Below are 72,089 nucleotides of genomic sequence, written 5' to 3' on the forward strand. Positions count from 1 at the left end.
ACAAAACTGTCTTGAATTGAAGATTCTAAAGCTACTAAGTTGTCTAAAGTATTCCGACCTTTTCTAAAACCCGATTGATGGGGATCGACAATATTGTGTTTTTCTAAAAACCACCAGAGGCGTTTGTTGACCATTTTTTCAAAAAGTTTACAAGGACAACACGTTAGTTGTATAGGTCTGTAATTATTTGTGTTTAAAGGATTTTTATTGGGTTTTAATATTGGTATCGTGATGGATTCTCTCCAGCCGTCAGGAAACGTTCGTTCTATCCAGAGTTTATTAAATGTTTTTAAAAGGTAGAAGAAACCGTCATTTGGTAGATTTTTAAGCATATCATAATGAATGAGATCTGGTCCGGCGGACGATCCTTTACAAGTAGCTAAGGCCATTTTTAATTCTATCATTGTGAAGGGTTCGTTTATGACATTCAAATGTATTTCATCTTTATCGAGAGGGAAGTTTTCTATAGAATTTTTATGGAGGAGAAAATTTTGAGGATATTTACTAGAGCTAGACACTGATTCAAACGACTTTCCTATTGCTTCTACAATTTGGCGAGGATCGGTAATCAATGAACCGTTAAGTTCGATTGAAGTGATAGACTGTGTTTTCGATTTTCCTTGGACGTGCTGTATTTTTTTCCAGACTTCTTTGGTTGATGTAGAGAGATTTATGGTGGGTACGAAGTTCTGCCAACTTTTAATTCGCGCGGTACGTGTAATTCTTCTTGCTTTGGCTTTTGCTTTTTTGTATTCGATTTCTGTGTCACTAGATGTATGAGATTTGAAAGTCCTCAACGCTCTTTTCCTCCCTTGAATGGCCTCTGAAACCTCAGAGGTCCACCAAGGGGGTTTTGGTCTTTTTACACTACTTGAAGTTTTAGGAATAGACTCGGTAGCAGCTGATACTATTGACTTATTAAAAAGGTCAATCATGTTCAAACCATCCTCTTCTCGGAGATTATCTAGATTGATTGTAACCAAATTTTGGTACAATATCCAGTCTGCTGCTTCTGTAACAAACTTTGGTCGACGGGAAATATTGGAATCGCGTATCAGGGGAGAAATGATTATAGGGTAATGATCGCTAGAACAGAGATCGTCATGGACTTTCCACTCGAAATGAGTTGAAAGAATAGGTGAACCAAAAGTTATATCAATGGCTGTAAAACTACGATGGGCTAAAGAGAAATGTGTTTGTGATCCGTCATTGAAAATATTTAAATCACATCCGTCTATCACTGACTCTATCAGTTTCCCCCTAGAACAATCGATTCGGCTGCCCCATAAAGTATTATGTGCATTACAATCTGTGGTTATCAAGAATGGTTCAGGTAGTTTGTTGATAAGTGCTTCTATATCTTGTTTTGAAAATACTTCATTTGGTGGTAAATATAAACTACAAATAGTATATTTAATGGGAAAATGTACAATTGCTGCTACAGCTTGTAAGGACGTATCTAAATCAATTTCAATCGCATGTATGTCTTTTCTTACGCACAATGCCACTCCTCCAGAGGCACGTGAGTGAATGTTGTCATTTGCAAAGTAAATGTTAAAATTTTTCAAAGAAGGTAGTTTTGTTGAATTAAAATGTGATTCTTGAACACTTATAACAGATGGGTTGAACTTGCTGATTAATAGTTTAATTTCTTCAAAGTGGCTATAAAAGCCATTGCAATTCCATTGCATGACAATATTGTTAGCCATTAAGTAATCATAAATCGTGTCAACACAACGAATAAAATGTAAGATGGTAAAAAATCCTACATTACATTCGAAATGCTGAAAAGCATTAAAAGTGGAAGAATCTTACAAAAATATAATAAGATGAAATTGTTAAGAGTTATCATTAAACCTATCTGTACCAAAAAGAATAGATGATTGTAGTGTTTTTGAAATAAGATTGAAAGTTTCCGTATTAGTTATGTTGTTTTCTACTGTGTTAGGGATGGATATGTTGTTCAAAATACTTGTGTATGTTGTGTTTTTACTTGCGTGATCTAATCGTTGTGGTAAAGGTTCATCATTTATCTGCGCTGATAAATTTGAACCTGATGTTTCCTGGGTTGTTGTTTCGAGCGATGTTTTTTTATCGTTTGATTGTTGCTGCGTTGTGGTCTCCGACGATGATGTACTAGGAGTCTCCATCATATCAGCCCATGACAGAGATTGAGAGTTGGTTTCCGATTTCTCTTGGTTGTTGTTTTCTAACGATGTTTTTGAAGATTCGATGTTTTTGTTGGTTGTTTCGATTGTTGATGTTTGGTTGGTAGTTTCAATTTTTGATGGTTGGTTTGTTGTTGAGTTCCCGGAAATTGATTGTTGGTTTTCCTCTCCTCGTCCTTTACGTAGAGTTGAAGCAAAACTCTCTCTCAATCTTGGTTGAACTGTAGTTACGCTGGGTACCCGTAGGCGTCGAAGTCGTCTAGCATCTTTCAGAGAGACTCTCTCCTCGACTCTAATCCGTTGGATCTCGAACTCATCAATAAAGATCGGACACTCACGGGAGAGTGCTGAGTGGTTTCCACGACAGTTTACACAAGTGACCGTTGTAGCACATGGTGTCTTGTCGTGAAACAGATTGGCACAATTGGCACAGATACCGTTTCCCTTGCACTGGTCTTTTTTGTGTCCGTATCTCAGACAGGTCATACATCGAAGCGGGAAGGGAACGTAGGGACGTACTTTGCACTGATAAAAAGCTGCGTCGATCGAATTTGGCAATGTGCCCAAATCGAAAGTGAGGATAAAAGCACCTGTTTCTTCGAACTTTCCTTTGCTGTTTTTCCGGGTAATGCGCTTGACCTCAGTAACGTGACTAGAAGCGAGCTCTTTTACAATTTCTTCGTCTTTCATCATTATCAAATCTGGGCAGAATATCGTTCCTTTAGACTTATTCATCGAAGGGTGATCAGTGACAGCTATGTTGATTTCGTCGGTTAGCTTAGTTTGTTTGATCATCTTTTCGGCTTGATGTCTGTTCACAGTTTTCAACAGAAGGGTCCCGTTCTTATATCTTTCGATTTTGATGCCAGCAGATATGGCATCGATGGCTCGCTTGATGAAAAATGGATTAATCTTGTCCATAGTTTCACCTTCATCTGTTCGAGTCAAAATCAGAAAACGTGAACCATTATCAGCTCTATCTAGTCGTTGCTGTTTCGTGAATGCACTTTCTCCAAGAGCTTCGCGCTGTGCTAGTCTTTTTTTATTTCTTCCCATCTTACTCGTTTTAGAGGTGTCATCAGTCGTGGTTTCGTCCAATATAGCAAAACGTGAACCGAAGGTCGAAATTGGGCCGCCGGAATCGGCCGCCATGTTTTTAAGCTCCACACTCAAAGTAGTTATCAAATTTAACTTTTCCTGTATAAATCACTCGGTCACTTAAACAATAGTCTCAAAGTCTTTATTCGGACACTGATAAGAAGAACTCGTTAATACGTCTGAACCGTTTGATATCTAGACAAAGACTCCAGTTATGCTTTTATTTTGCTACATTCGTGAAAAAAAAATAGGCGAAAAGGTTCTCGTGTGTTTTATCACTCTAGCATAACAATCAGATAATGGAAGGTTTGAAATTTTATGTTGGGGTTAGTGTCCCTAACATAAACTTAGGCGTTTTTTAAGTTTTTGCATGAAAAATGTTTGTGAGCTCAATAAAAGAATAATAGAAATGTCGTTCTTCTGGTAATTCCGTCTACATATTTTCCTATTTTAAACGACAGACTCAAAATCAATCATAATTTATCCCCTAGGCTTATGTATTCACAACAAGCAACAGCTCATGAGTTCGGAAAATATTTGTCACCATATTTTCATTTGCTTTCCAGCGCAAAGGGGCCAGTAGTTCGTTCTCGTTCCGTTCGTTCCGGTGTTACTGTATCGGTCGATGCTGCTGCTTCTCCATAAATTACAGCCCCATCAATCTTGTAAACTACCATAGCCTCTGCCAGACCGATGACAGTTAGTGCTTCCGATATTCCAGCATTCTTGCTTGCGTCTTCAAGAAAATTGTATTTACCGCTGCTTCCAGAAGAATGTGTGTATGCGGCATCGAACATTGAACCAAAAACGACGACGACAGCTACAAAACAATTTTTCGACAAACGACTGCGCTGGAATGTGCTGGATTGCATTTGCCCTCCGATGCACAGTGGGTTAAATATTGATTAAAAATTTTGAACTTTTTTAACCTTTTTTGAAAACTTCTCTAATAACCTTTTTGGTCTTTGTCGAACAATAATGTAAATAAAATTTTAATCACTTCAACCGCAAACCTACCCAACTACTCTTTGAACTTTTACATGGTTAAAAAAAAGTAAAATATTCCATCTCCCAACAAACCCCAGGAGCATTTGTCACTGTCACCTAATCTTGGAAGCTCGGTGATCAGTTGAAGAAACCTTAGACGGAGATGCATTTTCGACTTGGCCGGGCATAGCATCGGCACTTATGAAAAAAAAAAAAGTAAAAATAACGAAACAAACTGGCAGTATTAGCGGAAAAACATGTCTGAAGTGATGTTTTTTTTGTCATGGTTAGGAAACATTCAACATTTATGTTGCAAGAATAAAAATGCCGTATTGGAGCATCAGTCATTATCAATACTTGAGGCAAATTTACCACATATTACATGAGAAAAAACTAGAATTCAAAAGTAGGATTTTTTTTGTAAAATTTCTGAAATTTTTTCGAATAACTTAACCAAATGCAATTCCAAAAAACCTCATTCAAGAGGGACATGACATGATTATGTCTTAATATTTTTTTCTGTTTCCGTTCCAAAGCATTTGAAGACGTCAATTACAGAGCAACGAAAACCCATTATCGGCAGGTAACCCACCGATGGATTTCTCTAATCACAGTTCCACAACACCGGATCTATATTGCGACGATGAGATGAGACACACATTTTCGAATGCCCACGAGGCGGGTGGTGAAAGGCTGACAGTCATCCTTGGACTATAACTGGAAACGGTCGTTTTCACTACGAATGACAGGGAATGCAGCAGCTAGTTGACACCGCAGGATAGCCCCGGGTGTGCGAAACCAAAGCAAGGAACGAGAACAGGGAGGAAGAAGACCCAGCTGATTTATGCTGACCGTGTTTAATCACTCGTTGCAAAGTGTCAGTCCGTGTTGAACCCTGGCCTGGTTGCTCTTTCTCTGAACTTTTCCCGATTGCCGAAGACCAGCTCAGACATCCCCGTGTCCTTACCCAGGCAGGACTTTCGCAGCATCTGTCATCGCTCGCCCCGGGTTTGGGGATTCTTCTTCATTGGGTTTTCATCACGCTCTCGCCGGTGTTGTTATGTCATCGTCATAACTCTTCTTGTCCGATTTTACGATGGATTAGCAATTTTGCCGCCGAGGTTCATTGAAGAGTGAAGTGGACCAGCAGTCAGTGTCTAGCACAGGGGCGGTCCTAGAGTTGGCTCTTGGGGGGGGTGATTTTCCAAATTTTCTAAAATCAGTCAATAAGAAGAATCGTAAATATCTGGCGGAAAAACGTGTATTTTGAGAAACATAGTGGTGAATGAAGGAGGGGGGGACTTGTTTGCAGTTGCAAATAAGTCTTTTATTTAGTAGGTTTGTATACTTGTAGGTTTGTAATTTGAAAAAATTGAAATTTAAGAAAAATAGTGAAAACTTTTAACAAATAGCCTCATTATACTTATTTAGAAATCTTTTTATTAAACAATCTGCGAATCATAGATGTTCACGCCAAAAAGTGTTGATAAAAAGATAATTTTCGTAATTTTACATTTGGAAGTTGAAAAATTATAACTTTAAGAATTATTAAAAAAAATTTCCGATATAAATGTTATTTCACAAATGAAAATTAAACACAAATTGTCTTTGAAGAAAATTCAAAAAAAAAATCACAATTATTTGAGAAAAGTGTTTGTTAATAATTGGTATGAATTAAAAACTGAATATTTAATTATTTTTCTGAAGTATTTTGCTGAATCGTTGTTCGAAAGTATCAAATTATTATTAATTCTTGTTCAAATTCTTCAATTTTTAATTATAAATTTAATTCTAAATTAAGATCTTCATAATCATATTCTTAGGTATAAAGCTTTTGAAACTTCAATTTAATTTTTTTTTCTCTTGAGTTTCAAGCTCTCATACTAGTGTAGTAGATATGTTATGGGTTTTGTTGAAACTGAATCCAAAGAAAAAGTAACTAATCTGCAACGAACTATTCATGAAAAAAGTGATAAGTAGATTTTTCTTCATGCTCTCAATATTTTCAAACTTTTAAAGTTTCAGAAGTAGTATTTTCAGTATTTTTCGAAAATTGAATAGATATCATTAGAGATGTACCGAATAGTGCGAACGGCCGAATACCAACTATTGGCCCTTTTCAAGTATTCGGTGAAACGAATATTCTGAAAATGAAAAATCGTCAATAAGCTTAAAATGTGTTCATAAGTGCCGTCTGCATCACCGAATATTCTGCAAAAAATACCATTGTGTGTAATATTTTAAAAGTGATGATAGAATTTCAAAGCAAAAGTGCTATTCAAAGCAGGTGAAAAACACTATTTTTTTGTGCTTTGTATAGAATCTGCAGCATAACTGATATCAAGTTTCAACCAATAATCTAAGTTTCACATTTTTAATGTAATTTTAAATAACCATAAAATCCCCATAGGTAATTGAAATTTATTTTTATAATTTTAATTATAATTTGGTCTCAGAACAACTTTATCGAAACCATTTCTTACTTAATTAACTTAATTTTGAAAGATTTAAATTAAATAATTCATTTTTTTTTATAAAAAACTATTGATCATTATTCAAATTGTTTAATTGTGATAACGACTCAAATTGAATGAGCCAAAGGGGTATAAAAGCATAAAAGCTAATGAAAGACGTAAAATATCACAGTAAATAGAAAATGGAAAGAAAAATAAATGATTTACTTAAAAAAAAGAAACTTATTACGAGTTAAATAAACTTTAAATTTGATGTGTTTGCCCATTTTCCATATATTTATCTTAAATTTTAATTTCTTTTTCAAACTTCAAAGTATGTAGATTGAAATTCTAAATATCAGAAAATAGTTTAAGTTATGAAGAATGGTTTTATATCAATAAATAAAAATCGATCATTTTTGCTACGTCGAGGCGAATACAATCCAAGCTCATTTTTTTCAAAAAAAGTTCCAAAATAAGAATTTATTTTTTAAAATAATCTTCTGAAAATTAAATGTTTCTTTTTAATTAAAATTGTCTAGACAGTTTCGGTATCTTCAATCCGGAAAACAATATGAGGTTTTGAGAATCTCAAATTGAGATGCATTCTGTAAATCGGAGATAGCAATGAAAATTAAACCAAGAAATGGAAATGTAGTATTAGGAAATGTAGATGTAGGCAATAAAAATCGAATCTGTCCAGGTGGACATCTTTGGGAGGGGGTAGGGATTGTCAAATGTCCACACTTTTGCACGGAGAGAGAGAAGAGGGTAAAAATCTCATTTTTCTGTCCACGTGATATCTGGACGGACACAAAACTAATTTTAACCTTTAAGTGCTCAAGTCTGTTTTACTTCTAAAAAGGATCGAGATATGTTGATCCATCAAACATGGAGCAAACCGATCTGCAATAACTCGTAAGATAATAAAGTTATGGTCGAAACAAGTTTGCTGGCATTTATTGAATAAACTGGCTATTTGGTGAACATAATCAAAAAATGATTAAATTATGGCTAAAATTTTAACGAAGTCAGTCTGAAAAAAACATTTTCACTAAATATCCAAAAAGCGAAAACAACTCATGAGCTTTAAATATAACTTATCAGATTAGCGATACGTTGTTTGATGACAGAGACCCGCACGAAAATAAATTGAATATTTTGCATGATCCCAAACTTATTGAGGGGTAAGCCCAAGCTTTTGATCGATAACTCAAGTAGCTATTTTATTCGTTTGAAGCACTATGTAAATTTTGAGCACAAAATTTAAAAACATGTATTTTGACATTTATGAAAAAAGAATCAAATGCATTTCCCTACCCTGAACTGATCGGGTTGAAATATAAAGTGCGATTTTTTGGAAATTTTCCAACGTTAAGCAAAGTTCAAGTCATATTAAGTAAACATATACATTTTGCCAAAACATACGAAAAAGGTTTTGATCATCGACTTTAGAATGAGATCAAAAGATATGCAATATGTCATAAGATGACTGAGATATGACCAAACAAAATTTCTTGTTTTTGAGGGGGTGATCCCAAACTTATGGCCGGTAGCGTATATGGTCAGCAAATTCTTATTCAACGCTGTAAGTACCTCAACAAAAGTTATTTGATGTAATTCGTTCCAGAGAATTGCAAGTTACAGCTGTTTTAGTTTGGCGTACCGACTTTTCTTTTCAATTTTAAGCTATTAAGTGATTAATAAATTCATTTAATGAACAAACACCCCCACGGAGTGGAAAAATTTGAGAATTCGAAAGTACACCTACTATGAAAAGTGCTTAGTTTTTATATCTAATTCAGCGTTTGCGAGTATTTCGTAACGGTTTTTTGCCGCTTGGGGGGGGTGATCACCCCGATCACCCCCCCCATAGGACCGCGCCTGGTCTAGCATTGCATTGTACCGGCACCTCCACCATTATACCGAAATGATGAGTGTTCCCAGTCCTGCTGGGAGTTTTTAAGTGTTGCTCTTCTCTAGTGGGAGGAGTGAAATCGCGACCTAGAACAGGACGATTGAAGTAAGCTTTGATTAAGTACTGTATAAGTGGGTAACACTCAAAGAGATTTGATAAATGTATCCAACAGACCAAGTAACCAATGAAAATAATTCAAATTTTCATCAGCACACAGCTTAAGAAGTCCCGCTTTTTTGAGTCAGGGCGGTTTAACAGTATCATAGAAACCATCTCCGGCCTCAAAAAATCTCGTATAGGTACCAAATTTCACATAGATCGGTTCAGTAGTTTTCGATTCATGCATCTTAAAATAAATATGCTCTAAAAACGGATTTTCGGGTTAGAAAGAAGTATAAAGACAACGGCCATTTTATTTGAAAAACACATTTTTTTAACCTATTTTCCAAAAACAAAGTACTTCAATTATGTGTAGCATCGCCTTTCTTGGCAATAACTTCTTGCAATCGTCGTGGCATAGAAGTTATGAAGCTTTTCAAAACGTTCGGATCCAGATTAGACCATTCGTCCTGAATCACCATTTTAATTTGTCCAGCCGTTTCATAACTTCGGCCATTCTTGAAAATGTTACGGGAGAGAAGCCCTCAAACGTTTTCGATTGGATTTAGAACCGGGCTGCAGGCTGGCCACTCCAAAAGAGGGATGTTTTGAAGTTCCAAGAACTCTTTCGTAGCTCTGGACGCATGGCAGGCAGCATTGTCTTGCTGGAAAACCATGTTTTCGCCCAAAAAATTTTCAGAAAATGGAACAAGAACTTCTTTTAATAGCTGGTAATACATCTGTGAGTCCATTCGGGTAGAGATGACTAGAGATGTACCGAATATTCGGTCGGCCGAATACCACCAAAAAACCGTTAAGCCGAATATTCGGCTCACCGAATAGTTGGGCTAAGTATTCGGCCGAATAGGCCGAATATCTACTACGGACTTGTAATTTTTTTAAATAATTTTGGATAATTTATAAAATATTCAAAATTAATGTTGTAAAAGCTTTTTTTTCAGGAATTTACCACACTGTGGCATTCTTCCCTTTGTAAAAGCTACACAATTAAAAAAACTTATGGTTTCAGCAAAACATCTAAGGTATATTAGCGCATCTTTCACTGTAGACCGTACGGGAGAGTAATGAACAGTATCAATTTATACTTTGATTATAGTTTATTCCAAATTTTCTGGATTTATTCAGATCATAAATCCAGTAAAGAATCCAGATAAGTCAAATCCAGCCGGGATGTCCAGATATTGTTTAAAACTTCCCGAGTTTTGCTCGGGTTAATTAAGATTATTTGCTTAGTCAAATTAAAAACTCAAATCCTTCTTTGAAAAATTTTAAAGGTTCTGAGTTCAATAACGATTTTTCAAGATTTCATAATTTCTTTTTTCAAAAATCCTCCTGAATGTCAGACCGTTTGAATACGTGTGGTTGAAAGTATGGTATGCTTAAGGTTAAAGATCATCTATTTTTTCAAAAACTATTTTGAAGATAACTTGGTCAAATTCGACCTTCATCTAATTCAAAACCAGAGAAGCAATTTCAAATAGCTTGGCACTTGTTTCGACATGTTTTATCCCAGATTTTACAGGAATGCAATCTCTTTGGTGATAAATGCCCTAGAAGCGACTAGTCATCTGATGTCTTTTCAGTTATTGGTGACATTTTAAAAATCAGAAATCCCTCTACTTAAAAAATATCTTGTAATACATCATCGGATATTATCATCTGATTGAAAATAATCCACTAAAAACATGAGGGGCATTAAAATGGAAGAAATAGAAAGCATTGAATTAATCGCTTATAATTTTTTCATTTAAAAATCAATTTAATATTCGACCGAATATTCGGCCGAATATTCGTTTGGCCGAATAGTTGAAAATGTCAATATTCGGTATTCGGCCGTTCGCCGAATACCACTATTCGGTACATCTCTAGAGATGACACAAACAGGTGTCTTTCCATCCATGCTTATGCCGGCCCAGATCATGACAGATCCTCCACCAAAGTTTCGTTTCTCTCTCGCTGGCCTCTTCTGCCTTTTGTCGTACCAGCGGCTGCTAAAACCATTTGGCCCGTCTAGGTTGAACTTCTTCTCGTCAGTAAAAACCACGTTTGACCACTCTTGGTCCCAAAATTGGTAGTTTTCGGCAAATGCAAAACGGGCTTTTTTTGTGACGAGGAAGAAGTCTTGGTACAGGCGTTGGTTTGGTGAAGGAAACATTAGGATCGTCTTTGAGCACCTGCCGAATCCGACGCCCAACTGACAGCTTTTGGTGGACCGCCAGTCGTTTTATTTCCCTCTTACACCTCGGCGTCAGGGAAGATGGACGTCAACATCGCTTCCATATGGCATATTTTTCGCCTAGCCGTAGATAATTATGCACCATATCCTTACTCCTACTAATCCTGATGCCGATTTCACGCAAGGTTAGCCCTTGTTTTCGAAGAGTATCTACTCTTCCCTTCTCATAATCGCTCAAAGGGCTATTTATTGGCATTTTTCCTGTAAATATCAAATAAAATGTGAAAACCTTCACCAATGATGTTTTCTTTCTTTGTCACCATAAATTCACTTCGTATTGAGCAAAGCTTTTCACCTTCAGCGTAAAAAATATCCTCCGCGAGCGAAATTGAACAGAAGCAAACAGCTGTCTTTATACTTATTTCCAGGCGCAAAACGAAAATATTCATACTCTGACACGCACACATGCAGTCTAACCCATTCTGACACACAGATAATATTCTACTAACCACTACATTTAGATTGACTAACATTCGGTTACAGTTGTTTACACTGCAAACGTTAGAGCAGTAATTTTTTTTAAGGTTTATTTATGACACTTTACCACCTTGTGGCATTCGTGTCTAGTGAGTTTTGTTTTTACAGAAATTTGTAGACATAACATTTTTTTAAAAATTCTATAAGTGATTTTTCGTTCGTTCCGTCGTTTTTTAAGATTTCAAAAACAGTTCCCTCGATATTGAATTCCTTACGAGCTCCTTCGTATCCGCGACAGTCGGCGACCTCAGACCTTGATATTTGTAACCTCTTCGCTGACAAATTCCGTAGTACTTTTGATTCTGGTTTAATATCCACGGAGCAGTTGACTATGGCGGCTAGTAACGTCCCACGTCAGAGCACTTCCTTTCATCACATCGTAATCGATGACGATACCATCCTGAAGGCGACTGCTAAGCTGAAATCCAGTGTTTCTGCAGGTCCGGATGGCATTCCAGCGACTTTTCTAAAACGCTATATATCACATATGCTGACTCCTATAAAACGATTCTTCCAATCATCGCTCACGGAATCCACGTTCCCTTCCATTTGGAAAGAGGCTTACATGTTTCCGGTCTACAAAAAAGGTGACAGGAGGAACGTTAACAATTATCGCGGTATTTCTGCCCTATGTGCGATCGCCAAACTGTTTGAGCTGGTTGTACTAGATCCATTTTTCTCGTATTGCAATTTTTATTTCTCTAACGAACAACATGGATTCATGCCCAAACGCTCTACGACAACAAACCTGTTGACTTTCACATCTTCCGTGCAAGCCAGTTTTGCCATGGGATCTCAAACCGACGTAATCTACACCGACCTGACCGCAGCTTTCGACAAGGTAAACTCTTTACTGGAATGGTTCCATAGCTACCTGGTAGGACGGAAACTTATTGTACGATCAGGTGAATCATTTTCCGATCAATTCCGTGCCTCTTCTGGAGTACCTCAAGGGAGCCACCTAGGACCCATCATATTCCTGATCTACTTCAACGACGTGCTGTTGCTTCTCGATGGACCAAAACTGGCGTATGCCGACGACTTGAAATTGTTTCAATCCATCAACAGCCCCGAAGATGTCAACGTATTACAGAGCCAGTTTAACATCTTCGCCGCCTGGTGTGATGTCAATTGCCTTCCCTTGAATCGCAACAAATGTACGGTAATTTCGTTTTCACGCAAGCGGCTTCCGCTATCGGCTGATTATTTTCTTGGACATGAGGCAATTGCACGAGTTGAGCATATGAAAGACCTTGGTGTGATCCTGGACGAACGGCTGGATTTCAAGATCCACACAAACTACATCGTCGATAAAGCTTCCAGATGCCTGGGTCTTTTATTCCGCATGACAAAAGACTTTAAGGATTTTTATTGCCTCAAGAGTCTTTACTGCAGCTTGGTTCGATCGTCCCTCGAATATGCCACGGCTGTTTGGTGCCTCTACTACCAAAATGGCTCGGAGCGTATCGAGGCCATCCAGAGGCGTTTTTTGCGCTTCGCTCTCCGGAACCTGAACTGGCAAGACCCGTTCCGACTCCCCAGCTACGAAAGCCGCTGCCGCCTTATCGACATCGACACGCTGCAAGCCCGCCGGACCGCAACACGGGCCTCTATTGTTGCCGATCTGCTTTCGTCTAGAATCCACTGCCCTGCACTGCTAGAAGCACTCCAACTCAGCGTGCGATCCCGCGGCTTGAGGAATCGTAATTTTCAGCTCTTTGCTCCTCTCCGACAGAATAATTACGGAGCTAATACAGCGCTAATTGGTGCAATAAGGACGTTTAACCGCTTCTCCGACCATTTTGATTTTGACGTTTCGAGGGAATTATTTCGAAGAAGAATCCTTAGTGCTTTAAGTATAGCATAGGGTAAATTCCGTGTAATTGTAGTTTGTCTTTAATTTTTAACCTATCATTTGGATCAATATGTGATCTGTTGATGAAAATAAACAAATAACAAATAACAAAATGTGTTGCATAGTGGTTTGTACGCGGCAGAACTGGCATATCGGTGGGGGGCTTCTGTCAAACAAGTGTGCATGGGTCAGTCTTGTATGACCTATGCGTAATCTTGTTAAAACACGCTGGTCTGATGAGCATTTCCGGTCTTTAGGTTTTATGGGCGTATATTTGTGTTGCCTAAGGAATGACTGATTTGAATGCCATTTGTGTTCCCATGTGCTCCATATGCTGGTTTTAACGTTCCGAATGGCATCTTGAGCTGGAATTCTACGATCGGCTGACGGTGGGGTGCTATCACGTGCGATGTTAGCACATTTATCGGCTTCTTCATTGCCAGATATTCCAGCATGTCCTGGTACCTAAGTGAATATAAGATTTCGCTCGCGTGCATGGTTTTCTAAGGATTGGATCCATGGATGTCGGGATGCTCCTTTATAGAGTGCGTCCAAGCAGCTTGCTGAGTCGGTAAGGATGAGCGTGGGTTCATTTCTGTTCGATTCTTGGGCAGCAACGTTTAGTTCATACGCCTCTGCTGAAAAAATACTGCAATCACTAGGCAAATTGTGACTGATTTTCCTGGGTTGAAGATAAACTCCAGCACCAGTGCTGTTGTTATCTTTAGGACCGTCGGTGTATATGTGTTGAAATGGGGAATATTTACTAGCTATGAACTCGTTGAACTTCGGGAGTACGATTCTTTGGCTACTTCCTGCTTTAATGCTTCTTTTTAATGTGATATCAATTTTCGGAAGGTCATGATTCCACGTACGATCTGTAAGCCTTGAAAGTGGGTAGACGCTGGGTACTGGTGTGTTGGTGGTTGATTGAAAGACGTTTTTCGATCGCTCAACTGTCAACGTACTTTGATCAATGTTTTTTTCCACCAGTCGAATGCCTAATTGCGCTAGTCGTTGCACAAGCAATAGTCGAAATGGAAGACAACCAGACTCAGCTAAAAGGGATTCAACTGGGCTTGAACGAAAAGAGCCGGATGATTGTCTGACAACTTCGTTGTATGTAGGTGTGAGCATCTCGTCCATCAAATCAATGTTGCAGCTGGTCAGGCCAACACCATAAAGTAACTTGGAAGTGACCAAAGAGTTTCCGACCTGAAGCAGGGTTTTACGGTGACCTCTTCTGAGTTGGTATCCGAGGATTTTTAGGATTCTGACACGGTTTTCGCGGCTCTGTTTAACTTGTCGGAAATGTTGGCGGAAGTTCATTTTACAATCCAAGAGTACACCTAGTACTCTCATGATTCTGACTTGAGGTATGGGTTCTCTGTTAAGCTTGATCGGTCTGCCTCGCTTTCTGTGCTTTATTCTGCATATGTGCGTTAGTTTGGACTTCGGAGCCGACAACGTGAAACCTACTGATGTTGTCCATTTGACAACGGCATTTGCAGCTGCTCTCAGTTCTTGGCGCAATTTTACTCTACAGTACCTTTGGAGATCAGGAGAACATCGTCGGCGTATAGGAGAGTTTCTACGTTACTTGGTATAACATCAAACAAAGGTTGCATGGCTACTAAGAGAAGCGTAATAGACAAAGTAGATCCCTGAGTAACTCCGTTTTCAGCAGATCGTAGAGTTGATAGCGATCCGTTTGCAGATACCTTGAACGTTCTGTGCTCGAGGTAGCTGCATAACATATTTAGCATACGGCCTCTTATTTTCCATCCTCTCAATGTGCGCAGAATATGAGTCCTGTTGGTGGAATCGAACGCCTTCGAAATGTCCAGAGATACCAACTCTATGTGCTCCGAATCGTTGATGTTTGTAAGGGTTTCTAGCTGGGCAAAATTTATTTATTTATTTATTAAGTCAAGTCAAACTATGTAGACTACAATACTTAAAACTACTTAAAACTAATGTAAGCTATTTTGTTGTTCTATGAAGTTGTTTTTGAATGCCTTTTTTAATTGTGCTTTGTTCATCGCTACGTCTATAATTTCACTTTGTAAATTGTATTTGTACATCATTTGATTAATAGGTTGATGTTTTGCATAATCTTTGTCGTAAAGTTTAATGTAGAACAAATGTTTATTTCTTAATGGACGGGAAGGTGCGTAAAAATTTAGCTTTGAAAGTAATTCAGGACTGTCTATTCTTTGTGTAACAACATCATTTACAAATGCAATTTGGGAAAATTCTCTGCGTTTACTTAAAGGTTCTATATCAATAAGCTTACAACGAGATTCATACGATGGCAGAGGAAAAGTGGTCCAATTTATTTTACGTAGCGCATATAACAAAAATTGTTTTTGAACTGATTCGAGACGTTGCTCGTGAATATTTGAATAAGGATTCCATATGATGCTACAATACTCCAATATCGAACGAACATAGGATATATATAGTGATTTTATGGTGTATGGGTCTTGAAAGTGTTTGCTGAGTATCCACTCCATGACCAGCACGGAAAGCGTGTTGATGGTGATGTTGACGGTGAATTTCGAATACGGTTTAGTTGAAGCAAGTTTAAGCGTTCAATTCACACTATTCAGATGTTTTTCCTGTTGGTGTTACAAAAATAAGAAAAATCTAAAACTACAAGAACTTAAAAAAATTTCAAAAACAAAGCAATTTTTCAAGCAAAACTTCATAACATTTGGAATTAACAAAGATAACATAAAAAATTTGGTTCCAAATGGGGTTTCCTGCTAACTCTCGTGTAGCATTTTAAATCGACCGAATATTGTACCCATTACGTGAAACGGCCGCTCCGGTAAACATGACCACATCACAAGCCACTGGCTGGCAAACAAAGTCCACGGTCAGGTCCAAACAATTTTTCCACCCGGTGCAAATCCTTTAACCATGATGTCGTATGTGACACAAACCGATCAACCTCACGACGGACAAGACCCGAAATCGTTATCCGTGCGGTATCGTGGATTCCGTGTGTGGCCTTTCCTGTTTCTGGTTGGACTTGGAAACATTTCCTATTGATGATGCTGCTGGCTGCTGGTTTGCATACATCCAGGGAGTCCCGAAAATCAGGCAGCCGTTCGCCCTACATTAGCGATGTCGATTCTGGCGGTTGGTTCACCGTTTTTCGCAGCAAATATATGTCCGGTTTGTGTCCGATCCCGTGGGGCTGGTTTTTCCGATAAAGGTGCGTTATCCTGTTGGACCGTATCCGTTGTGAAGGTACCCAAATCGCACTCGAAGAAGCAACAAGGTCGTCTGCAACTGAAACATGTTCAATCCCGTGTCCATCACAGACCGACAAATGGTGTGTAAGGTCCTATTTTTGGACGCGTATGGGACCTAGAGGAACATTTGATTGGCAAAGCATCAGGATGAATTGTAAAAAAAATTAAAACAGAAAATAAATAATAAATACTGAAGATGAAAAATCAAATAAAAGAGCTGCTACCCTCCTGCCATCATTAGCAAGAAGAAGTGGCCACCCCAAATTAGAAACCGGAATGGCTAGCAAGGGTCAACCGAATGAAATTGATTTTGGAACAGTATTCGGTGGATGCTTACTTGCACACGGGCTTCGAATTTAGTCCGATAATTCTTCCTGCCCCAGGGGAATAAGCACGGTTTCGGTTCCGACGACGACGACGATGTGCTATGTTCCTCCAGTTTCTGAACCTGGACCTCTTGACACAGGAGCACACATACATACTTACGAAAAATACAGACAAACTCTGCCACGGAACCGGGCAAAAGTGAACGAGAAACCACACAGATGAGTGGATTACTTGCTCATGATCGTCAGTTTGATGCTTAAGTCAATTAAAACTTGCATAGTTTCGGGGTATGCGGGTAGCCTTCATTCAGTCGATGTCCTGCTTATGGCCGGTAGATTTCGGGCAAAGGCATCTCATTTTCTTCTTCCCGGGACATCATAGCACATCACAGAGGGTTTGTGTTGACACACGAGAGCCGAGGAAACAAACTTTGTGGTTGTTTGGCGCCGGATTTTTCGTTGCAGCCAACGAGACGTCAGGTTTTATCATTCGAGATGGCAGCAGAATCCAGCAGCAAGCAAGCAGGGAGCAGTAAACAAAGTTTCGCCTTCGTCATACTTTGTCGTAGTCGTCGTAAGCATTCACTCGGTCGTCTTATATTGATAGGGTACTGAAAGCTGTTCAACAAACTCTCCGACTCTGGCTGGATGTGAGGCTTTCGGTCTGGTTCACTTGTAATTGATAGAGTGGCCACTTGGGGAAGTTGAGTGCTTTGTTTGAGAACGATTTGCGAAGCTCCAAGGAGTATTCCCTTTGATGCCACAAATTAGGATTCCATTGAGCCATGTGCTATGATATGGCTCTCACACCGAAGTAGCTGTTTGAGAAAGGGATATTTTAAAACAGTTGATTAGATAGCATGATCTGGTTAACAGATATTTTTACACACAATAGTAAAAATCTCTCCAAATAATCTTAATGTCATCTTTTAAAGCAACATGTTTCCTCAAATGCAAAAAATACCCCCCAAACTGTGGATTGATCGAAAGCACACTGTACGAGTTTTGAATTGGAAAAGTTTTGAACGAAAATTTAATCTGACGATAAGTAGCACAACAACGGAAAACAAAAGCAATGCGATGAAGAACAAGGGGGTTGCAACAACAACAAACCAATCGCTGATTGTGAATTTGGTTCCAGCAGACATTTCGTTCCTTCGGAGTTTTCGTTCGAAAAATATTCTTTCACATCCCGTGGAATCACCTCTTTTGCCTGCTTTCTTCCTAACGTTCAAGCAGCCATCCCTCCAAAAAAATGGAAGCTAGAGTTGGGTGAAAATGCAAGCGAGAACGACGACGTCGTTGCTGATTGCACATCAAATTTATTGCTTCATATTTCTTGCGATTTGTTGAAGTTGGTTTTTTTTATCCTTCTCTCTGCCATTACTTCGAGACTATTTTTATCGGAATCTATTTGCAAGTTTACCTACTCTGCTGCTAGTTCCATCGTCGTCCGGAACTGACAGTAGGAAAGCTGAAACGGAGAAAAAAAATTGAATAAGGGTTTGGCTTTGGCTAGCGAAAATTGTAAATTGCAAAATTTAGTTGTAACTTTCTGTGAGTACCTACCTACCAACTTACGTTAGCATGAGCCGAGTCCCAACCGATCTATCTGAAATGTAATTTAAACTTTACTTGTTTACATGATTTGGAGATTTAGAGATCGTATTACTCAAACGAAGAAAAATCTCGAGGTTATAGTTTTGAAATGAAAAATAAGTTGACAGAAATTTGATGGGATAATAAAAAAACTTAAAGATAAAGTTTTCTCATGTAAACGTAACATAAAATTCTACAAATTATTATGGATGAGTTTTAAACCGAAAAAAATTATTGAGACCTCAGGGTTTGAGACATTTGAAAATTATCCCAAATCGACTGAAATTCTCGGTCATATTTTATGCACTTGTATGCTACTTTTGACTCTTAAAGGAGTTGGTAGCACTGCTTATCAGATAAACGCGAATCGTTCCGAAGGAATTTAAAAACCTTATTTTTAGAAGTTTTAAGCGTGTAAAATTTAAAACTTTCCGTGCGATCGTTAGACAAAGTGTAAAGAATTGCTTTTAGTGAAGTGTTTATAAGAGTCTTTCGATATTTTTGGAGAAAATTATGTTTTCAGTTCATGCAATTTGCAATTGTGATGACGCGGTATTGACAGGTTTCAGACATATGTAAGCGAAAAATAAGTAGAGATGGCGCTTTATCGGGTCGAATCACGGCTACCGTTAGCGTTATGGTTAATGTTTTGCTATAGAAGTGAGACAGTAACGATACGGGCGTTATGTTATTGCACGCAACATTTCATGTGGCTAGCCTGATGACAGTGGGCCCGAATGGGTTTTTGGAAAAAGCTAAGTATACACTTCTCTTTTTTTTTTTTTTTTTGACAAATTATAATAAAATAAATACTTTAAGCGATATTTACGCGCGCGTGTGTGAATGTGTGTGTGTGTTCAGACACCATATGCTTTATTAAATTCATGTTACGCACACTAAAATTAAATTTGCAGTTAATTTTTTGTCCCCGTTTGCCCAATGCGTCAGAACGTTTTTCGTTTGGTCGTTCTTGCTCTTCTCATTTTAAGCGCGCGATAAAATTGTGCATTGTACGTGTATGACAATGCCACGTTGGGCCGTTTTTCCTCTTCCATTTTTAAGCGCGCGATAATTTTCGGTGAATTGCACCGGTGTTACATGCATTGTACGTGTATGACAATGCTTCGTTTTGCTCTTCTCGTCTTAAGCGCGCGGTAAAATTCGGTGAGTTGCACCGGTGCTAAGTATGTACATTTAAGTGTATGACAATGCCACGTTAGGACGTATTTGCACTAAATAAAAACGCGAAGTTATCAATAGTGTGCGACGCGACGATAATTAAATATTTAACTTTGCTTTGATTACATCCTTTCCCAAAGGGAATCCAGATCTTATTTACCTTCCCCACTAACAAACCACCCTTCCTGTGACGACCGTGGAGATTTAGAGGTGTATTCGGTCTCTAGTAGCAACGGAAGTCGAACTAACAATCCTTCCCTTTCCCCGATGAACCGTAAGGACGTGGCCGGCGCCGTTATTGACCATATAGGATAAGGAACCTTCGAAACGTGCACACAGAAAATGGTAAGCTAATCCCAAGCCCCATTTATTTGGATCTATGTGCAATTTTGATGGTTCTTGTCAATCACGGAGTAGCAACTACTGAAATGTACGGTTTATCTAAGCTCAAGCTCAAGCTCAAGCTGTATGCTACTTTTGACTCTTAAACTTTTCATTTTCATGTCAATATTATATTTTTTTCTATCTTTTTCTTAATAAATATTCCCTGATTTCTGAGATTAACTTGTTTTTATGTTCTCTACAATCCACTTATTCCGCTTATGAAATTAAGTCTCAAATCGTGTATTCAAGTTTTAAATTCAAAGCCTTAAAGACTGCATTGATGCCCTTTGTTTCCTCATTTCTAGAAAAATGTGTAAATTTTTCAAAGTTTTGAAATTATACGATTTTTTTTTTTTTTTTGTTTCGATTATAGTCGTTTTACCATCTTTATGGCATTCGCGACTTTATCAACGTTACAGTTGGCGGATCGTTATTGAAAAACTATCCGGTACAACTGTGTTCGATGTTTACTCTCGGGCTCGAACTCGCGGACATCGGCTCAGGAGACAACAGACTTGCCAACTGAGCTATATCACAAGCCCAAAAATTATACGATATGTTTAGGTGAAAGGGTGGGGGATGGCATAAAATCTAACTTTTTCTTACAAGGAGAAGGTTGAAAGAGGGCGTCTGAAAATTCAAAACCATGCTTAAGTAATCGGCGAATGGCCTTTCAAACATCGGTATGTGGTGATATTTTTGAATATTATTTTGACCAAAAATAAACTTCATGAAGAAACGATGATCTAAGTTTGAAATATTCCATAATTGGCTTCTTAAATATTGAACAACTCGCTCAGAAACATAGTTTTTCATTTGTAATGTTGATAAAGTGATATTTGTTTTTTAAACGACATAAATCAAACAAGTTCTACTTTTTTTCTAGATACAATAACCAACAAATGTTTCCTTTTTCAATTTTTTAATGTTAGAAGCTTATATTGTGGAAGTATGCTCCCGATTCAGAGAACGAAAGTGGACATACGAGTTATAGGTTCCTAATATGTTCATCTACATGCCCGAATGATTAAAAAAAAATTTCAATTAAGTTAACACATTGCTTATCAAATACGAGATATCTCGTTTTTTTCACTTCCCTCAATTGTGCTGCACTTAGAAGCATAACTCAAATGTTTTAAATTTAATAATGAAACTATATTCAACTCTCTTGAACTTCAACCTCTCAAATCACTTTTCAACAACTCCAAGGTGTTCTCTCAACCTAATTAAAATATACAGGACTTTAATGGAGATTTTTTTCAAGTAAAACTTTGCAGTTCAAGATATGAATTTACCGTAGTAACGAGAAAATAATTTATCCCAAAAGGTGTTAACAAACATGTCGTGAAATTTTCTCGCCCCCGGCGATATTTAATCCTCTATCACTCTAGGCCTAAGACATTTCATTCTGTACACAACATGACATTTACGAATTTAAAATAATTTTTATTTGACAATTTCGATTTACAGTTCACTACAAAACCCTATCTCTTCTTTGAAATTGATTTGTATTAAGAAATGTATCTAAACATGTTAATCCATTACATTTTTACTAATCACTTTGATAATAGTAAAAAAAACATATATAAAATAAAAAAAATTAATGCTGATATGAAATATTCTTCAAGAAACTAAACGATTTCAACATTAACTTAAATTTGTGTTTTTTGTTTTTCTAAATTACTCAACTCGACATTCAAAGGTTTTTTTTATAAATTACACATGGCCACATAATCCACATTTAATTCAGGTGCAAATAATTCAAGAGTTTATTTTGATTAATTCCACGTCTTGTAACTTCTGAAAATAGGTTTAAATTATTTAAGAGAATTCTGCGAAAAAAAAAATACATTCAGTTTTTTCTCCAAGACCGTAAGTCATTTTGACTTCTACGAAAAAAAAAAAATAAAGTATTTAGTTTCTTCGCTTTTCCCAATTTCGTTAAATATTAGATTTAAAACTAACTTTTAAAGATGTATCAACAAAATTGCATTTTAAAGAAAAAATCGAATAGTTTTGTAGATTTTGATAAAATGTCTTCCAAAAAAGTTGAAAACTTATCTATTTATAGAAGAGAAGGTATTTTTAATTGACTGAAAAAGCTGAAATATTTCCCCATTATTTATATATTATTGTATGGATTTGCCAGCCGATTATGAATTTTCAATATTATTTGATATTATTTACAGCAATTTTTTTTTCGTACTTACTTACTTACTTACATAATGATCCCGCGCCGATCCTCCGGTGCATAGGGCCGTGGTAAAAGACCTCCACTGTTGACGATCCGGAGCCAGCGTCTTCACCTGGTCCCAGTCAAGATTCTCGTCGACAGTTCGGATTTCAGTGGCTAGGCTTCGCCGCCACGAGTTTCTGGGTCTGCCTTTTCTTTGATGTCCTTCTGGATTCCAATCTAGCGCCTCTCTGCAAATCTCGTTTTCAAATTTTCGCAGCGTGTGCCCAATCCATCTCCAGTTACGTTCCCGAATCTCGATTTCTAGCGGCTTTTGATGACACCGGCGATGTAGTTCCTCATTCGAGATCCAGTTGTCAGGCCACCAAGCGTGGATGATATTCCGCAGGCAGCGGTTTACCAATACTTGCAGTTTTCGCGTCGTTACCGCATATGTGCACCAAGTTTCGCACCCGTACAGCAATACGGATTTGACGTTTGAGTTGAAGATTCGGATCTTAGTTCGTAGAGAGATCTGGCGTGACCGCCAGATGTTTCGGAGAATCGCAAACGCAAATCGGGCCTTTATGATCCGGGTTTTGATGGCTTTCCACCAACAGGCGTAACTAGTTTAAAATAATATTGAAACATGTTCATGAATTTTGATGAATTTTTCTCTGATGCTGTCCTCTCATTTTATTTTCTTCGCAAAATGACTTAAATCGTAATCAAAATTAATGTTAATCAGTTTGTTTAAACTGAGAGGATGAATGACATCCTTAAGATAAAAAAAATGTTCAAGCTGAATATTGGCAATATAATTCACTAGAGTTGGACAACATTATCACAAAGACTGATACAAATTGAAAAAATTATAAATATAAAAAAATGAAGAATTGAAAAATTGTAAGGAATTATGCTCAACTGAATGGCTGATTTCAAACCAGACGCAAAATCTGAACCTTGGCAGGTAAATTGGTAAATAATAGAAGGCTCATTTGGATCATTCAATTTGCTTCTTCGGTTACTTAACTTGTATCTAAAACTTTTGTTTTTTTTTTTCATAACATGCAAATTGGACATGAAGTTTGGGGCAGATTGAGCCCACTTTTCTGGCTATTGTCCATTATTGTGGGTTTATCGTAATGTTCGGACGAGGAATTAAAAACCGCTTTTGAAGCAACTTTGATTGTAGCATGTTGTAGCAGAGCATTAGAAGTAGCTCAAACTAAAAAGATCAAATTTATTAGTTTGATGAAAGTTTACATAAATATTACCACTTACAATAAATGGTTTTTCTTCCTCGGATTTTGGCCGAACAATCTTGGCTCAATGGGCTTCTACTAGGCTCGCCTAAAGGTACAAAATTCATTATAAATAACAGTTGAGCAAACAAGAAATTATCTTGACTTACGGTTTAGATCGACTTCCGGATCTATAAAACCACGATCGAGTATTAAAGGGTTTCTTCCCCTGCCTTTTGCCCGAAAAGTGAGGCACAGTTAGCCTTCTGCTAGGCTCGCCTAAATACAATTTAGAATATAAAAAAATGGCTCAATAACAATATTCGTAGTACTTACGATACAGTAGTGAAATTCTAACTAATCCTCACACGAAAACCTCACTTATTCGCGACAAATTTACTAATTTTATATTAGCGCTTCGGAGCAACAATTTTCTGTTGGATTTCTTCGACTAGTGAAAAAACGTTGTCACCTATCAACCGTCGATTCTGTCACTTTGACAGATGCGGCAAAACTTCGCCGCGCTCACTGGTTCGGCGGCGTCGCTGCTCGGTCCAAGGGTGCCAGCGGTGCCAACATCGCCCCCGCCCGTAACTCTAGTGCAGGGTCCTTCACCTGACTGGATTTACGACCAATCTCCAACACCGCAAGCTGGTTCACAGGACGACGCAGCTCCTTCCCATTCGCCAAACGCACCACAGCTCTGCGAATCACTCCGTCTCGTCCAGGGATGATCTGCTGGACCACGCCTCGCACCCAGGTCTTCCGGCTGTTACCATGCGCTATGTACACCAGGTCTCCTTCGGTCTACCGGTTGGCACTGTCGGCGTGCCACTTCGTTGGTTGATCGATACAGGGCACGTATTCTTTGACCCAACGTTGCCACAGGATGTCCGCTAGCTGAAGTGCTCGTTTATACTGGTCCCGCAAAGCTTCAGAAGGATTGGCCGTTTCCTCCACCTGATGATGTTCCCCGGATGGAAAACCTCGGAGGAAGTGATTTGGTGTCAAAGCTTCCACCTCCGATGACTCTTGGGGAATGTACGTCAGCGGTCTACAGTTGATCATTTCCGCAGCTTTGGCCAACACGGTCAGCAACACTTCGTCGGTTAGTCGTCGGCCGTCGTCCAGAGCCTTCAACGCCTTCTTGGTTGATCTCACGAGCCTCTCCCAGATCCCTCCTATATGAGGGGCTGAGGAAGTGTTGAATTTCCAGCGTGTGCGAGCTCTAGTGAATCTATCAGCACAAGCGGATTCGATTTGCAGTCCCAGTTGTCGCTTGGTAGGACGTTGTCTGCCGTCCATGAACGACTCCAGATCAGTGCGGAGTTTGATCGAAAACCGAAAGACATCTTCGACTGGATCCCAGAACACACCAAGAATGCGCTCCATGTTCGTTGTCTTGTTGGCGCTGAAATGGACTACTTGGCGCTCCGTCGGCTCCTCCAATTTCTCCAGGACTTCGGTACTATTTGAGACCCAGTTTCGAATTCGGAACCCACCTGCTGAGTGGATCTTCTTCACCTGCTGTGCCCGCATGATCGCCTCTTTCACCGAATCTGCGCTATCGAGGTAATCGTCAACGTAAGTATTGTCGACAATCGCAGCTGCTGCATCCGGATATTGGTCTGCAAAGTCCTTTGCGTTCCGGTTCTTTATATACTGGGCGGAACATGGTGAACACGTCGAGCCAATAGTCGCCACGTCCATGACGAAGATTTCCGGCGGATCAGTTGGCTCATCCCGGTACAGGAAACGTTGGGCCTGCTTGTCGCTTCGTCGTATACCAATTTGGTGGTACATTTTCATTATGTCACCCCCAAAGGCGATGGGTCGCTCTCGGAAATGAAATAGTACTCCAGGCAGATCGGTCAGCATATCGGGCCCCTTCAAAAGAGCCGAGTTGAGCGAAATTCCGTTGACTGCGGCCGCCGCGTCCCAAACAAGGCGGACCTTGCTTGGCTTTCTTGGATTGAGGACCACGTTTAAGGGGAGGTACCAGACCTTGGCACCAGCAGCAGCGTCAGCGTAATCCTGAGAGGTCGCCTTATGGGCGTATCCCTTTTCTTGGTACTCGGCGATTTGTTTGGCTACCTTCTCCTTCAGCTCGGGATTTCTCGACAATTTTCGTTCTAAAGCTTTCAGCCGCTTCACGGCCATCGGGTAACTGTCGGGCAATTGAGGGTTGTCATCCTTCCACAGCAGCCCTGTCTCGAAGCGTTGGCCAATTCGCACGGTGGTTTTTTCCAACAGGTCACGAGCACGACGATCTTCCGACGATTCAGGCAAAATTGAAACTGCGATTCCGGCTTCTTCCAGCATGTATTGACTACGTAGCAGCTCATGCAGCTCGCGATCTGCCGGGCTCATGTCGTGGTGACCAGAAAACATTTCGGAGGTATCTGCTGAATTTTGTGGCCCGTACACTGTCCAACCAAGATGAGTTCGAACCGCAATCGGTTCACCAGGGGCCCCAATCCGTGATTCCAACGGGGCGTAGACGTGCAGATGCTTGAGTCCAATTAGAATTCGTGGAGTTTCGCAGCGGTAGTCGCAGACAGGTAGCCCTTCCAGATGCTGGTACTTCCTTGCGACATCTGCGAAGAGTAGTTTCTGCTCGGGTAGTTTCAATTTCTCAACGGTGTGCACATTCTTCAGCACGAACTGCTCCGACGAATCAATAGCGGAAATCGATAGGTGCACCCGCTTTGAGTCGCGCTCCATGCGCGTCATACCCGCCGTCCACTTGACGATAAGTGGTTGTGGTTCTCCTCCCAGCTGAATCTGATCTGCAACCTCACGTTCCACCAAAGAGCAGGATGCGCCTTCATCCAGGAATGCGATTACGTTCACCGAGTGGTTGCCGTTACTTAGTCGGACAGGTACCATTCGATAAATCACTGGTTGTTGAAAGTCGACACTGTGAGCGTTGCAATCAGTTGTGACCACAGGATTGTTGTTGTTCGTTGGGTGAAGTAGTGGGTGGTGCATTACATGACAGTTTCCGATGTTGCACTTGCGCTTGAAACGACAGTTCGAATCGCCATGTTCGTTGAGGCAAAGTTTGCACAGCTTCCATTTGGCCACTTCCTTCACGCGACCTTCCCAGGACAGCTTAGCAAAGTCGTCACAAAACCGTGTGCGATGATCGGTGCGATTGCAAATGTGGCATGGCACCCGGGTCTGCTGCTGTTGTACGGACTTAGATGAGGAAGAGGAGGGGGCAGACTGCTCTCTTTTTATGCTTGCCCGCTTGTCCTCGAACTCTCCGATGTGGGTATGCAGGTAACCCTCAGCACTTTTCTCCTTCACTTTCTTGTCGGCTCTCGGTTTCTCTGGCTTCGGCCTCTCCTTGCTGCAACCGTGCATCCGGTTGATGTGTTCCAGTTCTAGGGCATCGGCTCCGATGGCGGTGATGAAATCGGAAAAGGTTTTCAGAGTGGAAAAACCTTGCTGACGTCTGTAGCGGATCCATTCAATCTGCGTCTGACCAGGAAGCTTGGCCACAAGGATCTCGATTAGATGTGGATTCACCAAGTGATCCCGGAGACCGGACGCAATCAGGTGATCGGTGAGTTGCTGCACGATGATGCCGAAATCCGAAAAAGTTACCGGATTTTCCAGACATGGTGGCTTCGCATTCTGCGCCTTGCGCACAAGCGCAGAAATTATTTGTTCCGGGCGTCCATAAAGCCTCCGGAGTGTTTCGATGGCTTCGGGTACCGTTTCAGGCAGCATCAAATGGTGGCGCACTTTAGCGCGCGCTGGATTTTGAATCGCCTCCTGCAGTCTCCCAAGATTGTCTAAGTTCGACCAGTTGCACGCCAAGTTTCCATTGATGTAGCTGCTGTAAAACAGCGGCCATTCCTCGGGATCTCCGCTGAAGGTCGGCAATTTGCAGAACGGTCCTTTTCGAGCAGCGATCTGTGCCCTGGTCAACTCCGCTACTGGTGGCAAAGCAATTTGCGGCCATTGTGCATCCGAATGGGGAGGCGGATTGGGCGGATCGCATGGACCCACTGGGCCCCCTAGATGTAGCCGATGCATGGCCGAATGCGGGAATTGGTTGGGAGAATTTTGATTCACTGGTTCCTCTGGTACTAACGGCAGACCGCGATTTGGCAGCGGATTGTGCCTCACCGGTGGATTCACTGGAACGTTCGAAAGATTGCGCCCATCTATTTGGTTCGGAACTTGCGGAGGCGCCGACAGGTGAGAAGGCAAAGGATGATTAACGATCGGTGCATTCGAGTTGCTTGGAATAACTCTGGCTGGATACACCCCGGGATTGCGCAACGGTGTCGTCGGTACTTGAGCGGAATTGCTTCCGGATAGCGGAGTAGAATACACCGGATACACATTCGAATCAAATGTAACTTTTCTTTGTTCCGCGCCGCCAACAAAATGCTGCGGAATGTCATTTGCATCGGGATAGTTGAGTGATTGTTGATTGAGCCCGTAGGTACTCCACAGTTGGCTCCTCTTGATCTGATATTCCTTATCAGCTTTCCGCCTCATCTCCAGCATTTCACGTTCCAACTCGAGCTGTGCCAAGCGCTTTTGCTCCTCGCGCTGCAGCTGTCGCTGGAAATTCCGACGCTGCATCTCTCTCATCATCATCAAATCACGTTCGTGCTGCTCGTCGGCAGCTTTCTGCTGCTCTTCATTTTGCTTCCAGCGTGCATCCTTTCCGGCACCAAGATCCAGAAACTGCAGGGCGGAAATGTCCTCCTGAGAACCGCCACACGCATTTTCGACAACTGTTTCGGTTGAACAAGTGGGGCAGCTCCATGGTTCGTCGACAATTTCCTCCGTAACACCGGCGCAGGAGTAATGAAACCAGCGCGGACAGGTGTCACATTGGACCATATGGTGGTCAGCATGATTCGGCTCCTCACACAGAGCACAATCATATGCGGTGTTCTCGGCGTTAGACTGCTGCTGGAGGTTTTGATCCATAACCTCAATCTGTTCCAGGCTTCTAGCCGAACTCATTTATTTTTGAGTTTTGTTCGGACGAGGAAATAAAAAACCGCTTTTGAAGCAACTTTGATTGTAGCAGTTGTAGCAGAGCATTAGAAGTAGCTCAAACTAAAAAAGATCAAATTTATTAGTTTGATGAAAGTTTACATAAATATTACCACTTACAATAAATGGTTTTCTTCCTCGGATTTTGGCCGAACAATCTTGGCTCAATGGGCCTTCTACTAGGCTCGCCTAAAGGTACAAAATTCATTATAAATAACAGTTGAGCAAACAAGAAGTTATCTTGACTTACGGTTTAGATCGACTTCCGGATCTATAAAACCACGATCGAGTATTAAAGGGTTTCTTCCCCTGCCTTTTGCCCGAAAAGTGAGGCACAGTTAGCCTTCTGCTAGGCTCGCCTAAATACAATTTAGAATATAAAAAAATGACTCAATAACAATATTTCGTAGTACTTACGATACAGTAGTGAAATTCTAACTAATCCTCACACGAAAACCTCACTTATTCGCGACAAATTTACTAATTTTATATTAGCGCTTCGGAGCAACAATTTTCTGTTGGATTTCTTCGACTCGTGAAAAAACGTTGTCACCTATCAACCGTCGATTCTGTCACTTTGACAGATGCGGCAAAACTTCGCCGCGCTCACTGGTTCGGCGGCGTCGCTGCTCGGTCCAAGGGTGCCAGCGGTGCCAACAAGCATATTCCTAGAACCACCGGAGTCCCCGGTAGACCTTCGGTCCCCTGGTGGAACTCGGAAGTCCGAAATGCGATCAAACTTCATCGAAAAAAAATGAGATTTCTCAAACGTCTGGACAACGATGATCCACGCAAAGAAACTGCCCTTCTGGAGTTTAAGGCAGCACGTTCGGCAGCCCGTTCCGTTGTCAAAAAGGCCAAACAGGATTGCTGGAAACAGTTTTTGGAAGAAATTAACCCATCCACCCCCTCTTCCAAACTATGGGAAAAAATCAAACGTCTAAATGGTGTCAATAGGACCAGTCAATTCCATCTTCTCCTCAACCAACAATATACCAATGATCCTGCAATACTTGCGGACTCCTTTTGCCATTTTTTCTCTTCCATCTCCTCCTCGGATCACAACTCTCAACCAACATACTACAATAGACTTCTCCACCAACCTACACCTTGACTATAACACTGATTTCAGCAAAAAAGAACTGGATAAGGCCCTTGAAAAAGGAAAGGGAAACTCTGCTGGAATGGATGAAATCGGATATCCTTTGCTTAGAAAGCTTCCACCCATAGGGAGAGCTATTTTCCTCAACATCCTTAATGAGATCTGGCATACTGGAGATATACCCAACCAATGGAAACAAGGACTTGTAATACCCATTCCCAAACCACACCAGGACTTACACCATCTGAACAGCTATCGTCCCATTACACTCCTCGACACGACCATCGACAATTTGGTTTTCGTCCTGGTCTGGCTACCGACGATCACTTAACAACATTAGAAAACATACTGGAAAACGCCCTTTCAAATAACCGCCATGTAGAGTGTTTATCCGCCATGTTAGAGTGTATTTAAACAGAATCCACGCCTCAATACCTGTCATCTGTCCTCGATACGACCCAAGGTTGCAAAAATGGAATGCGTCCACTCCCAAAGTAGACCTGTCTCTGCTTTCCAAAATAAAGGCTGGCACTAATCCGTCCTATGTACTGCCCCATTTCTACCATCTTACCGAAAGGAAATACAAAGACGTCCCAAAGTTGTACACCGATGGATCGAAAACGCTCGATGGGAGAATAGGCTGTGGTATTACGAGCGAGAACATAAATGTCTCACTTCCTCTGCCATCGATCTGCTCGGTTTTTAGCTCTGAAGCATTCGCTCTACTGTCAGCTGCCCAAAGCGGTTTCTGTGGGAAACATCAAACATCCATGGATAGTTACTCTGTCAGAAGTCGCCATCCAAAAGGGTATAACCAAAGATCCCTAACTATCAAGATGATCGGGCATATTATTTCACGAACGAATCTTCGGAGACAACAACACAATGCATATGGTGCTGCCATCCAACGAGATGGGATCCAAGCTTTGCACTTGACGATTGCACCTCTCACTAATACATTGAAAACAAACGTCATTTTTCCCAAACAAGATTTTTGTTTACATTGTTCACGCCAATCATTTTGCACTATGGGTGAATTGTTATTCTTTCCCACTGTTGATGGAACATTTTGTTGCAACTGGCCGTTTCCAGTCAACCCTGACCCCGATCGTTCGTCAGCGGAACTGATTCCCCTAGCATTCATCAAAATTCAAAATTCGCTACACCGGTAAGTTAACCAACTAAAAGTGAACGAAATTTGATTCTGAATCCAAATCAGGATGCAAGAAGGAGATTCAGGAATGTGTTATCAACGAATTTAATTTCAGCTTAGCATCCGATAGAACGCCTAATGAAAAATTCAAGAAGAACCAATTAAACAGATGGATCATTAATTTTGGCTGCCCGTTCTTGCGAGGAATCAGCCAACACCGAACTCGATCGTTTGCCAGTGAGACACATTTTAGCAGAATTCGAGAAAAATGGAATCTTCTATTCCTCCGGTAAGTTGATAAGTTGAAAGCGTATAAACTTAAGTTTCAAATCCAGAACAAATCGAATTACAGTTGTACAGCAGACGGAATTTGCGATATAGGATCCCAGGAGGAAAGAATTTTGCAAGCCAAACAACCTGATTGTCCTGCCCAGTTATGAAGCTACCACGCTAGTGCCTCGAGAAAACTTGACTACATCATTTTAAGATTATTTAGTCCTGATATACAAGTGAGAAGCATCGATTCGGATACTAGCTATAAAAAATAAACATATGAAAAGTTAAAACAACTGATGGCATATATTCCACAAGCTCATAATGTTCAATCCAGTTACATATATTAGTGAACCTGTATATAAGAGAAGTGACATCTGAAACACAAAATTCCAATCGAGCAAAAGAACTGTCAAAATCGATTCCAATCGATCCGAGCATTTTGTCGCAGAGCTTTTACCTTTCTTATTGAAAACTCAACCATGGAAGGTATTGTGATTGTTGTTATAATTCAAACAGATAATTTTTTAGCTGGTCATATGAATTTATGATTAGGTGCAATTTTTTTCACTGCTATGGTGAATCGTGTTTCTAGTTAGAAAACTAACTGGTTATTAACGAAATTCAAGTCATTCATACCTTTTATCGTGATTCTTCGGGCATCGAGTTCTATGTCGTTTTGTTACATTGAAGGAGCGTTCACTTTAGAGCTTGAACATTCAGCCAGAAAACAGTGCTGGGGATTTTTTGTCCAAGATTTCGGCGATGTTGCCACATATTTTATTTTAAGAGGGATCAGATGTCGCTTCTCTTATATGAAGGTTCACTAACATATATATTCAACACATTTGAACAACTTTGTAAAAATTCAAATTTTTTTGCAACTTTGACCACTGTGCTGTGGTGTAAACAAAGAGAACTGGGATGTAAACAAAAAAGTAAACGCGAGCTGCTTTGATTTTTAGGCAGTAGTGTGTGTTACAGATTACACAATTTGAGCTTGGATCTCATTCCGTAAAATCTATTTTGGCGCTAGTGTTCTGTCGCCAAAATTTCTCGGAAGCCGGTAGGACCTGGTATAACGCTGTGCTGGATTCCTGGACACTCAAAAATTGCCGGCAATGAACGAGCGGACCACCTTGCGGCAGCTGGTAGTCAACTCGATCCCCAGAACCAAACGATTCCCTCCCCTGACGCTTTGAAATGGGTAAAACGACACATCACATTAGCATGGTCCCAGACCTGGAACATTATAGCCCAGAATAAATTGAGAGAAGTAAAAAACACCACTGAAGCATGGATCGACCGAGCATCTTTTCGAGAAAGGCGAATACTGACACGACTTCGTATAGGTCACACCAGGTTGACCCACGGATACCTGATGGACAGGGATGACCCTCCCATGTGTGTTGCTTGCCAGGTCCAACTCAGCATAAAACATGTACTTCTAAACTGCCCTTGCTACCAACAAGCTAGGAACGAGTCCGGTCTTGGGGACAGTCTTAAACAGATCCTATCCAACTGTCCCATCGAAGAGAAGAAAATTTTACTGTTTCTTCGAAAAAGTAATTTAATGGACCAAATCGAAATTACAACATCAAAAATGAGTACATCCAAGAACAAAAACAAGTACACACGACGTACACCATTCAAAATTTTGACAAGCCACGGAGGAAAAGGGATGAATAACACGAGAGTGTTAAAATCCTAGCAAAACAAAAAAAAAAAAAAAAAAGGAAAACCTGAAAGAAACCATATGCTTGTAATTTTAAAATGAATCGTTATTTCAACACTACCTAGCTTACCTACAGAATCTCTTTTTTTGAATAAATTTCACAAGGCCTCCCTTCCATAGAGCGGCAACTGTCCTTCAAAAAGCATAAATTCTGGCGAAATTGAATTCGGTCTTGTTTCGCGACAACAAATCAAAAGCTGGGACGAAAGCACCAAACCAAAACAAACTTTCAGTTGCTATGTCTTTCGACGCTGAATTGTGATGCAAAAATCGTCGAGTGCGTCACGTCAGTGTTTTAGTACTTAACGACAGCATTGACAGGTGACGCGACGCGACGTCTGACGTGGTATTGTGCGGGCGCCTTTAAAGGCGCCCTCACAATAGCACGTACTAAAACGCTGACGCGACGCACTGGAATTTACTTGCAGGGTTGGTCGGCTCTTCTCAAACAACAAAGAGCCGGGAGCAACCAACACTGTTTTCAGTTCGGCTTCCGAGTGTAATCCTCTTTCGCTGATCGTGCTCCACTCGTTACCCGAGTTTACACGAGCTGTAAGTGACTCGGACGGCAAGTGTGAGAGCATTTGCACCCGAGTGGGAGAAAGAGAATTCTAAACAAAGAGCGCCCTGTGTTTCAGTCATACACCTCAGAGTAAAGAAGGAAAAAATTATTTAGACTCCCACCACACAACGTAGAAAAAATATAAACAATTTCTACTCCGCTACCATGCCTACTGCTGTTAGCTGTTTTGAATTTTTTTTTTGCAAAAGGTAGCGTTCGAAGAAGAGGTGACAGGTGGTTTCATCAAAAAATTAGGACACCGCGAAGAACAAAAACCAGGATTTTTCAGGACCCCAGTAGATTGGTGGAAATGAAATGCAGCTCTTCTTAGATTGCATAAATTAAGGCGAAATAGCGGTGCAGTATACGCCTTAATTTATGCAGCAGAAGAGATATGAAGTTAGGTGGCTTTTCGCTTATACCGAAAAAAACCGTTCTAATATCATCTGAACCGATGATTACCATTGGTTTAAGAGGTTGAACTGTTTTTATTGCAAAATCAATTGCAATTAAGATCAGGACGGCTTCTAGAAATTCAGGACACCGCTGGGAGCTTTGATTCGTAAAGTAACTTCTTTTCTCGTGAACGTACCAAGAATAAACTGAGTTAGCTCTCGAATTCTCCTCAGCACATTGCGCAACAGATTTTTCCGGAGAAGGGAATTCTCTTCATCAGCGGATATGAATGCTCTCGCTCACTCTTATATGTTGACAATCCCACTCCCAATTTCAGTGCGATTTATCTCTCCCCGCACCGATTGGGGGAGCAGACGAAAAAAATTGCACTCTCTTTCACTGGACAAGCCGATCTGAGGAGTTTTGCCACCCATGCTTGCAGCACAATACAGCGTCCACTGACAAGGCTTTCCAGAATTTTTGAAACCAAACTCGGGGCGCCAAACATCACAAAACACAGAAAAATTACGATGATTTTATTTTTGAGTATATTTGTGTCGAATTTTAACAAAAAATCTTAAAAAAGCAATATTCAAACCCAGCTGACGCACTGGAATTTTGATTTATTTCAAAACAAAAACGTCGACGCTGAAGAACGCTGCTGTTTAGAACAAGTTTAGCGTTTTAGTACAATGCTGTCACTGACGCGACGCAGTACTTTTAAAGAAAATTTTCGAGACCGTTCAAATCCAAGTTTAAACCATATTAAATTTTTGTGAAGTTAATTTCAAGTCGATTCCGAAGGTTTTCCGGTATCAGCCCTACAGGACGGAAAATTTTTCAAGAGCTCTCAACCCCTTATTTCAAAACATGATTTGTCCTGTCTTCCTGGAATGCTGTCGGCCACTCATACTTATCGAGGATGAAACCTTCGGAGTCATCCATTGATGTTTGGCATCCGGGAAACGTTTAAGCTAAGTATTCTCATTTTTTTCATAATAAGTTGATCAAAACTTGTAAATCATACTTAAATACTAGAATGTTGTCAATGTGAAAAATTATTCACAAATGTTCGTGCCACATTAATAATGTCGTAAAAAAACATTTTGTTATTTTTACAAAATAATTTCAAATGTTTTCAAACCAATCGTTATTTCACAAATTCAAAAAATTAATTTAATCAGTTCTATTACAAAATTGATCCCTTTTTTTGGTTTAAACATACATTTTATTCTTGTATCAAACCTAAACTTGGATTAACTTATTCAATAGCTTGTTTAGAATTTTTTAATTTCCCATCAATTTTTTTTATTCAAATGTCCAAAACTTTGAAGCGATCGTTATTCATGTATATTATGATTAAATTATAAACAAGATACAAGTTATTTCTTAATGTTTCTGATCAAATGGTGGAAGTCGTTACATGAATCTTTCAATCAAAATTGCTCAAAAATTAACATTGTTTTTATATGTGATACCATTCTCTCCATTTGTCTTTAAAAAAAAAAAAGATAAAACGTCTATTTGGACTAGATTTCTCCAATAGTTCAATTCACTTTTTTTTTCAATCTCTTTTTGAATTTTCCTTGAAAAGATTTGAACTTTACACCTTTCATACGTTTTTAAATTCCTACATAAATATTATTTAGAACATCAGATCGAATATCATTTCGAACTTTGAATTATGTGAGCAACAACTATTATAGATACAGATAAAGATGAAAATCAAGTGTATACGATTGACTTCGAATGTATTTAGTCATAATCACCATTCAAAATGGTTGTTTCTTATTTCGCTCAAATGATTTAATAAATAAAAATATATTTCAGGAGAAAAAATTGCTGATAGCCACTGCTGAACACTAGTCAAAAGTGTTTCCTTTTTTTTTTTTGCTTTCCCCCACATTCCCAACCAAATTTTTTGCAAGGATGCAGAGGTAACCTCGGTCCTTAAGCACAAAGTTGTTCTTTCATCCCTTTCTAATTTTTTCTAACCTATCTATTGACTACTAGGACGTGGCCGGCGCCGTAATTGATGTTCAAAGAGAGAGCATCAGTTTTGTGCATTGTGAATGTGTAGCCAATCCCAGGTTCCATTCATTTGACCTCTGAACAAAATTGATGGCCTCGGTCAATCACGGAGTAGCAACCATTGGCGATGTGGAACTCGTTCTACTGAGCCACGCCTGTGATCTTGGAATCCGAAATGTATTGACTTGCAATTAAACCAAATTTAGAAATCAATCACCGAGTATACTAGAATACTTTTAAATTCTTTATCAAAACATCTTAAGGTGCATTTCGGGTTCAATGATTCAAGGTGGATGTGAGTAGTTAATCAAGCTAAGCTAAGCTAAGCTAATGCTGTCACTGACGCGACGCACATTTGTGGTGGCTCAAACGAAAATTGGTATCCCCAAAATGAAATGTCAACGCGACGCTGACGTGACGCGACGTCCGACGGGCTATTGTGCAGGCGTCTTAAGAGCTTACTCAGCTTACTCCCTCCTCTTCCTAGGAGCGTTACGTGATTTATGGATGCCCCTTAATTCATTCTTCTTTTTAACGAATAGTCACCGTTGATTATTATTTTTATGAAAGTTTAATGGCATTGCGGTGAACTTGATACTATGAAAATTCTTGATAGAAGAATTAAAGATTGAAATTAAATGACGGATAGACAAAGCAGATGCTTAATAGAAGAAAATTGAAAGATGTTGAAAATGAGCCAAGAGCATATTTTATGGAAAGCTTCAAAGGTGCGTTCTAGACCCTTTGTCCCACATCAATTGAATGGCTGAGAGAAGTAATAGCGAGAGGCGCAATTACGTTCACCCATACATCCAACCCGATGGATTGGGAAGCACGTGCTTTACCAATCCATCGGGTTGGATGTATGGGTGAACGTAATTGCGCCTCTCGCTATTACTTCTCTCAGCCATTCAATTGATGTGGGACAAAGGGTCTAGAACGCACCTTTGAAGCTTTCCATAAAATATGCTCTTGGCTCATTTTCAACATCTTTCAATTTTCTTCTATTAAGCATCTGCTTTGTCTATCCGTCATTTAATTTCAATCTTTAATTCTTCTATCAAGAATTTTCATAGTATCAAGTTCACCGCAATGCCATTAAACTTTCATAAAAAAAAAATTAATTCATTCTTGTAACAGCAAATTGCATTATCTACTCATGTAAAATGGCGAATTTAACTAGTAACCGCTTCTACGCAAACATTGAGCAAATTGCATATATCTGAAGAATTCACAGAAAATTGCTGCAAAAGTTATCAAAACAACTTAAACATTTGTATTTCACATATAGAATATGTTGCCCTGGCTAAAAATATTCTAAACGGAAACAAGTTGCGACTAGTTTATGTCAGTTTTTGTATTATTTCGTAATAAAACTCTTTGTTAACATTTTGTTTCATACGACGTAAAGAAACCTCATATGGGCCAAAATCGAAGGGTTTTTTTGGAACGACGTTGCCTTATAAATCGTTATAACAGGACTAATATTATTTAGACACACACCATAAAAAAGTTTTTACGTTCTTATATGGCAATGAACTGCAACAACAAAAACAATTTAAAAAATTATTAAGTGTGTACTTAAAAATGATGAAATTTTCATATAAGGCCGGAATAAATTTCAAATCCTTCTTTTATCACTCGCACTGGGAACATCGCGAGGTGGGAGGATAATAAAAATTAATGGAAAAAACCAATAAATTGTAATAAATGGCACGAAAGCTTCACAGCAAAATTTTTTTTCTGTAAAATTACGCAAATGTCCTGTAACAAAAAGGAGCAGGACATTTATCGTAATTTTACAGGTCGAAAACATGATTACGTGACATTTAATTTTTAGTGTACAACTTTTTTACAGGACATATTTGCTGTAATAATAAATGAATCTTCGTTAACTTTCAAGGAAAATAATTTAAAATTACAGGTTCACGTAATTTTTTATCGAAAAATTCAATGAAGTCAAGGATATAAAAGGTGATGAAACTCCCTTTTTTCACAATTTGTTTTTTGCTCTAGTGATCTTTCGGTTTTTTGATAGATTTTTCGAAATTTCCAAAAAAATACTTTACATAGCAAATTTTATTTTGCTGGAAAATCCAGCAAACTAAATTACTGGAAATCCAGTAATATTAATTGATGGAAACCAGCCGTCTGAATTGATGGAAATCAGCATTTTTTCATTGAAAAACGGATTTTTTTGGATTCTAAATTAGATTTTAAATTTAAACCTCCATGGGGACAAAAGAAGAATTTGATATTTGTTCCGGCCAAACCAAAAACCTAATATAAACAAAACACTAAAATGACAAAAAATAACTTGAAAATGATGGGATATATAAGAAGAGCAAATATGACAAAGAAAAACTATTATAAACAAAGCAAGAAACGTGCTAAATGCACCAAAACATGTTATAAAAAATACAAAATGACTATAAATGATCATAAATTTACTAAAAATGGCGTTAATGATGATAATAACAGTTTTTCTGTATAGTAAGTGAAAAAAATGTTGAAAAAAAAGTTCGATTTTGGCAACACAAAATGATCGGGCGTGTTGCCAAAATCGAACGGGTTTTGTATTAAAATAGCTGAAGCCTGAAGCAATATCGTTGCTCGCAAAATTTATGATAATTTTTGTCAGCTTTAGGGATTAGTAATTTTATAAGCATTTCATTATTTCGGTCACTTTTGTCCGTTTGATTTTACTTAAATTTCAGTTAATTTTTTATTGCGGCTTTTGGTATTTTGGTAAATTTTTACTTTTTATCATTTTGTTGTTTTGTATATTCTTTATCCATTTTTGTTATTTTAATATTTCTATTGCTTTAGCTATTTGGTAATTATTTTTATTTTTTTCAATTTTTGTCGTTTTATTAATTTTTGTAATTTTAAAAACGTCAATGTCAATTCATGTCGTTTTGTTTCTGAGACATGTATATAATTAACAGCCAGCGCGAGCGCGCTTATCGCCAATCACACACCATTTTTTGTTCGTTCGCACTGCAAGTTTCCGCTTGTGGGGTTGCCCACTAATGTGTGGTGGTAGATGCTAACTCTATCTGTATCTATCACTTCATAGTTGTTGAACTGTGCTGAAAAAGAATTTGGTGTGATGGTGATGCTTCTACATAAATTCTACGAGCTCATTTTCAACATCTTTCATTTCTTCTTATTTTCTATCCGTCTATAAAGTTTCATAATCTTACTCAAAAGAATATGTAATTTTCGTTATTTTTTATCTTTGCTTTCTTTGTCATTATTGAGTTTTTATTTGCTTTTTTGATAATTCTGACATTTATGTTTTCTTTTGCCATGTTTGTAAGTTTTTAAAAGTTTAGTCGTTTTTGTCATTCTGCTATCTGGACTTAGAAGACTTAAACGCTTTCCCTAAGGCAACCGAGGTAACTGACTTGTCAACTTAGCTTAATCACAAGCCCTTTTTGTGTCAGTTTTGTTATTTTCAGCATTTTTGTAATTTTTTTGGTATTGTCTTTTTCGCCCTATTGTTAATTTTCTCATTTCAGTCGTATTGTTAATTTTGTAATGTAATTGTATGGATTTGTGAGTACAATCAATGTTTTCAACTTCTTCATTTTTATCCGCCCAATATCGTATACTCCTTGGACTCTTTCATAAACTTGCATATTAGGTATATAGGTTAAATGAACGTCTAATAAATCACACTGTTTGTATGAGCAAAGCGGAAGCGGAAGGAAATCTTCAAATAGCATTTTCCCCTATAGGAAAGCTTGGAACGCGAATCATCTTGGCAGTGATTATCCCATTCTAGCTTGTTGTCCAGATAGAACCCAGAGCACCCCGGAAGGTGCTGGTTTTCTTACTTGTAAAACTCGCCACGGTATGAGATACCTAATTGCTGTTTTTTTTTCTCGCAATAACTGATTTTAAATTTAAGGATATTACACCGAGCGAGATAAGAAAAAAAGCGTCCAACATCTAAAAGGCAACAAGGTGTGAAAAGCCCGCCAGCAGTTTGGGAGCGTTACCTTTTTGCCGAGGCTGAAGGTAGGCGAGGGAAAAACAGTTTGTTTTCTCAACAAATATTATTCATAAAAACAGTGCTTAAGCACTGCCGGCCGGTTTTCGGATGTTGTTTTGTGGGATGGGATGGACGAAAGGAAGGAAAATTCTGGTGCGGGATCATTTCCCAAATGGGCAGAGATTTGTCTTCGTCTTCGAGGTGGCTCGGATGGAGTGATGGCAAAAAAAAGGACAACAATGACCAAAGGTTAAATACCGGTTCCGTTGCCAACAAAAGGGTGCTGCCAAGTTCACGGTCCAGTGCGGATGAATTTTTCAAGTAACGTTAATTTATAGTACACCAAAAGCATTTATTAGTAAAATTTAAAGCAAAGTCGTTTAAAATAGGCTTTTATTGAGCCATAAATATGATTTCCTGGGTTTGTCCCTCAACCTGTTAATAGTTAAAAGTACTTATTTTTTACAAACACGTGTTTTGAAAAGGTTTATTAGATACTTCTTCTAAAACTGAGTTTACATTGATTTTCACACGAAACGAGTTTAAGCCATTGAACTTATTCATAGACATTACCAAAAAAAAAAAAAACTACAGATCGCCGCGAAACTTTTCACATATAAACGTTAAATACTTTCCGCTGACAATATCATTCATTTTCATTCACTGATTCAAAAGTTATTAACAAAAGAATATTACGCACTTTTTTTGAGCTCAAACTTAAGACTCGTTTTTGTTGAGATTTGTCTAATCGAAGCAATCGATGGGACAAATAACAACTTACACATAATTAGAAAACAAGTATTCTATGTAACCATGGAAATGGTTAAGTATATATGTAAGGTAACGAAATTTGTTAAATAAAGTATTCCAAGTTCTACCACCAACCATGACAAGTATCTCCTTTGCACTGCCCAAAGTGCTGCAACAGGTTATGGGCCAGTGGGAAGGAGGAGAAGCGGAATCAACAGTGGCAAGAAGTGCCAGCGCCCATGGAAGGACAACAAGCCGAAGCCCGGAAGGACAACGAACCAGTACAGTAACCATTGGGAGGTCATCGAGGTACGAATCAGAGCCACTGGAAGGTCATCGATACAGAACCATATGGAGGTCGAGACTCAGAAATCAAAATCAACTTTTAAAACAGTCATGGCGTTTTAAAAATAGTTGCAGAAACATGATAAAGTTTAGAATAAAAAAAAAGACGTAAAAGTTGTGAGAAGATATATTAAAGATTATGGAAGAAAATGCTTTTTTACCGAATAAAGTTGCTCCTTCGAATTAATACCTAAAAATATTTATATTATAGCATGAAATTCTAAAATTAAATCCAGCACTTAGCTTCCAGTTTAAAATTTTTTTTTCCAATTAAATCTAAAATTTTGTTTACTTGAATTCATGTTCAAAATTGGAAAGAAGAACTTGAATTTTTGAAAATTTGTGATATGTTCTCATGGATTAGAAAAGGAACATTGAGAGATGTAATTAAATATTTGAAAAATTTAAAAACAAAAAGTTTTAAGAAAGAAATTTAATGCATACAACAATTATTATCAGTATTCAAAGCACTATTAAAATCACTATCTGATGTTCATATTTGATCAGAACGGTAGTAAAGCAAATTTATTTTTAAAATATTCAATTCTTAATTCCTTAAAGAAAATGCTTATTTAACCATAGAGAACAGCTGTAATATGTGAATTACGTCATTGTTTCGTGTTCAGACACTCAAATAGTCTATTGCCTAATTGGGTGAAACTTGAAAAAGTAGATAAAAACGTTTAAAAATGCATTTTAAAAAATTTTGCCGAAAGCTGAAAACCAGTCAGGCATAATGAGAAACCCCCCGAGGCAGTATGAGCACCATTAATGAAGGCATAATGAGCATTTTCTGCCAGGGAATCTAGCAGCGAACTCGACTCGATGAAGTCAACTGAGTAATAGAGCTACAGCTTAACTTGTATCGTCTGACGATTTGGCCTATTGGTTAGATGTCGGAGAGGGGTAATCAGTAGGCTCGAGTTCGATTCCTGGTGGAGGTGATTTTTTTTTCCTTTATCATTCATGATCATGATTGCACTAAACGGTGAGACGTAGATTCATCAAACAAAGCAATAACAAAATAATCTAGGTCTGTTTGTAGAATTCAAAGAATTAACACATGCTCATACATTATGTTTCTGGTGTTTTGTTTGACGGATGATGCGTTGATGCTAATAGCCGTATAATGTAACAATAAAAAAAATCAATCATGAATGGTATGTGCAAAAAAAAAAACCCCTCGAACAGGAATCTAACTCGAGTCTACTGATTACCTCTCCGACATCTAACCAATTAGCCAAATCGTCAGACGATACAAGTTAAGCTGTAGCTCTATTACTCAGTTGACTTCATCGAGTCGAATTCGCTGCTAGATTCCCCGGCAGAAAATGTTCATTATGCCTTCATTGATAGTGCTCTGTTCGCCTCCAGTGAACACATTAAAGTAAAAACGCGTTTGAAAAATGATTAAAGTGAAAAATCAAAAATTTTATGATGCTGAAAATTGAGAAACAATGTGTAGATCATGTTCCAGTGCGTACATTTCAGATCAAGATGATTTAAAGGTCATAAAAGCCTATTTGGTGGTGCTCAAAAATTATAATATTTTCGTCACTTGAGAACCTAGCTGGTTATTATTTAATATTTCTGTAAAGATGAAAAGGATTTTTCTTTTTTGGTGAAAAATTAATACTATAGGTAGTACGAAACAAGTCCTCATGAAAATTTGTTTAAGAAAATACGTACTTATGTAGAAAAATGGAGTGCTTATTATGCCCTGGGTGCTCGTTATGCCCTCATCTCCCCTTCAAACGTATTGCAAAATAAACTTGTTTACTATTACGTTAACTTTCCAAAAAACAGTTACTGCACTAAAATAGCAGCTAATTTTATCAAAACTGGCTCACAGTGCTAAGAGAGAACAGAGAAGCTTTATGATAAACATTGGGGGGTGATACCGGGTATTATTATAACTTTACTTTTCAGTTTTCAATCAATACTATTGAAATTTACGTTGGATTTTAAATTATAAACCCTTTTCCTACCTATTTTTGAAAATAAAATCTAAAAAAAAATAACTGTAGTTGCTTAAATTGGACCAATCTACAGTACAATCCCAATTTCTGTCTTAGACTTGAAATTCGTTTCGAAACATTTTCAATTGATTTGACACAAGTTAATATCCTGAATTCAGCATATCATTTTCGAAATGATCATTCTATAATTATAATAAAAACGATCTCATAGTTGAGTGGCTTATATCATTGAGTGACTCTCTTAACATGATTATTTCTATGTTTTTAATCTTACCTTTTTCCAAACTCAATTCATTGAGATTTTCAAGTCTTATGTTGTTTCTTCACTTACTGAAGTTCAGTTTCATGGTTTTTCTGAATTTTTAGAACTCGGGATCTTTGTTTAAGGTACTAAACTCAGGTATTAATCTCTATCCTTTTTTTTTTCTTCAACCGATTATTTTTGCACTTTTACCCCTTTGGCTTAGAGGGCATCTTATGAAACTTTTGTCACAAAGAATAACAGTTTGATTACAATTTTTTTTATCTGATGAGAATCATATTCATAAACTGGGATGAAAAGGTTATTTTCATGGGTTCAAAGAGTTAAAATTGAAATTCATATTTGGTGCAATTCCTGCTTTGGCTCTGATTGTAACTTCGAATCTCTTTTTTTTTATTCAATTCATATTTTGTTCCTCAAAACTTGATTCGAATTTATGATTTAGATTAGAGACACTGAATTGCGGTTCTGAATATAACCTGATTTTTAGTTTTAAATTCTTAAACTCTTATATCTGTAACTCTATGGAATGTGAAATAAATCATTTTGTTAATTTTGTATTCTACGTTTCAAATCTTCATGATACTTCCAATTGTAATTTAGTAAATATCTTTCGATAAAGCACAAACCAGACGATCAATGATGAAATGAAAATCATTCAAAATATCTATCTGATCATTTTTTCTAAATCAGAGAATTTTAGTTGGTGATAAGGATATTTTAAAAAAATATGAGAATTAAATATTGCATTTTGCAGTTCAAATCGAAGCTTTCGTTTTTGAGAAATTTCTAATGTCTTCCGCAATGTTTGCACTTGATTAATTAACAATTTTTATTTGAAGATACCAGAAACTATCATTTACGCAGACAACATGGCTATTCAAAAACAGTATACTGAACTCATCTTTAGTTCTTTTGTACGGTTAAAATGTTACGTATTCTCTGGGATAGCATTTGAGAAAAAAATCGAATCATACACAGAAAAAAAATCTGAATCCTTAACGTCACTGAAATTGAAAACCTTTATTATTACATGACATGGAACGCGATTTATATATGTAAATTTACAAAATAAAAAAGGTTGAATCCTTAACAGCACTGAATTCTAATGACACAAATATTACTTGACACGGAACGCGATTATTTGATGTAAATTTACATCACATATGATGTAAATAAAAAGAAGCATCACATACGACGGAATTTTCAGTGCGAATTAAATATTACACGTCTTAATATTTTACATGTCCTTCAAATTTTACACGTCTGTTGAAGATTACAGAGTGTAATATTCAACTCGCACTGAAAATTCCATCATATGTGATGCTTCTTTTTCGTTACATCATATGTGATGTAATTTTACAATTTATTTTGGTCACACGAAATTCACACAACACTGAATTGGACATTTCTCAAAATTACACGACATGAAATATTACAATACACTGAACGTGATAATGTCATGTAAAATTATAAACTGTGAAGAACAGGACCAGACAAATGTGACAAAAACTGTTAAGTCAAGTCGTGCGCCAAAGTATTTTCCCCGCGCGCGAGTAAGTTAATCGGTGTTGATGGTTCCGGGAGATATCCGAGAAGCAGGAATGCGGTTTTGGAAGCGGATCCACGGTATTCAACTTTGGATCCGGTATTTCGCGGAAAAAATAAAAGAAATAAAATGTAATGTGTGTTTGTCGCTTAATAAAATGAATCATATTAATTATAGATGAGTTTTATTTTTATGAAGAGACGTGAAAATTCCAGTATTGAATCGTATTAACAATAAATAAAACAAAACAAATTCCAATTGGAAAGCTTTTCTTCCAACATTCAGTGATTTTATAATTTACATCATTTTTATCTTACACGTTGCTAAATTTTACATCATTTTTTATTTTACACGTTGCAAAATTTTACTGGCGTGTAATTTCCAACTAGCACTGAATATTCCGTAATATATGATGCTTCTTTTTATTTACATCATATGTGATGTAATTTTAGAGATTTTTTTGGTAGTGTGTAGGGCCCCCCCCGAGAAAAATTGCCCCGGGCCCCCCGATGGCTTAATCCGGCCCTGGTGACTGAGCTACTAAACCATACAACAAACGATATCTTTCAGTAATCAATAGTTTAGAAATCCAGCATAGTTGAATCAACCTGACAAGAGAGCTGCCTCATCCTTTACATTGACGCTGACCAAACAAAACACTGGTCTTTGAAATAAACCCCTTCCCGAGGTTTCAAGAATAAAGGAGCTTGTTTGGGCAGACCATATTGGATGGGTTTCGGATGCAAATCAGATACTTGTTATCTAGTCGACTAGTAAAACGAATGAGATCGTTCCTTTTATTTCTTCCTAAAATTACAGTTTTTGGCGCTTCAAATATTCATACAAATACAAAAACGCGAACGGTACGAGGGGTTCCGATAAAATCACTAGTAACTCAAATCAAGGTGACCAATACGATCGAGATCGATTAGAGCTGATTTCGACTTATATTGGGGGCGGAGAATCCAAATATGCCATTCGTACTCAAAGCGTAGAAGGTAAATACTACTGATAGCAGTGGCGGCTACGTGCTTTAAATGCTAAAAAACGTCAGCCTCCCGAAGAAGTATTTTATACGCCATGACCGAGATTCGATCTTATGACCTCTGGCTTAAAGATTTACGATTTGATTTCAGGATGCCAAGGAATTCTAGTAGGTAGGTTAACAATTTTTTCATAATGGCTTCTCAAGGAGAAGAATTTATCATTTGTCGATTCCGGAACAAGAACAGTAACAGGCTTCACCTCCGTCATGTAGCGTCACTTAAGCTGTGCCAAAGCCAAAAGGAAGCAACCCCCGGACGGTTCTAGAAATCCCCCACTGACTGACCTGGCTGAACCTGTCCGCCGAAAGTGTTTTATAAGGGCGAAAACTCTCTAAATAAAATCGGGGCAACACGACGACGATGATGACGCCAAAGCTGATGGTGAGCGATGATGCTGTTGCGCTTTATTCCATTCACAAAAAAGGGTTGAATTAAATTGTATACATTTCATACCCATCAGCGAAATTACCAACATAAATTAATTATGCCTGTTTCATCTTTCGGTTCAACTACGCGCGTTTTTTTGTTGTGCGTTCTCCTCTATACAGCTCGTTTTTTGCGATTGCCCCCTGGAGCGGAAGGGGTCCTAGATGGGTTTTTTTTCCTTCACTCGCCTTTGTAACTGACCTGATCGCAATGATGCTGGAGACCAGCTTACGTGAGATGCGACGCTTTGTTTGAACTACTTTCCATTTTCTTTTTTCTTCTGCTAATTTGGAGTGATACTTCGAAAACTTCTAGAATCGTGGAAATTCGGGAAATAGCCCTTAACACAATTTTTACGAAACAAAACTTTTCGTAGTACTGACCTTCGATGGCTCAACATAACAAAAAGCTCAGAATGAAGTTCAATCTTTCCCCTTAATGAATTATGAAATCTGATAGTGATTCGATGATACGGTCGACCGGAAGGCCGGAATCCCTGGTTGAATTTTGCAATTTCCGGAGTCAATTTTTTCACCTGCACCTGACCCGCAATCGTTCGATTTAAATGCATTCGATCTGGTTGACGTTTGTTTGACCTCGTTGAGTTGTTTGTTCGTTTATGTGGTTTGGTCAACCTTTTGCTACCCAAGCAACCCACCCGCCGCACGTGGTCTGTTCAAACACGTGGAAGTAACATTAACATTTGAGGAGACCGAATGAGTTGAAAGGTTCAATCAAATTAAACAGGAGCCAAATCTCCAGAAGGTGGCAATTTTGGCAGGTTTAATATTTCTTGAAATTTTGACAATTTCATCAATTTGATTTTTTTTTACAGTTTTGACAATTGTAACATTTATAACTATTTGGAAATTTTGACAAACTTTTGAGTTTTTTGAGGAAAACGAAGTTTTGAGAATCTTGACATTTTGAAAACTTTGTTACTTTTGAGAATGAGAATTTTGGAAATGCATATTTTTAGCAATTTTAAAAATATTTTTTTGAAGTTTGACAATTTTAACAATTGAACAGTAGTTTAAAAAATTGTGACAATTTGTTTTTTCTTTGTAATTTTTATTTTTTTTTCTTCTATTTGATCAGCTTTGACATTTTTTTTTAATTTAAAATTGAATCTGGTCAATTCTGCCAATGCTTTGTAATAAATTCAGTTAATTTTGTCAATTTGACATTTCATTCGTTTTGTGAGTTATCTTAATTTTGGCAACTGGATAAATTTTGTGACTTTTCACCATTTTATCAAATTTGTCGGTTCTGTCAATATGATCAATCTTCTAAACCTTGTCAAATTTGTCAATTATGTCAATTTTGCAAAATCTGTCAACTTTATCAACTTTTGTAATCTTGTTATTTCCGTCAATTTTGTGATATTCTTTAATTTTGTTTTTTCTTCTCTTGTGTCTCTTGTGTTTTCGCTTGTGTCAATTTTATCATTTTTAAAACTATTTACTATCGAAGCAAATGTAATAAGAATAAAATAAAATAAGAAAATGATAAAAATGACAAATATGACAAAAATGACAAATATGACAAAAATGACAAAAATGACAAAAATGTCAAAAAAGACAAAAATGACAAAAATGACAAAAATGACAAAAATGTCAAAAAAGACAAAAATGACAAAAATGACAAAAATGACAAAAATGACAAAAATGACAAAAATGACAAAAATGACAAAAATGACAAAAATGACAAAAATGACAAAAATGACAAAAATGACAAAAATGACAAAAATGACAAAAATGACAAAAATGACAAAAATGACAAAAATGACAAAAATGACAAAAATGACAAAAATGACAAAAATGACAAAAATGACAAAAATGACAAAAATGACAAAAATGACAAAAATGACAAAAATGACAAAAATGACAAAAATGACAAAAATGACAAAAATGACAAAAATGACAAAAATGACAAAAATGACAAAAATGACAAAAATGACAAAAATGACAAAAATGACAAAAATGACAAAAATGACAAAAATGACAAAAATGACAAAAATGACAAAAATGACAAAAATGACAAAAATGACAAAAATGACAAAAATGACAAAAATGACAAAAATGACAAAAATGACAAAAATGACAAAAATGACAAAAATGACAAAAATGACAAAAATGACAAAAATGACAAAAATGACAAAAATGACAAAAATGACAAAAATGACAAAAATGACAAAAATGACAAAAATGACAAAAATGACAAAAATGACAAAAATGACAAAAATGACAAAAATGACAAAAATGACAAAAATGACAAAAATGACAAAAATGACAAAAATGACAAAAATGACAAAAATGACAAAAATGACAAAAATGACAAAAATGACAAAAATGACAAAAATGACAAAAATGACAAAAATGACAAAAATGACAAAAATGACAAAAATGACAAAAATGACAAAAATGACAAAAATGACAAAAATGACAAAAATGACAAAAATGACAAAAATGACAAAAATGACAAAAATGACAAAAATGACAAAAATGACAAAAATGACAAAAATGACAAAAATGACAAAAATGACAAAAATGACAAAAATGACAAAAATGACAAAAATGACAAAATGACAAAATGACAAAAATGACAAAAATGACAAAAATGACAAAAATGACAAAAATGACAAAAATGACAAAAATGACAAAAATGACAAAAATGACAAAAATGACAAAAATGACAAAAATGACAAAAATGACAAAAATGACAAAAATGACAAAAATGACAAAAATGACAAAAATGACAAAAATGACAAAAATGACAAAAATGACAAAAATGACAAAAATGACAAAAATGACAAAAATGACAAAAATGACAAAAATGACAAAAATGACAAAATGATAAAAATGACAAAAATGACAAAAATGACAAAAATGACAAAAATGACAAAAATGACAAAAATGACAAAAATGACAAAAATGACAAAAATGACAAAAATGACAAAAATGACAAAAATGACAAAAATGACAAAAATGACAAAAATGACAAAAATGACAAAAATGACAAAAATGACAAAAATAACAAAAATTGACAAAAATGACAAAAATGACAAAAATGACAAAAATTACAAAAATTACAAAAATGACATAAATGACATAAATGACATAAATGACATAAATGACAAAAATGACAGAAATGACAAAAATGACCAAAATGACAAAAATGACAACAGTGACAAAAATGACAAAAATTACAAAAATTACAAAAACTACAAAAATTACAAAAATTGCAAAAATTACAAAAATTACAAAAATTACAAAAATGACAAAAATGACAAAAATGACAAAAATTACAAAAATGCCTTGTATTATCAATCTGTAATTTTGTTTTGTTAATTCCTCACCCACTCTTACATCTCAACTCGAAATACGCTTTTCTCTAATCTCATATCCTATTTTAATTGCCAAATTGCAACTCTCAGTTTTCAATTTGCAATTCTTAATTTGAAAATTCTTGATTTTTGATTCCTACCTCTCAATGCTCAATTTTCAATTAGATATAAATTTTTTAATTTCCATTCTTAATTCTCTTTTTTTTCTCAAATCTCTGGCCTTGGTTCACGTTGTTCTCAATAAATGGAAATTCGTATTTCTCAATTTTTCATCTCTAATTCGCATCAAACAATAAACATATTTCTCTTCATCAACAGTGTTTAAAATTCCATATTTATTTATTTTTATTTCTCCATCCTTTATTTTCACCTCTCAATTGTCGTTGTTCGAACGTCAATTGTCAATCTTTGAATTTTTGACTCTACTACGAACGAATCTTTAAGTTCTATTCTAATTTCAAAACTCTCAGTTTTCAATTCCAAATTCTCAACATTCAATTATCCGTTTCACAATTTTCAACATACAAACATAGATTTGTCAATTATGTTTATGCGGATTCTAAATTCTTTAAAAATTACTGTTCAATCCTAAATCCAGATTATAGATTTTTTCATCTATGAATTCTTGATAAGTTTATACTCAATTTAAGATCTGAAAACATGAAATCAAAATTATTAGTTTTGAATCTGATCTTTTCAAAATGGATTGGATTTGAGCCTTAAAATTTTAATAGCCAAGCTCTAGGAATGTTGCTACACAACCTTGTTCTTCTAATTCTTTAATGAAGTAATCGAGACGTTAAACCACTGCAAAAATGTCTCACAAAAGACCAATTACTTACAGATCGTACGTGTTGCTCTGATTATCATCCTCCCATCCGAATTCGGAGAAGAAGAAGCTCCACCTCACATTCAACTCAACTCAGCTCACCCCATTCCAGTTCTCGGAAATTTACAACCGGAGTGTAGTAATGGGACCATTAGCTCCTAATAAACCACCCCGAAGGATGACAATGTGTTAATTCTTTCCCGCCCACCATTCGAAGTATGTATCTGGGTTGGTACCAACCAGAAAGCTGCAGCATCCTTCGAGACTTGGCGCGGAAGAGAATGGAAGCAAATAAGGAAAAAAAAACCAAGCCAAGAGAAGAAACTTTTTCCGCCACAAATTTACAGCCACTTCAAAAAGTTGGCACTATTCAAAATTTCGCTCACGTATCGCATACCGAAACTGAGCAGTGGGACAGAAAGTTTACTCGCCGCCATTATTGCTCGGTTACGAACGAAGGCCAGATCCTAAAACAGGAAGTGGCTGAAACAAAAGAAAACCCCGAAAGGATGACGATCACGGTAATACAAATAACTATTACGAAATCTGTTTTTTCCGGACATTTTTTTAGCATATTTTCAAATCTTTATTGATTGTTATATTTTGAAAACAATTATCAACTCAATTTTCGTTTCAACGTATTTTTGTAATGGTGGAGTTCAAAACATTAGTTGGAACGACCTTTTGTCACCCTTGAATCTACAGTTCATCCAAACGGTCCCTTGCACGTAGAAGCAAAAGAAAATACAAGCTTTGACCAGTAGGTAGGTCCCATTCTTTTTCTCGTGGAAATTGGGCTCTCAGAACACGTTTCGCAATAGTGTAACGGGTTTTTTCTCTCTCATGAATGCGGTTGCAAGACTGGAAAATTTGTCTAGGTATTCTTAGGACGACCGACAACTGTTTTTGGTTCATGTTTCTTTGCTTGCGAAAATCAAACAAAACTTCGAAACCTCATCACACATCTTCACAGAAGTTGATTTCATGCGTGTGCTTTGCGTGATTGAATTCGTGCGCGTCGACTGACTTGAAACGGTTCTTGTAATTTAATGTAAGCCCTTCACGAAGTTTCACGAACTCTTGAATCAGTGTTTAAAGTATTTGTTGAAATTGTAATTAGACTTCCATATACTGTTAGTTGAATTGGGCTGGAGTTTTTCCCACTTTTCAAGGATGAGATTTTTTCCAACACCGATCGTTGTGAAAACTGTTGCCTCTCTGTACTTCATCTTGTTGCTGGGTTGGCATGGTTGATGTTAGGGTAGGCACAACTGCTTCCTCAATATCAACTATTTGTCCTTTGAACTATATTTCGGAAGAAATTTTCCTTTTTTATCGTGCTTTGTCATATTTCGTCATATGCTTTTATATGTAGTTTGAAGTATTCAATTCCCGGGCATATTCCTATTCCTCCAAATATTGCCATCCATGTAAAATAATCAAATTGGATGAACATCTGCGAAAAATCTGATCGTTAGAATAAGGAAAGAAATTGAGATAAAACAAGGCGCTGTATAAGGTTATGATCAATTAGTATCCGGGCAGTTACAAACGTGTGTATTTTAAAAACTATTCATTTGATCGAAAAACTTTCTATGGAGGAAATGAAGGTATTTAGTTTATGTTGCACTTTGCGGGACTTGGCTTAGATTTCTTAAAAAACTTGGATGTGATATTTCCTTTCGGTTAACAACCGAACACACTCGATTCTAACTAAGAACTGACTATATTTTCCCAAATATTGTATTGTACTCTCACACGTATTGATTTTCACACAGTTTACTGCTGCTGACATCAGCAGTAAATGTGCGAGCCGCGTCAGCACTAAATGTGCGCGGGCTTCTTACACTTGAGCAAAGCCAAGTTTCGCGCGCTTGGCCTGCTCTTCTAGTTGGCGCAGCCGGCGTTGGCTGCGCCGCCAATGGAAGATGATCGCTGCGATGATAAGGGCCACAATGAAGGCCCCATCCATCGAATGCCACATCGTGCATCGTAATGGAATTTTCCACGTTGGTGTCGCCTCCGAATGGCCACATGCTTTGTCCTGGTATCGAATAACTGACCAATAAATCGAGTGATCAACTCGATTGATCACTCGATTTATTGGATCATTTTGCTGATATGGTCATTCTGGTGCTCCTCGTATACATTCCTTATGGAGTCACCAGGCGGATATTACACCAACTGCTTTTGTGAGATTGGGCCAGCGTTGCCCAATCTTTATGAAACATCCAATATCACTTCCAGTATTAATATGAAATTTAATATACAAATTAAAAAAAAAAAAAATTATCAATGATTTCAAGAAATACTCTCACTTTTTCATAAAATCTCTTTTTTATCTTTGCACACTTTTTTCAGTCATGTATTGATCTATTATTATAACCACAGAAGCAAAACCTTTGCAAAATCATGATATTTGACACAAAACTAACCTGGAAAAAGCAATTGGAATCTGGTTGGAACCTTTTCATGAGTAGGCATCTCGAAGAATTTGATCTCCTTAATCCGGTTTTAACATAAATTTCTTTGTCCATCGAAACACATCTGTCACATTGCGTAAAAATCGGTTGCACAGATTGCGATCTAAGGAACTGCTCACTATTAGTTCTTTACTTGGTGTCTACTAGTCAGACAACACTTTTTGACTGCCGGAAATGGATATTTTGCATTATTTTAGGGGTCTGCATTCAGTTATCCCCAATAACTATAAACTTTTTACCATATTTAAGCTCAAGGGTTCCACTCCGATGCTTGATTTGAACATCGTGTGGATCCTAGAGGGGCTTCTTATACACTAAGGTTTTTTTTACGCGGTATGAATTCCATCGTTAACGTATAGGAGTATAGGACTTGGAATATTTCCGCTCAAAAAACGTGTTGATTTGCGAGAGCCGTGTAGAAGAATCATATCCATGACAAAAAACCGCGTAAAAAGAAGCCGTGCTAGTAAAACTGAGCGAAATCAAACCGCGTAAAAAAAGACCTTAGTGTACTTCTTAACCATTTGTTCCAAAAAAGAATCAGAAAAAATCAACAGTTTATGAGTTTTCAAGTCGACAATGAAGAATTTTCGAGGCGCAAAATGCGCAAAAGGTGCAAATTTGTGAACATATTTTTTTACCATTTCTTTTTGCATCGTAAATATCTTAAACATACGTTAACTTAAAAATCTGGCAAAAATAGACAAGATCGTCCTTTTCATAACCAACACAACGCTGCTAAAGTTTTGCATATCCGATCTCTAGTAATGTAGCTATAACCGAAAAAAAGTGTCCGGATACTAAATGATCATAGATTTAGGAGGGTGGTCCAAAATAAGAGATACCGTTAAATAGGGTGAATCGGGAAACAAAAGATAAAAATTTATGCGATCCAAATATCAAGATATCTACACTTTTTTCTCCTGTCAGAACTAAAATTTGCCATATTTCATACCATGACAAGTATTGCTTGGCATCACTTCAAATAGTGTTGTAACGTAACATGTCTACACTGAACTGAAAAACGAACGTTAAATTTACCTGAATTTTCACCTAGCCACTTGTTACATAAATTTTTGCCTGGTTTACGTGAAGCACTTAGGAGTTAATGGAAAAACACTTGATCCTTACGGAAAGTTCACATAGTTAAATGTTTTAACACATTCGATTTACGTAAGATTCTAGTGATCCGCCAAGTACTAAAGGACTTGGTGCATTCTATGTGATGTTCACCTAAACCTGAGCGGCTCATTCACGTTAAATCTGTGTGAAGGAATACCAGTTCTCAATATGGCGCGGATCCGACAGTTGGTACATAAAAACAAAAAAAAAACTGAGTGATGGGAAAACTGGTATTATTTCGTAAGTAAAAAAATGTTGTTTTGTGGTTGCTATTTACATCTTTGTATTAATAAGATAAGAAGTTACGGTCTTGGACAAAGTTGTTCAGCGGAAAATTTCCTTAAGGAATTTTATAAATTGGCACAAAAACCATCAGCTGGGTCGGCTCCACAGACGACACAAAAATGATGTTGATTTTTCAGTACAAAATATTCAATTTTCCCATACAAACCTAAAAGTTCAAATTTACTCATGTAAACGTTACTTAAACATTTTGCAAAAAATCATGGATGAGTTTTGGACCAAGACGAAGCTTTTTAGACCCCAGGGTTTGAGAAATTTAAAAATGACCCAAAATCGACTCAGTCTAATGTGATGATAATGCTTCTGAATAAATTCAACCCGCTCATTGTCACCATCTTTCATTTCATCTAACCTTTTATCCATCTATAAAAAAAAACATAATCTTTAGGTGTTCCTACTAAAAAGGACATCACTTTTCACCGATACGACCGATAAGTTAAAGCATTTTTTTTTTATTTTAGCGTTTTTGACTTCTTATTTGAAAGCTATTTTACCGTAGGATAAAAAAAAATTGAAAACAACGAGTTTGTTGATTTTTATAATCATTGCAAAAATATTTCATGGAATTATTGAAAGCCCTAGAAAGCAAAGACTGCCATTTTAGAACACGTTTTTTCGTTATGAAATTGTTATAACTTTTTTCATGAATTACTTAGCTGTTTTTCATGTTAGCAAAAAATGAAGCTTAAAAATAGGCACTTCATTTCAAGCTTAATTGAATTTTCTGGTTGGATAGTTATGCAAATATTTTCTCCTACACACATTTCCATACCAAATTGAAACGCGTTGTGCTATTTCAGGAATCAACCAAATCATCTAAAATTTTACACTGATGCTTGATGGCCCAAAAGGCATCGAAAAAACATATGAGAGCAAACAGTTAGTTTTTGCAGTAGCCTAGTGTGTATGTTGGTAATTCAACGCAGTTTTAGCAAAGAATGATCACCTCGCCATTTGCGTATTTTTGCGTTTCTGTAATGCGGATTTTTCCCTACACTCTAATGAAAACTCATAATAAAACTACTAAATCCGTGGTTTAAATGAACAACCCGGAACTATATTTTTGAGTCAATAATATTTTGTTCTTAAAAATACTACGAAAATAGTAATTTGTGTTGATTTCGGCTGTTCATAGTAATTTTGACTATGTTTTAGTAAAGTTGTCAATGATAGGATGAGTTGTTTTACTTCGAGCATAGTAAAATTTACATTCTTCATGATAAAACTAGTATGACATATGATAGAGATTAGTATACATGAGGGGCTTGATTGGAATAGTAAAATTACCATGGTTCATATATTATTTTACAACCTACTATAGAGGAATTTATTTCATGCATTTTTCACAAATGTTTTTTTTATTCACTTTTTTTTAAATTACACTTTTTCCCATCACTTAAGTGAATTCCCACGTGCTGGTTAATTTGACGATACTCCGAAAGAATTTTAACAATTATCAATTTGAAAGAAGATTAAATGTTATTATTGTTTACTTACGGTTTTGATAAACAAATTTTCTACCTGTTTTTTTTAAATTTTCTTCTCTAACTTTAACTTGCAATACAAAAAAAAAAAACAAAATTCAAAATAATAACTTTAATTAGTATTAAAAATAAGAATATTTACCGAGTTCAATCACGATCGCCTAAACCATGGTAAAATTGTTATACCCGACAGTAAAATTTATAACACGCACCCATAATTTTTAGTCAAAATGTTCTGTTCTTTAAAGTACCATGTGCGTTGTTTTTTATTTATATGAATGTGTGCCACAATGTCGAAAATACTATGCGGAAGCTAGTTTTAATAGAAATTGTGATGAAATTATCAAGACCATACACGCAGCGAAAAAAAAAATATTTCAAAGGAAAGTGCCGCAAATACAAAGGATTTTTTCCTTTGATTTTGGGATGAATAAAAATTCCTTTGATTCGAATGCATTTCATATAATTTTTCTTTTGAAATTTCATTCAATCAAAATCAAAATGCTTTGATACAAAAACTGTTTCTTTTCATGCAAAGTTGTTTTTGTTTGCTACAATGTAATTTAGATTTAGATTGAAAAGCAGTTGTTCATTGAACCATTTTCCTTTTTCCAATATTTACTGTTGTTCCGAAGTTCCTGTTAGGAATTTTAAATAATAAAAAGAAAAACTCTCAAATCCTTATTATATTTTTATTCACAAACTCAACACAAACACTGGTTCACTATAATTGATTCATCCGATCCTAATTTTTGTTTACAAAACTAGCCATTCTGGCCTAAAGGCATTCTTCGTGGATCGCTCAATAGACTTTCGGAAGCAACTCCGGTTGTTGGCTTAGTCGCCATTCAACTGGTGATTACCGCTGAAGATAGGGCCGAAGATAATCAGGCTGCTGATCCTATAACAATATTTATAGAAAATCTTAAATATTCACTTTTTGATTACGGTTTAACTTACACAGCAATTTTGTTTTTCGCTCGAAACCAGCAAAATTTTGCTGGTTTTTGTCCCACTGACTTTCCAGCAAAATTTCCAGCAAACGCAAATTTCCAGCAAACGTTAATGCTGGTTTCCAGCAATTCAAATTGCTTGCCAATCAGAAATCCAGAAAAATGGAAACCAGCTATTTTTTCAACACAATCGGCTGTATTTAGTATCAAATTTATATTTCAATTCTCAATAAATTTTGAATACTGGCTGTGCATATAATAAGCAATAAAAACAGTTATTTTCTCCCATTTTTCATAAGGGTATATTTGTTTCCAGAAACCGCCACCTGTAAAAATAGTTTTGATATAGAATATCTACTTGTCTAATAAAAACTCACCCTTGATTTTATTTCTGGTTGCTAGAATATAGAGGAAAATTAGAATAATTATATTAATCTAACCAAAATTCGTAAAATAGAGTCTTGCTTGCACAGATTCCAATTTGACAACTCAATTGATGATTTTCCAGCAAACTAGATCATTTGCTGGAAAGTCCAGCAATTTGAAAACCGATTGCTGATTTTCAGCTCAAATGACAAGAACACCCTCGAATGCTGAAAAATCCAGCAATTAGAAAACCGATTGCTGGTTTCCAGCAAAAATTTGGATTGCTGAAATTTTTTGCTGGAAATCGAGGCAAGAATTTACAGCGTACCATTCTTCATCCTGAATCATCCTCTATAACTAATTCTGATCCGCTAGTTTAGGTTTTTAACATGACAGACCAAATTCAACTAGATTTTTCGGTTTTAAATTTATCTTGCTCAATACAAAAACCTTCTAAGTTTGAAGTATTTATTAAAATAAATTATTTTTATTATTCTTATTGAGGACATTGGTTGAAATAAGGGGGGAGTAGAGTCTAACACTTTCAAAAAATCGATTTTTTATTTTTTTTATTTCCTTATTGTAAAACATTTCAAAAATGTTGTGTCAAATTTTCAAGTCAATCGAAGCAAAACTGTAGAAATTATAGGCCTTTATCTCCTCTTATCTAATACTGCAAGAATTCGCAAGCAGAAACTTCAAACGCGTTTTCTCGAAAGCACATTTTTAAAGTCAGTGGACATCGTCATTTGAAAACTACTTCACCGATTCTTTTCAAATTTGGAACATATTTTCTACATATAAAATACCAAACCCCAACGATTTTGTTTACTTTGGGGAAATTTTACAAATAAAAAATGGTGGATTTTTTCGTGAAAAATCGTAGTTTTTACTTCAAACAGCCACAAAAATTTCATAAATTTTTTTAAAGTTAAATAAAATCGTTGGGGCCCAGAAAAACATCTATTAAAAATATTTTGCTCTGATTTTTTGACTTCTAATGATTCTGTGCTGAGATTCAGTGTCCACCGGAAATCTTGTTTTTTTAAAAGGCATCCTCGAAGGTGCTCCGTCACCGGCTCATTTTTCAATATTTTTCTACGAAAAAATTACTAAATGTTTCTTAAACAATGCTTTGTATAATGCAAAAATTTTGAATACATTTGTATGAACGATAGCTCTAAAAAATATTCGTGAAAATGGTGTTTTTTTACCTGTTAGACCCTACTCCCCCTTAAAGGGAATCTTTTGATGCTTTGATTCAGTAGAATTGTTCAACCATGTATGCTCACAACACATATTAGAATACAACTTCTTTTCAGCACAAATTTTAAGTAGCTCAACGAACTTTAAATTTGACAAAAAGTTCGCATAAGTTGCTATATGAATCCTAACCAGCTTCAAAAAGCACTTTTATAAGCAGTACAAAATATCGAAAATATACATTTTCGCTCCTTCATATGCCTTTTCAAGTTCTGTAATTTTATTCAAATTTATCAAGCATATTTGTTACTAACTCACAATTAAATACATAAAATGTTCTTACCAACTCCAGAAACCAAAAGATCGGGTATCACTTAAGAAACGAACTCATTAGTTCATATAGAGCTGTACAAAAGTTCACACCAAGCTCACCGCTTGGAAATCGAGCGACATACTTGTTGCTCTATATGAACATCATGAACGATTTCATTTGATGTGATGATTTTCTTCAAAAAGACATTCAGGTTTTTAATTTCTACTTTATTCCTATCCTTTCCTATCAAGTTGTTAAAAAGTTCCACCGGAATTAAATGTGTACTTTAAATTGTCGTTTCCCAAGTAACGATGTGTTCGTTTATGCAAACATGGGTTGAAGTTCGAAACAAGCAGAGCCTTTAAATCTACTTCAAAGTTGCTATATTGCGTAACTGCTTTTAAACGCCCGTTGGAACTAACTAAAAACTTTCAAGATTACAAAAGAGTACAACAGAGATTTTTGCGAACTATTGAGCTGTACATAAAGACTTGCAACCCTTTGAAAGCTATTCATGTTGAAAACATGAGAAGAACGTTAAGTAGTAGTTTTTTTTCTTCATACCAACTTTAAAGTTCCCAAAAAATGAAACCAAAACAGAACTTTTGAGCATTTCTTGAGTTTTGGCTGAACTTGAAGATAAAGAATTTCTAAAGCTCTATGTGAACTTATGAGTTCGATCCTTAAATGATATCCGAACTTTTGATTGCTTGGAATATTCATTAAGTCGAATTTGATAAATTAAACAAAAAATATCCTGAATTGTGAATAGCTCTTCACACGATGAAACAAACAACATACTTTGTTCGACAAAAATTTGCATCTTTTTTAGCCATCGGTATTAAAACATTTCACGATAGGCTCACATTTTTGGTCAGTTGAATAACAAATTTATGGACATAAGAATTTTTTTTAGAAAATAGTTTGCTGATTTCAAACTTTAATACAAATTTTGTTAATATTTTACGGGTACTTAGTCTTTAATCCAAACGAAATAAAAAAAAATCTTTGGCATTTTATCCACACCAAAATTTATCATTTGGTGGTGGAGCCCCAGATTTCCAGACATTATGCAATTTTTGACACCCTTATGTTCATAGGTATTGATTTTCGAAACAGCAATTTTTAAAATTCCCAAAGAACATGGCCACCCTGCAGAAGGCAAAGTTCAAAAAACAGCACCAAGCTGGCTGGCACATCCGAAATGTTTAATTTACTCTTCCGTAGATGTGTATTTTTCCGACGGAGAAGAACGTTTATTCATCTATTCGTCTGGATAGGTATACCTATAGCTTGGTACGCGGAACGTTGCAGTTTCGGATGTTTTTTTTGTAGGCACTGTTGCTTCTAAAGTGCCAGCCAAGCCGGGAAGGGCCAGAATTGAGTTGTCTTACGTACTGTACTGTTCCTAGTTCGTCTTCGTAGGTACGTGTTTTCCGTTTTCCCAACGGAAATTAGTCAAGCACAAAATGGTTTGCTTCCGGACTAGTTTTTCACAACTATATTTCGAGTGTCAGTTGGGGCGGAGAAGTTCGAAGTTCGCCTCCAGTCAGGTACGTGGTGGTGACCTTAAGAAATTTGACACAGCCTCGTCGGAGACGGAGGAAGGTTCCTTTTTTTCTGAGAGCCAAGAGGTCTCTTTAAATGGCAGCTGGTCGAGATGTCATTGAACCGAGTCACCAAGATCAGGGGTACGGTTCCCCTTTTTTGGCATATTTTCCGCAGAGGGCTGAACACCTAACGTGGAGAAGGTCATTCGGCACGTTGCTGATTGGCGTTGGTTGGATAATAGAACTCTGGCACATTGGCTCTGGCAGCTGGGCGTTGGTTCTTACGAGACCAAGAATCGAGTCTCAGGTGGTGGTAATAAAAAGACAGATTTTCTGCCATCGGTCCCGGGTTTGGGTTGAACGAAAGGGCGTTCAGGCGTGACCGCGTCACCGCGAGACGATCTGTGGGTCAATCGAGCGGAACATGGTAAACATAATCTGAGTACAGGTTCGGTATAAAACTATCTGATCAAGACGGGAGGGCCGTTAGTTTTTGCGGGAAAGTGTGTCGCGTAACTTGGTTGATTTATTGGCGTAATAATTATGGAGTGGCAAATTGTACTGGCCCTCGGGTTGGTTTTGAGTTCGATTGATTGTAGTGATCAGGCCCATGCTAGGTCATATGTGTATCGAAGCTATGACGCAACCCCAGGACACGTGGTCTATGTGAGTCCTTTGTCGAGTGAGCCACGTGTCGTTCATCGATCAGGAGATGGATCGTACAAAGTGAGGTCAAACGACGAGTTCCATGACCCTGGTAGTGAATCTGATAGTCGCACTGAAGGTAGTGAAGAAGATGAACGCAAAGTATTACACACTAAACATTCCTCAGAATCAGGTGAATCTCATGAACAGGAACATTATTCTAAAAAGGGTGAAAGGGGTTCCAGTGGCCATAAGTCAAATCACGGTGTTAAAAAGGGCAACAAGGGAAGTTACGACAAAGAAGATCATTCTCACTCGTACGCCAACGAAGGTGATCGTAAAAAGTCTTATCATGATGAGGATTCCCACCATAATCATCATCACGCACAGGCACACCAATCGAAAGGAGGCAAACACGGTGAAAAGAAATATCACAAGAAAGGCTCCAAAACGACCGGATATCACAACGTTTTCCACAAGGACGAGTTCAAGAAGGAGCACATCTTCTACGACACTGCCGATCACAGCGGCCACTTCAAGAAGTACGGATCCGCGCACAAGCATCACGCTAACGAGGCGGAGGATTACGTCAAGGGAGGCCACAAGGAGGAAGCCCACTCGGAGAAGAAAGACTCTCGCCGGGGTCACTCGGAGGAGGGCAAATACGACAGTCATCATCACGATTTCAAGAAGCAGCGATCCGACACCAAGGACTATCGGGATCGGGAGGAGTTCGGGAAGAAAGATGGCCATAATGGAGCTCGGACCCATGGATATACGATTTACCATACGTAGATCAGGTGGTTTTAGTTTGTAAGATATAAGTTTTTTTTTTGTTTTGTGAAAAATAAATGTACAGGAACTGATCAAGTGTTGTTAGAATTGAAGAAAATTCCAAGGTTCTGTGTTGAACGTTATAGACGTTTTTTCCAAAAAAGTGCAACTCTTTTTTTCAAATCATCCAAAAGAATTATAATTATATGGACACTAGCTGATTTTACCCGGCCTTATTTGAATATGAGTTGTTTGACTTTTCGAAAATTTTGGAAGCATTGTTTTCATCATATTAACATATTTTAACCTACATATGTAGTTTGGTTATGTAAAGTTGTAAGTTTTTTTAGTCTTTTCAATGCTTTTGATTGGGATTATTACAAAATTTAACGTTTTCATATTATACAAAAAGTAATGGTTATGAGGCTTCCTAATAGGAATCTCTTGAATTCTTATTCATCCTATCACGAAAAACATTTTAAAGCATCGTTTTCAGGAAGCTTGAAAAAATAAGCGTTAAATTTTTGTTATCTTTAGACCAAGCCCACCGCGCGTTGCTATTTCGGTCGGTATTTCAGATGTTTTGATCGGTTGCGATTTTAGCTACTTACTACTTTTCGCACCCATTGTTGCCATCCAGGTTGGTATTTGTGTTTGTTTATTTTCTGATAGTGACGACCAGCTGCGTTGCTACCGGGTTGCTACATAAACGCATCCTGTAACAACCTACTGCTCGAATGCTATTTTTCGAATCAAGTTAGCGACTGTTGGTGCGATGATGGGTTGATAGATATGTTGCTGAATGTACTCGAATCGAGGTTTAGCAACCATTGGTGGGCTTGGTCTTACGATAGCAATTTTTTTTTTATCTTTTCCTTGTGTTATCTAATGAAAATCCACCATCTTAAGCATGTTAACATCTGCGATCGACCTCTTTTGAAATTATCCCACTTTTTGAGATGGATGATTTCTCCGTAGAATGGTTAATTCAAGATTTATTTACATAGAAATTCCTAAAAAGACTTCTGCTGAAACCTTGTTGAAGACTTAATCTGCATGTTTTCAATTTCAATTGCTTTTTTTTTGCTAATTAATTTCACACTGTTCATGATTTGTTTTTTTTTTTTTAATGTTGAATATAATAGTTTTTTGAAGTTATCAAAAAACACATTCTCTCGGAACCGAAATCAGTGGTTAAATTAATAAATAATTTTAATTTTTTTTTGTCCTTTCAGTCATTTTTGTCATGTTTGTCTCTTTTGTAATTTTTGAGTCTTTTGTAATTTTTATCGTTTTTATCATTTTTGTCATTATTGACATTTTTGCCATTTTTGTAACTTTTGTCCTTTCTGTCATTTTTGTCAATAATGTCATTTGTGTGAATAAATGACCAGAATGAAAAAAAAAAATGACAAAAATGACAAAAACGACAAAAATGACAAAAATGACAAAAATGACAAAAAATGACAAAAATGACAAAAATGACAAAAATGACAAAAATGACAAAAATGACAAAAATGACAAAAATGACAAAAATGACAAAAATGACAAAAATGACAAAAATGACAAAAATGACAAAAATGCCAAAAATGACAAAAATGACAAAAATGACAAAAATGACAAAAATGACAAAAATGACAAAAATGACAAAAATGACAAAAATGACAAAAATGACAAAAATGACAAAAATGACAAAAATGACAAAAATGACAAAAATGACAAAAATGACAAAAATGACAAAAATGACAAAAATGACAAAAATGAAAAAAATGAAAAAAATGACAAAAATGACAAAAATGACAAAAATGACAAAAATGACAAAAATGACAAAAATGACAAAAATGACAAAAATGACAAAAATGAAAAAATGACAAAAAAAAACAAAAATGACAAAAATGACAAAAATGACAAAAATGACAAAAAAAAACAAAAATGACAAAAATGACAAAAATGACAAAAATGACAAAAATGACAAAAATGAAAAAAATGACAAAAATGACAAAAATGACAAAAATGACAAAAATGAAAAAAATGACAAAAATGACAAAAATGACAAAAATGACAAAAATGACAAAAATGACAAAAATGACAAAAATGACAAAAATGACAAAAATGACAAAAATGACAAAAATGACAAAAATGACAAAAATGACAAAAATGACAAAAATGACAAAAATGACAAAAATGACAAAAATGACAAAAATGACAAAAATGACAAAAATGACAAAAATGACAAAAATGACAAAAATGACAAAAATGACAAAAATGACAAAAATGACAAAAATGACAAAAATGACAAAAATGACAAAAATGACAAAAATGACAAAAATGACAAAAATGACAAAAATGACAAAAATGACAAAAATGACAAAAATGACAAAAATGACAAAAATGACAAAAATGACAAAAATGACAAAAATGACAAAAATGACAAAAATGACAAAAATGCCAAAAATGACAAAAATGACAAAATGACAAAAATGACAAAAATGGCAAATATGACAAAAATGACAAAAATGACAAAAATGACAAAAATGACAAAAATGATAAATATCACAAAAATTACAGAATTTACAAAAATTACAAAAATTACAGAAATTACAAAAATGAGAAAAATTACACGAATTACATGAATTACAAAAACTGACGTACTTTCAAAAATTCAAGAATTATAAAAATTAAAAAAAAACTTCAATACCAAAACTTTATATTTTCAATCATCGGTGTTGAAAAAACTAACTTTTAAATTTAACACGTTGCTGTTTCTTGTATTCATATCCTTTAAATTTAATAATACTATCAGTTCGTCTAGTTAGACCTCAGAGTGATAAATACAAAAATGGAACTAGCCTTCATTGGAACATTGAGTGCATCTTTAATATAATTGTCTGAATCAGTAAATAATCAACTTATTTTCAGGGGAATGCGCTAACATTCCATTTGCCTATGACAGATGGTTGCGTGAATTAGAATTTATCCGTTGTAAGATTATGAGTATTAAAGGTTAAAAATTTCTATACTTTGTGTTGTGTATGAAATGTCAGTATAACAATAGTTTTTTTAATTGATAGCCATAAAAAGACGAGAAAGGAGCCACGCATAATAAAAACTAGTAAGGTACCATTGGATCATAGAATAATTTATCCGATGATTTACTCCAAATTACCCGGCTCCATTCACTTGTAAATAAAGCCGACCCTCAACTCCCTCCCATTCAGGAGATATAATTATTTGTTTGTTCAGGACAATTAGCTTTTCATGTTGTCCGTCTGGCTGATTATGCGTGTGAGTGCCTGTGCTTCAACACTGGTGTGAACATGTCGGCGATGATGGAATCACATTTTCCCCCTTCTCCCAACATATGTATGTTATGTACCTAAACCTAGGTACAATGTGTACAATTTTTTTTATTTAAATATTTCACATGAAATTATTCAAAGCTATTAGTTAGAATACATTTTGAATTCGTAAATAAGTGATAGTACTCGTTTAAAAAAAAGAAGTGTTCCTCTTTTAACAGAAATGATTAGCAGTCTAGAAAACATTATTTATCTGAAAAGGCGTAAATTGACAAAGAAATATAAAGATGACTGGCTCTAATATTTTAAAGAAAAATCATGTAAAGATTTAAAACTAATTTTTTTCCATACAAAATTTTATTTTGAGATTAACTCAGACTTATGGACAGATCCATAAAAGTGAAGCCAAAAATACATTTCAAGGTTTTTTTTTAAATTCTTATGGAAATGTTTTTGGGTAATTTTTAAGGAATTGTTAAGTAATTTTATAAAAAATTATTTGCTCTCTATTCCTTGATAATTTTTCTGTTAAAAAATAAATAAATAGTGAAATGATCGGACTCCTATCTCATCTCAAACATCCTTTTTTCAATTATGTGTAATTTTCTGATTAGAAAATTGATTTGAATTAATTTTTTTTGTTTCATTACGAAGTCTCTTCTATGTATTTTTTGTTCAAAGTTTGATCAAACAATATTTGATCAGAAAAAAGTAATATAATAAATCTTTTCTCAGTTTATTTTCTTATAAAAATGGCTCTCTTCCTCATCACAAATAATATGGCCAAAATTACAAAGAAATCTTTAATGACATCCATGCTCGGAACCCACTATTGAAATGTAAAAATGTACATTTCTTTCATATTTCCCAACAATTCCCAATCAACTTTAAGCTTATTTTTTTTAATGACATGCAAAATTATGTCAGGATAGGTATTTATAATGGATACTGATCATAAGAAAAATGTAGTTATTGGTACAATCACCCTCTAATAAATAGTGATAAAACTGACTTCAAATATAACTTTTTGTAAGCATCTCTCAAGGATACATTTCAAGCAGTTAGTATTCACAATTTAAATAAATTCAATAACAAAACTAGGTAAACCCGTTGAAAGGTCTTAAAAATTAAAAGTATAAAGATTAATGAAGTTTACATCCGATCTCTACAAAATATTTTTTTTAATATCTTTGTTATAGAGATTTTTAGCTTTTAGCTGATTCATTCCTCAAAATAAATCATCACAAGTGCTGCACTTTCTTCCCTCTCTCGACTACACGGACTTGTCCGGCGTCGTCATTAGTTCCTTTTTAAATTGGAGATGCTCAAAATTGTACAGAGAGATAGTATATTTAGCTTGCTCCCAGCCATCTTTCATTTGGTTCATTGTGCAATATTGATTATCTCGAACCAATCACGGAGTGCAACCATTATGCCATTCGCCAGGAAGGGACGCATTATTTTTCATGCTGCCGGACCGGACAAATCCCGGAAATTTTATATAAAAACCTGACAAAATCCGGATATTTGTGTTCAAAATTGACGACCAAAAATCCGGGCAATATCCGGGAAATTTTTTTCAAAATCCAGAAATTACTCAACAAAAATCAAGAAAAAAATGAAAAATAAATTATTTTATCAAAATTTATCGACAGATTTTAAACCGTATTCAAGGCTTCAAAAAAATCTTTCATGATTGATTTTTTAAAACTTACTCAAAAAAAGTGTATAAATCCGGCCTTTTTTCAATGAAATCTAAGCACCCGGGCCGGGCCGGACTGTTTCCAAATTTTGTATTTAATATCCGGGCAAACTCGGATGAAACCGGGAAATCTGGCAACCTTATCGTATACCCATGCTTCTTTTGTACTTGTGGTTTATGGTTTTTAAGTAAATAAAATTATTTTGATATTTTGGCAGGCTAAGCGTGTTGAATCGAGGTTTTTTTTATCAATAATTATTAATTATTCATTTAATTATGAGATGTGTTGTATTCTGCCTTATATTTGGTATACATCAGTGTTTTGTGTTTTAAGCCGGTTGAGCTTACGAGTCTTTATTTTTGTTTAAATTGTGGTTTTGGCTTCTAAGTTTATTTTCATTATTTAAATAATGAAATCATTATATTTTCATATTAATAGTTGAGTTTTAAAAACTTTTTTTTATGTAAGTTGATAAACTTATTTTTTTGATTTTTGAAATATTTTTAGGTTTTTGCAATATATTTCATGTGATCAATAACCCAACCTAAATTGTACCCCAGAAGTAATATTCGATGTCATACAAAAAATTAAAAAAAAAATCAATTTTCGTGTTTTTGATTGCTAATTCAAAAAGATGTTCAACCATAGGATGAAAATAAAAAATCGCAATTAACTGCTTTGTATAAAGCCAATAATGTCATGAAATTATTGGAAGCTACAGCAATTAAAGCCTGCAATTTTACAATACTTTTCAATGGGTTCCGGAGATTTTTTTTTATTCTGAATGGTTATAACTTTTTTCGTGAAATACTTTGTTTCTTTTTATGTTGGTAAAAAAAACGAAGTTTAAAAATTGGTAAAATGAGTATCTAATCAAAGACAAACTTCATTTTTTTTTTAGTAATTCTTTATTTGAAACGGCTCATACAATTAAGTTTTAAGGAGCCAAACTCGCTTTTTTGTATTTACAACCGTTTTCTTAGCTAGGCCAATTCACTTTATCAAAGTATTTTGTGCCGAGGTTCTTCTTTGAATTAAATTTAATACTAGGGGGTTGGAAAGGGTTAGAGGAAGTTGGAGGGAGTTTAGGCGAGAAGGTGGGATTCTTAACATTAGTTTGCCGTTCTGCGGCAGAGGATGAATCATTGTTCTCTTGTCCAACTCCTTTGTCCGAGGAGTCGGGGGGAGAAGCTGGAGAGGGGGTCTTCTTTCGAGGGGGTGAAGGGGTGGTCGGTCCAATAGCTGGTTGTCCCGATGCTGAAGTGTTGTGGTCACGTTTTGCCTGCTGCAGTTTTGTTGTACTTTCTTGTTGTTGTTGTTGTTTTTTTCTCTCTTGCTGTTGTAGTTGTTGTTGTTTTTGCTGCTGCTGCTGCTGCTGCTGCTGCTGCTGCTGTTGTTGTTGTTGTTGTTGTTGTTGTTGTTGTTGTTGTTGTTGTTGTTGTTGTTGTTGTTGTTGTTGTTGTTGTTGTTGTTGTTGTTGTTGTTGTTGTTGTTGTTGTTGTTGTTGTTGTTGTTGTTGTTGTTGTTGTTGTTGTTGTTGTTGTTGTTGTTGTTGTTGTTGTTGTTGTTGTTGTTGTTGTTTTTGCTGTTGTTGTTGTTTTTGCTGCTGTAGATTTTTTTCCGAGTGATGTGGAGTTCCATCTTTTCCTGATCGGGCGATGTTTGCGTAGCTGTTTTTGTTATTGTTGTTACTTTTAATCTGCTGACGAGCTGTGGCAAGCGATATATTTTTCTCTGCGCTGATTCGAAGAGCGGCGGATTCTTCAACCCATTTCGGACAAGTGCGTTCGGATGGTGCGTGTTCATGTGATTGGCATGTTCGACAAAATTTTTGGCCTGGACACTCGCTGCTGTCGTGTTTCGCACTGGAACAGATACTGCACGAGCGTTCGTTCGTACATCGTTTCTTCGTGTGTCCATAAGAGAAGCATTGGCGACAGAGTAATGGCTGGGGTATATACATACGCGTTCGGACTCGGAGGAGACCGAAATTTACAAATTCAGGGATGACCGTGCTCTTGATAGTGAGCACTAGAGTTGGTGTGCCGACTATACCAGCTGGAGTTTTTTTCGTAATCCGTCTGACCTCGGTTATTTTTTGCGACAATAGCTCAGCTAGCAATTCCGAATCTGACATGGCGAGAACTTCACTGCATACAACAACAAACTTTCGCTGATTTAGGATGACTAGCAATTTCTACCGGAGTTCCATCGATAAGGTGTTTCATTTCTTCGAGATTTCTTCCTTGGTCAGTATTTCGGATTTTCAACACGTACCACTTCCTAATGTGATCAAAAAACGCTCCTTCGATCTTGCCTGCGTGTTTCTCTATTGATCTTCCTACCACAAACGGATTGGGAAGCGTATGTCCGTCACAAGCTTTGAGACACATGTAGAAAAGACGACCGTGCAGGTTTTTCGGATCGAGCCATTCGGGAATGGTTCGATCCGCATGATCTCCGGGAGATGGACTCATCACTTAACTTTGCACCGAACTTTATCAAACATAAGAATACAATATCTTAAGCTTTTTAAAATAACTTAATATTTTCTAAAACGAGATACGAAAATCAAAAAAAAACCGCAGCGAAAAAAACAACGTCCAGTCTTGAACAAGGATTGCTGCGATGTCCAAACTTCATTTCAAGCTTATTTGAATTTCTTGGATGATTTAATACAAGAATTTCTTCTTCCATACAAATTTTCATGCAAAATAGCACACATTCATGGACTACATGCAACTGAGAAAAAAACTCGGATTGTCTTTTAATATGACATGTTTTTTTTTGCTAAATAAGAGGATGTTTACGTTTAACTATAAATTTTAGTAATTTCTGTGCTCTAATTAACGGTTTCCCACTCAGAATTTCCATTTTTTAAGCCTTCAATGTTGATTTTCAATAATTCAACATTTATTCAAAGGCACTTTATATTTCCATAAATTTATTTTTTCTATCTTAAAATATTAAAAATGAAGTTTTGGCATTATTAAAATCGTTGTATAACATCGGGCAACTTGCAATTTCTGAAAAGTGTCAAAGTCACTTGAACTGCTCTGACTTTGAGGGACTACTTTTTTATCAGATTTATATTGAAATCTTTTATCCCGAATGTTCACTATTCAAAAAATCTAAATATTGTTCTAAAAGAACCTGTTTCTCAAATTTCGAGACGACAAATCTGTGTATTTCATGTAATCCTTTGCTTTTGATAATAATATTGTCAAAATATTGTACAGAAGGGAAACTTTGACCCTTAATGTCCCGAATATTACTAATCATGTGCAATTTTCTGAGAAATTCAAATCTGCCGTCGAGCTAGACCGGAGACATTTAGTGAAGCTTTACATATTTGGCTCTCATTATTCCGAAAAATAAACAGTCGAAATTTCGTGAAACTTAATTTCATGAAAACAGGTTTTCAGTCGGAAAATTTATGGGAAAGATTTCAATGTGAAATGAATTTTTCTTGAAGATTGATGAAACACTACAAAGGTTACATTCATCACAAATAATCCCACTTTCATGAAAAAGATATTCAATATTAATTAACTTTTTGAAAAAATATATTCAATAAATCAGGCCAACGATCTGAAGTGAGCCAAAAAGAATTTGTTTTATAAAATCACATTTTCTTCATAGGGGTAAATCGGGGCAAATCACATCGCGTGCATTCATCCTTTCATCTGTAAATGGGCCCTTTAAAAAAAAAGTTTTAAATACCTTTCAGTTCCTTCTATGGAATTTCAATGAGACAAAATTTTATTTTGGTAGGACATATAGAAAAAAAAGCTTAATACTGGGCAAATAAGGTCAAAAAACACTTTTCAACTACTCAGATGGCTCCGGATAAATTCAGCAGCAGATTTGAGTTTCTGAGGATATTTCACGTATGATAAAAGCTGTTCCACACTCTCAAACAGTCGGCTTCGAGATTTTTTTTCGATTTTAGGTCCGACGGTTTATATGGAAGTCCCCCCCCCTCAAAAGGGGCCGTCTCCAAATTGGATTTCATTTGAACTTGAAGTTCTCATAATATGCTACCGTAACAAATACCAGCCTCTTCGACCATATGGTAACTGAGCCTTAAGAAGGTTTTTAAAATGTGCAACCATTGGAAAAAATCGGACAACATTATAGGCACGACATAAAATTTGCCTGTGCAACTATTGGGCATAAACAAGCCGTTTTAAATGATTTTTTAAATTTTTACGTAACTTTTTTTGGACACTTGAACTTTTGGATCTTGTTGGCCAATCCTGTATGAGTGCAATCGACAAAAAAATCGAGCGAATTCGATTGAAATGACTAAAATACAGCATAAAATCCAAAATAATGTGCTTAGCTGTGCAACGATTGGCAAATCACCCTATTCCAAGTTGAAAGCGAAACGGAGTTCGTATGGGATCAGCTAGTTATACATAAATACGATTTGAATAGAAAACATCGCACAAGGGAGTTTTAAAGGGCGGAAAAATAACCGAATTTTCGGCCATGTGATGGTTAAAGAGATCGTCTACATGAAAAGTTCAGTATATTGAGCAATATTTTGTGGGAGGCAGTCAATTGATACTTGGTATCCAATTTTAGTGTGAAGATCAAGCAGAGGAGACGTGAATTTGAACAAATAGTAGGCGAAAGTTGGGTAAGACGGACACCCTAAGGTAGAATCGCAATAGAAAATCAGGTATTGCTTTTTTCATCGCAGTTTTTGTGCAGATGGGTAGTTTAGGTTGTTTGCTATCGCATTAACCATTGGAATTAGTAAATTTCCTTCATCAAAATTGTTTTTAGAGCTATTTAAAACATGCTTGCAAATTACACTTTTCAAAAATGGTCGGGTAAAACGGACACTTCTCAGAAAAGGTACATTTTGCTACCATAATTGCTTTAAAAGTTGATATTTTTGTGAGTTAAGTATTTGAAAACGTTTTACAACCAAAATGGTACCAACTGGTCCAAATCCAGAAGCAAAACAGCGTGGTTTCGGAATTCCGTATATTTTATAGGCGCTTTCTTCACCGGAGATCCTTTTATTACAGTTATTATGACCTGTTCAAGATGGTGAGTGCATTTCGACCGACAATTGCTTTTGCCAAGGTCTTTTGAAGGCTGAAGGAGGATCAAACCGATGATAAAATTAAAATACTTGGAGAAACTTATGTGTCCGTTTTACCCGACCTTGAGGTGTCCGTGTTACCCGCCTTAGCAACTTTTTTACAAAACGTTTGTTGTTCAAGCCCTTTGATCGAAATTCGCTGATTTTCCTCCAGATGGGTAAAAAGAAGTCTAATTAACACTCTACCTTCGAAAACGGTTGAAATTTTCAAATATTCTGCCAGTTATTAACCATTTTATTAGAAGAGAAAATTACATCAGATAATGGATCCTCAAAGTTTTTGTTTATTTTGTTTACTTTTATGGAACCTTGCTTGCTGTAAATAAACAGAAGGTCTCGAAAGTGTTTATACACTTAGACGAACATATTCCCATCATAGGATTTGTGCCAAACATTTTTTTTTCGAAATATTGAAAGTGTCTGTTTTACCCGACTTTCCCCTACATGTTTCTGTCATAATGTCGCGATTTTGCAATTGAT

At 36.6% G+C, this 72,089-nt stretch overlaps 4 protein-coding genes across 4 annotated transcripts; 2 read left to right on the top strand and 2 right to left on the bottom strand.

Moving 5' to 3' along the window:
- Positions 1 to 1,838: 1,838 nt before the first annotated feature.
- LOC129743433 (uncharacterized) lies at positions 1,839 to 3,320 on the bottom strand. The gene is made up of 2 exons (XM_055735467.1): positions 1,994 to 3,320; positions 1,839 to 1,861 (listed from the first exon to the last, which is right to left on the bottom strand). The coding sequence occupies exons 1-2, from the start codon at positions 3,318 to 3,320 to the stop codon at positions 1,839 to 1,841; spliced, it is 1,350 nt and encodes a 449-aa protein (XP_055591442.1).
- A 27,117-nt stretch (positions 3,321 to 30,437) lies between these two features.
- On the top strand, positions 30,438 to 31,304 carry LOC129742348 (uncharacterized). Its single transcript, XM_055734239.1, has 3 exons — positions 30,438 to 30,778; positions 30,879 to 31,052; positions 31,116 to 31,304. Exons 1-3 carry the CDS (start codon positions 30,447 to 30,449, stop codon positions 31,201 to 31,203), a joined length of 594 nt encoding a protein of 197 aa, XP_055590214.1. The 5' UTR covers positions 30,438 to 30,446; the 3' UTR covers positions 31,204 to 31,304.
- Positions 31,305 to 60,199: 28,895 nt separating this feature from the next.
- Positions 60,200 to 61,509, top strand: LOC129743434 (histidine-rich glycoprotein-like). Its single transcript, XM_055735468.1, has one exon. It carries the CDS (start codon positions 60,613 to 60,615, stop codon positions 61,507 to 61,509), a length of 897 nt encoding a protein of 298 aa, XP_055591443.1. The 5' UTR covers positions 60,200 to 60,612.
- Positions 61,510 to 67,469: 5,960 nt separating this feature from the next.
- LOC129743435 (putative cyclin-dependent serine/threonine-protein kinase DDB_G0272797/DDB_G0274007) lies at positions 67,470 to 68,627 on the bottom strand. The gene has a single exon (XM_055735470.1). The coding sequence runs from the start codon at positions 68,625 to 68,627 to the stop codon at positions 67,470 to 67,472; it is 1,158 nt and encodes a 385-aa protein (XP_055591445.1).
- Positions 68,628 to 72,089: the final 3,462 nt, after the last annotated feature.

Source organism: Uranotaenia lowii, chromosome 2 (genome assembly GCF_029784155.1).
Source record: "Uranotaenia lowii strain MFRU-FL chromosome 2, ASM2978415v1, whole genome shotgun sequence".
NCBI classification, from domain to species: Eukaryota; Metazoa; Arthropoda; class Insecta; order Diptera; family Culicidae; genus Uranotaenia; species Uranotaenia lowii.

Excerpts from the sequence above, each read along its gene's own strand:
- LOC129743433 (XM_055735467.1), bottom strand. The coding sequence starts at position 3,320 with ATGGCGGCCGATTCCGGCGGCCCAATTTCGACCTTCGGTTCACGTTTT. Across the intron at positions 1,862-1,993 it reads ACAACGATTAGATCACGCAA|ATAGGTTTAATGATAACTCT; the intron begins GTAAAAACACAA and ends TTTTTGGTACAG.
- LOC129742348 (XM_055734239.1), top strand. The coding sequence starts at position 30,447 with ATGATCGGGCATATTATTTCACGAACGAATCTTCGGAGACAACAACAC. Across the intron at positions 30,779-30,878 it reads ATTCAAAATTCGCTACACCG|CTTAGCATCCGATAGAACGC; the intron begins GTAAGTTAACCA and ends ATTTAATTTCAG. Across the intron at positions 31,053-31,115 it reads TGGAATCTTCTATTCCTCCG|TTGTACAGCAGACGGAATTT; the intron begins GTAAGTTGATAA and ends ATCGAATTACAG.
- LOC129743434 (XM_055735468.1), top strand. The coding sequence starts at position 60,613 with ATGGAGTGGCAAATTGTACTGGCCCTCGGGTTGGTTTTGAGTTCGATT.
- LOC129743435 (XM_055735470.1), bottom strand. The coding sequence starts at position 68,627 with ATGTCAGATTCGGAATTGCTAGCTGAGCTATTGTCGCAAAAAATAACC.